This window comes from Prionailurus bengalensis, chromosome D4, assembly GCF_016509475.1.
Source record: "Prionailurus bengalensis isolate Pbe53 chromosome D4, Fcat_Pben_1.1_paternal_pri, whole genome shotgun sequence".
In the NCBI taxonomy this organism is placed as follows: domain Eukaryota; kingdom Metazoa; phylum Chordata; class Mammalia; order Carnivora; family Felidae; genus Prionailurus; species Prionailurus bengalensis.
In genome coordinates this window covers 22952006-23024094 of record NC_057359.1, presented here as the reverse complement: position 1 = coordinate 23024094, position 72089 = coordinate 22952006, and the positions used below count along the sequence as shown (strand labels likewise).

At 40.2% G+C, this 72089-nt stretch overlaps 1 long non-coding RNA gene and 1 pseudogene across 1 annotated transcript; both read right to left on the bottom strand.

Annotated features, from left to right (window-relative positions):
- Positions 1-28988: 28988 nt before the first annotated feature.
- On the bottom strand, positions 28989-30856 carry LOC122474349 (annotated as a pseudogene).
- Positions 30857-40037: 9181 nt separating this feature from the next.
- On the bottom strand, positions 40038-45466 carry LOC122474615. Its single transcript, XR_006294958.1, has 3 exons — positions 45327-45466; positions 44667-44727; positions 40038-40325 (listed from the first exon to the last, which is right to left on the bottom strand). It is a non-coding gene; the product is annotated as an uncharacterized LOC122474615 (long non-coding RNA).
- Positions 45467-72089: the final 26623 nt, after the last annotated feature.

Sequence of the window (72089 nt, the reverse complement as noted above, 5' to 3'; positions counted from 1 at the left end):
TCAGCCCAGAGCCTGACGCGGGGCTCGAACTCCCGGACCGCGAGATCGTGACCTGGCTGAAGTCGGACGCTTAATCGACTGCGCCACCCAGGCGCCCCGATTATTTGTAACTTCTAATGAACAAATGATACCCATGTTATAGAAATTACATGCAAATATTTTTAAAGGTGCAAAATGACCCAAATAATCTTATGAAATTAACATTAAAATGATACAGAATACTAATTTTAAATAATTGAAAGCACTTCAAATCATACTAAGGAAAAAAAAAACAGTCACAAAGGATCACATATTGTCTGATTCCATTTATATGAAATGTCTAGAACAGGCAAATCTACAGAGATAGATGTCAAATTAGTGGTTGCCTAGGACCAGTGGGAGGGAAGAGACACAGTGTATTGGGAGGGGGGTGATAGCTAAAGATGAGGTTTCTTTTTAGAATGAGAAAATGTACTAAAATTGATTGTGGCAAGGGATGCATAACTGTGAATATAATAAAAGCTATAGAAGGTATATTTTAAATGTAGGATATGGGATTGAATTATCTCAAAAGGCTATTAAAAATATAATATACAATATAAATAGCAATCCTACATATATGTTTATAGAATTCATTTATCAATATAGATCCTACAAAAATACTAAACAAATGTAACTGAATTATGTATGAACCATTGGCTATGACCAAGTAGGATTTATGCCAGGACTGCAAGGATGGTTTAATAATTAGGAAATAAATATATTAACATATGCCAAAATTTTTGCCAAGTTATTTAATTAAATTTCATTAGATAGCAGAATCATATTTGATCAAAATCAATAAACATACAGGTATTTTTTTAAATAAAAAAATACTGTTTTTTTAAAACAAGGCATGATGGGGAATCTTCCGGCACTGACTATTGTGGTTGACTTCCCACCACTGATTACATCTTCCTTTCTTGACTAATTTAGGTCCTGGTTAATTTAGGCCAATCTCTTCCTGCAGTCAATGATTAATTCAGAAACAGGTAAACTTAAGTTTATTAGGAAAGCAGATTTCTTACTCTTAAGAGAGTTATAAGAAATTGACTTTTCTCATTTGCTCAATGTGAATATGTACAGTTCTATTACTGGAACCCACCATCAGATTATGAGGGAAAACAATTTAACTATGGAGTGAATACTATGGATAGGAAAGCAGTGTTTTTTGTTTATGGTGACATAGTTCAGTCAGTATGTTGATATGTTACTTGTGGCCAAAATCAACTTTAAAATATACAAATATAATAAACATACATGGTTAAAATAAGTAGTAATAACAATGTCTTAAACTTAACAATAAACCTATTTACCAATGAGCACTAAAGCGTTGTCCACAAGAATTAGGAGCAAGTATACTTATCATCAAAGATCACTATATTAAATTGTTTTGGAAACTAACCTTGCAATAAGACATTAAGTAGAAATAAGAGCTGCAACTACTGAGCAAGAATATAAAATAGCATCTAATACAATATTAGGTGCCAGAATTAATTGCCTTACATACATTAACTCACTGAATCGATAAAGCAATTCCATTAGGTAGATGCCATTGTTGTCTTCAATTCACAGGTAAAGGATGGAGAATCAAAGTAACTTAAGTAGGAGCAGGAGTTGGGATTTGCTCCCAGGCACATTGGTTTCAGAGATTATAGCTTTAATATAAACATGTCTTTCGTAATTTGCACATAAAATGACTATTTACCTATAACACTCACAAACACAAAACAATAAACTCTAAAAGCCAGAATTACATGAGGTGCCTGGGTGGCTCAGTTGGTTAAGTGTCCAACTTTTGCTCAGGTCATAATCTCATGGTTGGTGGGACTGAGCCCCACACTGGGCTCTGCACTGACAGTGTGGAGCTTTCTTGGGATTCTCTCTCTCTCTCTCTCTCTCTCTCTCTCTCTCTCGCCCTCTCTCTCTGCTCCTGCCCCAATACACGGGCACTCTCTCTCTCCCAAAATAAATAAATAAGCTTAAAAAAAAGTTGAAGGATCCCTGAAACTGATGCCTTCCCTAAGTTGAGATGGCCTGCCCACACAGTCTTATCTCCCAATGTCCATGAATACATCATGCGTGAAGTAGCTGGGATACGGGAAACTGTGCCAGAAAATCATAAAACCTCTTCTATGTTGTTGTGGTGTATGCTGTTTTCTATCTTCTTTCTCTCTCATCTATCAGTATTTTTCCTAATGTTAAATTGACTTAAAGCTGCATGAAGCCCATTGTGTCTTGTGATTTCGGTTGCTGCTCCAAAACCAGACCAATGATACAGAACAGGCACTGCATGAGAAAAAATCAGTTCATTTCTTATATGCCTGAAATAACCAGTTAGAAGATATATTGCAGAATAGCATCCTTAAACAAAAACAAAAGTATACAACAATGCTAGAAAAAAAATGCACACCAAAATTTAATGATGGCCAAGGTGGAATGAGATAAGCATTTACTAACTCTCCTTTGGCAGGAATCTAAAATACTCTTTCCCAGGGAAAAAATTATATATATTAAAATAAACCTTTAATATACTTTTTTTTTTTTGAGAGAGAGAGAGAGAGAGAGTGAGTGCACGCACACACTCTCCTGTGCACATGCACATCGGTGGGGAGAGGCAGGGAGAGAGGGCACAGAGAATCCCAGCAGGCTCCGAACTGTCAGTACAGGACCTGATGCAGGCCGGAAGCCATGGACCTGGAGATCATGATCTGAGCCAAATTCAAGGCCAGGCACTTCACCAACTGAGCCACCCAGGCGGCCTTAAAATACGCCTGTCTTTTTAACCATTCAGTTCATTTCTAAGAAGATATCTTAATGAAATAATCAGGGCCTAGACAGATACACACAAACAACACTGCTCATCACAGTGTTAGAATTTTAAAAAAGATTATTACCAAGGTAAATAAATATGACTTACTTTTAGTACTCATTATAAAATAAGGTTTTTGAAGAATGTTAAATATCTTAAGGTAAGATTAAAGATAAAAGCTAAGCAGAATCCAAGACTATGCAGAGCATAATTACAACCGTGTTATACACGCACATCACTCAAGCACATATGTTGAAAATAAACTAACGTATCAACCGTTTTCTTTCAGAGACGAAGACTATGGCTAGGTTTTGTTATCTTTCTACACCACTAAAATCTAAACTTCATGAGAGCAAAAATATATCTCTATTGTTCACTGCTGTATTTTTAGAATCCCTCATATAATATTAAGTGTTAAAGGAATATATCCTAAAATAATACTTCCCTCATTTTCTTTTTTTTTTTTAATGTGTACTTAGTTTTGAGAGAGAGAGAGAGAGAGAGAGGACACAAGCAGAAGAGGGGCAGAGAGAGATGGAGACACAGAATCCGAAACAGGCCTCAGGATCTAAGCTGTCAGCACTGAGACCAACGTGGAGCTCAAAATCATCACCATGAGATCATGACCTGAGCCAAACTCGAATGCTTAACGGACTGAACCACCCAGACACCCCTTCCTCCATTTTCTAAATATTTATTACTTTTTATTAAAGCACACTCAATCATTATGTTTAAATGTGCATATGTATTTAGGATCTGTACTTGAATAAATTCTATTCACTAATTTATAAATAGGCACATTTCTGTATATGGGAATTTATGCATCACATAATTCTAATCCAAAAAATGTTGCTTCCAATCTCAAATTTGTATACCAAAACACCACACGTTTAGTTATTTCCTTTGCTCCAAAGAAAAAAATTTAGGAAGTATATTTCTAGAAACTGTTTGACTTTATATTTTCAACCTTATTCTCAATTTCTGCACCAAAAAAATAATTAAATAAATAATATAAATCAGTGGGATTTATTAATGAAATGTTTTCATAAGACTTCTTCCCTAATAAATACAAATTTAAAATATATGTGAAATGAGGTTCTGACTATCAGGGTTACACAATAAAAAAGACAGTCTTGGGGCACTTGGGTGGCTCAGTCAGTTGAGTATACGACTCTGGCTGAGATCATGATCTCGCGGTTGACAGGTTAAAGCTCTGCATCAGACTCTGTGCTGACAGCTAGAGCCTGAAGCCTGCTTCAGATTCTGTGTCTCCCTCTCTCTCTGACCCTCCCCCATTCACCCTCTGTCTCTCTTTCTCTGTCTCAAAAATAAATAGACATTAAAAAAAATTTTTTAAAAGAGAGTCTTGATCAAAATTTCATTCAGTAATACATGTGGAACTTTGGATTCTCCAGGAGAAATACTGGGTCCACGCAACAGCTATTTGACAAACTCTTTGACTGAAATACTGAAGGCCAGTTCAAACTAGTTTCAGCAAAAAGGAAATTTAATGATTTACTGAATCGGGAAATCATGCATGCATATGATGTCTGGCACATGCATGCATATGATGTCTGGAAAATCCATGGGCTCAAACAATATTATCAGGGCCATCGTTCTCGCTCAATTTCATAATTCTATTCTCTACCTATCTATATTCTGCATGCAGCTATCCTCACAAGGTAGTCCATATAGCCACCCTCAAGCCAACCATATCCTTCCAGCGTAATATCCCCAGCTTAACATTTGCAGAAATAAAATTTCACTCTCCATCTATATATCAATTCCATGGAATTCCCTACTTACCTGTACCTGAAGTTGGTCAAACTCATGGTTTAAGACAATCCTCTAGACTGCCAAATCTGCTCTAAACTTCTGACACCAACAGCAATGATCAAGCCAAAGTGCAAAATCAGAGGGAACAGTCCAAAGACTGCTTTTTAGACATCAGTCACAAGTTCAAGGATCCCAAAAGACTAGCCTCACTTCAGATCAGCTGCATACAAATTCAAGGGTTCCCATGTCCACCTTCATTTTCAATAATTCACTAGAACAACCCACAGGACTCAGGAAAATATTAGATTTATCATTATGGTTTTATTAGAGCAAAAGGATACATATTATAGCCAGCCAAAGGAAAAGATGCCTAGGGGAAAAGTCTGGAAGAGTTCATGATGCAAAGTTTTCTTCATCTTCAGGGACACATTAACTCTCCCAGCACCAAAGTATGACCAATACTGTAAGAGCACTGCCGGCTAAAGAAGCTCACCCAAGTTTCCATACTTAGAGTTTTTATTTGGGGTTTAATATATAGACATGATTGACTGAATAACTGTCTACATGGTTTCATTCAGTCTCCAGTGCACATACTTCCCAGAAGTTCATCTGACACCATGTGGTCTGAGGGGCCCACCATGAATCACTTTTTTAATAATACACTACCAAATGTGTCCAAGGGGCCCACCATGACTAACAAAGACACTCACAGCAAGAAATTGCAAGAGTTTAGAGGTTACCTCTTAAGACTGGGGGCAAAGGCCACATTTTTTCTTAAACACTCCTATTTGCCTATTCTTAGAAGAATTGTTATTAAGGGTTAGTGAATGAAATAATTGTTTAAATAAATGTTTCCGCCCACTGATTTAAGAATAGGTGCTGGAGAGAAAATCCCCATAAGGAACCATAAGAATAACACCAGGATAATACGTATATACAACAGACATAATCATTACTCCACTACAAATGGTCACAAATAGGCCGTTTCATAACCAGCCCTTTCATTTGTTATGTGCGAAGTTTGAAATAAAGCCGTCTTTGACCACCAAAAAAAAAAAAAAAAAAAAAGGGTCACAAATAATACAGTAGCCCCCCCCCCACCCTTAAGCATGATTTTACTTTAAGAGATTTTAGTTACCCAAGGTCAACTTCAGTCAGGAAGCATATTATCCTCCTTCTGACCAATCATCAAGGTCAGTAGTAGCCTAACACTACATCACAATGCCTGTATCATTCACCTCACTTCATCTCATCACGCATGCATTTTACCATCTCACATCATCCACACGTAAAAGAATGAGTACAGTACAATAAAATATCTTGAGAAAGAGACCACATTCGGGTGATTTGTATTATAGTAAATTAAAACTGTTGTATTTTATTGTTTTCTATTGTTGTTAATCTCTCAGTGTACATAATTAATGAAACTAAACTTTATCATAAGTATGAATGTAGAAGAAAACACTTTACTTCAGTAAGGTTGCAGAATACAAAACTAATGTACACAACTTTGTTGCATTTGTATACACCAATAATAAAGCAGCACAAAGAGAAATTAAGAAATCTCCATTTACAATGGCAACAAATTAGGGGTGCCTGGGTGGTTCAATCAGTTAAGCCTCCAACTCTTGATTTCAGCTCAAGTCATGATCTCACGGCTCTGAGATCAAGCCCCATGTTGGCTTGCACTGAGTATGGAGCCTGCTTAATTTTCTCTCTCCCTCTCCCCTTCCCCAATTCACATGAGTGTGCACACACTGTGTCTCTCAGAAAAAAAAAAGAAAAGAAAGAAAAACAATAAACAAAAACAAAGAAACTTTAAAAACAATTGCATCAAAAATCATAGGATACCTAGGAATAAATCTAACTAAAGAGGTGAAACAGGTATGCTCTAAAAACTGCAAAACACTGATGAAAGAAATTCAAGACCACACCAAGAAATGGAAAGACATTCCATGCTCATGGAATGGAAGAACAAATATTGTTAAAATGTCTATATTACCCAAAGCAATCTACACATTTAATGTAATCCCGGTCAAAAGACCAACAGCATTTTTCACAGATACAACAATAATCCTAAAATTTGTATGGACCACTAAAGACCCCGAATAGCCAAAGCAATCTTGACAAAGGAAAGCAAAGCTGAGCTGGAGACATCACAATTCCAGACTTCAAGTTATATTACAAAGCTGTCATAATTAAGACAGTGTGGCACTAACACAGAAACAGGTGCACAGATAAATGGAACAGAAGAGAAAACCCAGAAAGAAACCCACAATTATATGGTCAAGTAATGTTTGCCAAAGCAGGAAGGAATATCCAATGGAAAAAAGAATATCCAATGGAAAAAAAGAATATCCAATGGAAAAAAGACAGTCTCTTCCACAAATGTTGCTGGGAAAACTAGACAGCAACATGTAAAAGATTGAAACTGGACCCCTTTCTTCCACCACATACAAAAATCAATTCAAAATGAATTAAAGACCTAGATGTGAGACCTGAAACCATAAAAAAATCCCTAGAAGAGAACACAGGTAGTAACTTCTCGGACATCGGCCATAGCAACTTTTTTCTAGATAGGTCCCCTGAGGCAAGGAAAACAAAAGCAAAAATAAACTATTGGGGCCGCTTCAACATAAAAAGCTCCTGCGCAGCAAGGAAACAATCCTCAGAACTAAAAGGCAACCTAAGAAATGGGAAAAGATATTTATTAGCAAATGACATACCCAACAAAGGGTTAGTATCCAATATAGGCAAAGAACTTATAAAACTCAACACCCTAAAAACAAATAATCCAATTAAAAATGGACGGAAGGCAGGAACAATTTCCCAAAGAATGGCCGACAGACACATGAAAAGATGAAAGATGCTCATCTTCATTTATCATCAAGGAATTGCAAATCAAAACTACAATGCAGTATCACCTCACACCTGTCAGGATGGCTAGAATCAAGAACACAAGAAGTAACAGGTGTTGGTGAGGATGTGTAGAAAAAGGAACCCTCTTGCACTGTTGGTGGGAATGCAAACTGCTGCAGTCAGTACAGAAAACAGTATGGAGGTTCCTCAAAAAATTAAAGATAGAGCTACCTTATGACCCAGTAATTTCACTGCTGAGTATTTACCCAAAGACTACAAGAACACTACTTCAAAGGGATATATGCACCCCTATGTTTACAGCAGCATTATTTACGATAGCCAAGCTATGGAAGCAGCCCGGTGTCCATCAATAGATGAAGAGGAAAAGAAGATATATAATGTCATATTACTCAGCCATAAAAGGAATGAAATCTTGCCATTTGCAACGATATGCATGGAGCTAACGAGTATAATGCTAGGTGAAATAAGTCAGAGAAAGACAAATACCATATGATTCCATTCATATGTGGAATTTCAGAAACAACAAAGGGAGAAAAATAAGGGAGACAGAGAAATCAAGAAACAGACTATTAACTCTTAGAGAATAAATTGATGGTTAGCACTGAAGAGAGGTCGGTGGGGGATGGGTTAAATAGATGATGGGGATTAAAGAGTGCACTTGTCATGATGAGCACCAGGTGACGTATGGAATTGTGGAATCACTATATTGTACACTTGAAACTAATATAGCACTGCATGTTAACTAACTAGAATTAAATTAAAATAAAAACTTAAGGGGTGCCTGGGTGGCTCTGCCACTTGTTGGTCTGGCTCTTGATTTCGGTTCAAGTCATGATCCCACAATCTTGGGGATCCAGCACAGAGTCAGACTACACACTGAATGCAGAGCCTGATTATGATCCATTCTCTCTCTCTCTCTCTCTCTCTCTCTCTCTCTCTCCCAAAAATAAACATTAAGGGTTTTGGGTTTTTTGCTTAATTAAAAAACAAAATAAAACTTCACAAAAATTTAAACATTACCATAGGTATGTATGTAGAGGAAATAACATATCATACATAGGGCTCATTACTATCTGCGGTTTCAGGCATCCACTGAGGGTCTTAGATTATACCATTGTGGAGAAGGGAGGATTACCATACTTCATTATCCAAAAATTTTTCAGGCTTTAAAAACTAACATGTGTCTTAGGGGAGACAGGAAGAAATGATTCTAAAAAGAACTATCATTAGAAATTAATCATATCAAAATCTACATCAAACATTAAGCATACAATTAAGAAAGCTATTTGAAGAGTTTGGTTGCAATAAATATTTGTCTATGGTGTGAACTTTAAAATTAGGAATACATTTTTCCATTTCTTCTTTCCTTTGAACTCTACTGACAATAAATACAACTGTTGTAATTTGTGAAAGAAAAACATCATTCTGTCAAGACAACATCAGTTTTCTTATTTACAAAATTGGGTGATTACTTACCTACCATATAGGATTATTGAGAAGATTAGGCAAATGTTTGTAAAATGCCACGCACATTCTCTGGCATCCAACAGATAGTATCAAAGTGAGATCTGTGGCTGTTGCCACTTCTCTGGCTCCAAATTAAAAGCCACAGCTCCCATTTGGCCAGTAAGAGAACCAAATCACAATGATCACTACACCTAGGAAGAGCAGAACTCAGAAGAATCACTTTCCAATGCTTTCCAATGAGAAAGAAGTACATAAAGGAAAGAGATTTGAGTTGGGAAACCAAAGTCCTGATTTCGTGCTTCCTTCCCACCACTTTATGTACTCAGCAACCATGGGCAAGTCACTGTACCGGCATCAACTATTACACATGTCAAGTGCGGATACTAGTACTTACTTTCCTACCTTACCGGACTCTCCATGGGATTTGTTGAGAAGCATTGTACAAAATGAGTGGCACCAGTCGTTATGACTATTTTTTGCCTTGTGCATATAAGGAAATATTACACAATTAGGGCAAAATATGTAATTTCAATTGCTTGCACAATTACCGTGTCAAGTGAGAAAAGTTGTTCCCACTATTCCACAAACATAAAAGGAACCACACCACATTTTTAAAAGAGCATAAAATGTTAACGATATATCTAGTAGTGTATGTTCCCTCAAGGGTTATAATTTATGACTAAAAAGATAAGTTGGTGGCCATAAACATAAATTTAGCAATAATAAAAATAGCAGAACTAACCAATGGCAAACCTGTCAACTAAAATGCTGTTACACAGTATGACAGAGGATGATGAACACCATCTTCTGAATACCCAAGCTCCACGTTCCATGGGAACAATCTTCCCAGGCCACCTACGATATATTTAATGATATTACAGATCTTTGATTTAAACAATCACTTTTAGTCTGAAAGAGTTAGCAGAATTCTAAATTTTTTAAACATATTTTCTTTATTTTTGAGACAGAGAGGACAGAGCATGAGCAGGGGAGGGGCAGAGAGAGAGAGGGAGACAGAATCCGAAGCAGGCTCCAGGCTCTGAGCTGTCAGAACAGAGCCTGACGCGGGGCTCAAACTCAAGAAACGCGAGATCCTGACCTGAGCCAAAGTCGGATGCTTAAGTGACTGAGCCACCCAGGCGCCCCAAGAGTTAGCAGAATTCTAAGTTGTGACTCAAGAATAATCTAGGCCCCAGCATACGCTTTCTCATTGATAATAACCATCATCCCTTTTACATCTGAAAATGTCAAAGGGCTTTACTGACACAATTTTCCATACTGTCTGAGCATCACAATATCTCAATGAACATTGCTTCAAAGCCAGACTCCCAGCCTGGAAATCTTCAAGCCAACTTTGACCCCTCTATCCCTTCAAGCCCTCATTTTCAATCAGTTACTAAATTTCCTGGGTTTTCCCTTAAGTATGTCTCAAGTTTGTTCCCCTGTCTCCCATTTTTCCTGCCATCACTGCAGTCCACATCATCAATTTTTGCCAATACTCTAGTCTCCAGGGTTTCTTTTCTCCCTTCACTCTAGCCTTTAAAACCCTGCCCAATTATCTCCCTAACATAGTACTTACATCCTGCCACACCCTTCCCCATGAGCCTATACTCCAGTCAATTCTTTGGTCCCAGAGGAGGAGCTTTTAAAAGCATTGATGCCCAAGTTCTACCTAAAAAGGTTCTGATTTAATTCATCTCGGGCGGAACCCAGTCATTAAATTTTCTTTAAAGGTTTCTCAGGTGTTTTTAATGGACAGCCAGGTCTGGGAACCACTGTGATGAATCTCTACTGCCTATGAAGTCAAACTAGAACTCCTGTAGCAGACCTTGCAGGTAATATGCTCAGATTCTTTCCCATTCCTTTCTATGTGCCCATCCCATGCTTCAGTGTGATTTTTTTTCTTTCAGTTAATCTATTTATTTAGAGAGAGAGAAGTGCCAGAGGGGTAGAGAGAGAAGGAGAGAGAATCCCAAGCAGGCTCTGCACTGTCAGCTGAAGGAGCCAGAGGCAGGGTTCAAACTCAAGAACTGGTGATATCATGACCTGAGCCAAAATCAAGTGTTGGATGCTTCACTGCCTGAGTCACCCAGGTGCCCCAGAGTGATTTGTTTCTAATGACCATCAGCACATGCTACTCTCTGATAATGGCCCTCGTGTGACTAAAGCCTCCTTGCTCCTGCAGAGAAAACAGGGTTGGGGATTTATATCCCTTGGGGTAGCCCTTAATCAATACCTAAGTAATGTGGGAGTATAAATGTCTATGGATCTGGGCATATTCTGAGTATAATTTGCACTTTGGAACAGCCTCGCAGGACCAGACTAAGACAGGGACTTTACCTAAAAACACACATACCCTTGCTTGGCTTTTTCTCCTTCCTTTCACTCCCTTACTCATTTCATCTGGGAGGACCTTCTTAAGAAATCACTTGCACACAAAACCTCATCACAAGGTCTGCTTATGAAGAATCTAGCCTGTCTTATATCTTGGTCAAAACAGTTCAGAACTTGGTCCCACCATGTTTTCTGCAATTATCCATCATCTACCAGGGGTGCTAGTTTTCTCATCCACTGTATTTACCCACAGAACTCTTTAAGTTTCCCTGCTATTTCCCAAGTGACCTCTGTGAGTATGAAATCTTCCTACCTTTCACAAACAAACTCTAGATATCACTCCCACCCCATGCATAGCTCAAGGCCCTACCCATGGTAAGTGCTCAATAAAAATGATTTGAACTGGTGCTGTCCCCCCATGAAATTTACTTTGACAATTCTAGCACACATAACTCTAGCTGTATTCTCCAACTTCTGTATTTAATGTCATATCCTCATTCATTTGTTGACTTATTCAACAGGTATTTATGTGATTATTAGGCCCCAGGGACTGTGCTCATCATGAAGAATAAAACAATGAGTAAGGATATTATTTCTGACTCCATGGAGCTTACAGTCAAGTTAAGGATACAGATGTTCAGCAAATAATCACACAAATAAATGCTAATTTATAACCATGAACATCTAAGGTGAGATAAATGGTGCTATGAAAGAAGACGAAAGTAATAAATGTCCTTAGCTAAGATTTCTCTGAATAAATAGTGAAGAAATGATGACCTAAAATTATTGTCCTGTTCTCTATTTTAGGGGTTCTTGGTTGCACCCCCCCAAAATTGCATACAAATTTTGTGTGACCATGTATTACTCTTATAATAGATTTTTCAAGGGGTCCATAACCACAATTTTTGCATTATGCCAATCCTATATGAAACATGTGTTGTTTATTAATTGCCTCCTATGTATGTCCTGTCCGGAGGTCCCTGTTCATAGAAATGTTGACGTTTTTTTTTCTATTTGATATCATTTAGTATAATGTTACCCATATGGTCATCACTTAACAAATTATTTGTTTTCCTCCCCTGTTTTTAGCCTGAGTATTTCCACAGAACTCAGACTTTCAAAAATAAAGTCTCATTCTTTATTGAATAAAAGCCCAGTTTGAGCAGTGGTGGGTGGGATGAAAATGATTATCTTGGTTTTGTTTGGGTACCAGGAAAACAAGAGCAACAAAACAGGATTTGCATGTTAAAACCTGCTTGTGCTAGGCCAGTGCCAAACAATTGTCACTACATAGAAGCTTCAGAGTTATGCTTCTTCAGAGAATTAACACCCTCATTCTGGGAACTCTCTGCAATTGCCCCATCCCCAAACCTTAGGTATCCTAAACGTACACCTGTTACCTAAAAGGTAAAAGCAAAAAACATTCATTTCATACACAAAAAGTTGAAATTTGATTACTTAATCAGGTATCCTGATCAATTTCAAAGAAAAATAGAATAAAAAATTAAAATTTAATTTCAAATGCCACTGAAAAATATCTATGACTATATATACATTGAAAATGAATGTTATATATGTACAGACTAAAAATTAAATATGAATTTATCTATTTCAGATATTAATACTTTTAATTCATATCTTTAGTAAGGCACTTAGACATGTTACAAATAGAAAAATGTATACATAAACCACAGTTCTTAACTGACGTCAGTAAACATAGGAACATAAAATCAGGAAAGAAGATTATGCCAGAATCCAATATATCTCCAAGGTATTGCTAAAAGTGCAACAATATGAACAAGTTGTACTTGAAACCCAGGTCCAACAGACCTGAAATAATGGTGCAAAATGTGCAAAACACAAAAACCATTACCATATTCAGGAGAAAAATATTAAAGCAAGAATTAAATTGAATAATCAAAAGACAAAAAAGCATCAAGTTAATTGTACACACCCATCAAAATCTAAGAGGGAAAACCACCTGTATAATTCTACGTTCTCATTTCATGCTTTTCTTAAACTTGAAACTCAGAGTTTCAAAGATTGGTTGTTACTAGAATGTCCTGAACAGATGACACCATATCCACACATCCACATTTTAATAGACTGCCACTCTTGAATGACCCAAACCATCTGGGACCAAACACCAAATTTTAAAAATGTATTTCCTTTTCCCATTGGTTGAGAACCCTTGTACCTCTGCTCAACACTTCCATCATAGGTGTGCAATAAAGGGAGAAGACATCAGATGCAAACAATGCTGGCACTTCATAACAACTCACATACAAAGTTTGACAAAGTAGTTGAAATCCACAGTTCATTCTCAAAGCAAGATTTGATTTATGGTTTCTCACTGAAGGGTTTCCTTTCTTTTAACATATATGATTGAATGCATGCTAAGTAGCTATATATTAGAAACCAAGCCTCAAAAACTACTTTAAGAAGGAAACATCAGACACCAAATTACTTTCCACACAGGGAATGATAACAGAGTATGAAGGAGTGTAAGACTATCTAATTTTGCCATCTATCGCTTCTGTTTTATAGGGCCTTTGAGCCTTGATCTGGTTCTTAACATGTCCTCCCAGGAATGTCACGCTCCCATAGACACAGTCAGCAATTCTCCATGTTAACTCCACCCTCTCTTCCGCTGTTTCAGTGCGAGTAAAGGAAAAGTAATTTTACTATAAACAAAAGCAGCTTTGATCTAACTCTCATTTTTTAAAGTAATTTATTCTTAAACATCAGCATTTGAATTCTTAATGGAAAATTATCTGCTACACGTTTCATGAGTGATGAAGATTAACCAATATACTCATATCACAAAGTAGACGGCTGCTGGCCTCAAACAACAAACACTAACTCAAATATTCTAACCGTGAGGTATCTTGCATGATGTCACAGAACTGAAAGACTTGGTAGCCATTTAGTCCTATATTTTGCAACTCCTCTGTCTGGAACTCTCCCATACACTGAAAGACTACTATAATTTTTCTTTTCTTCCCTACTGACAGTTCTACCCAGGGTGAGGGGAATGAAGGTGATGCAACCATACTAGAAAAAGGAGATAAGTTAATGAATACGGTGGAGGAGGTTTCACATTCACATGTGTGTGTTGTATATAATGTGATCGTGGATGAGTGCCGTGGATGAAATGATGTGTTTCAGGCCAGGCAACTGGCGCTTCACTGTGCCCAAAGAAGGTTCACTGGGCTGTCCTTGACAGGAAAGATTCACTAAAATCAGTGAGATAGGCCCTAAATGTTTTTAATTCACCTCATTGTCAGCCCAAGTGCCCCATTGTTCAAATAAGATTCATAGTTGGGTTGCTTTCACTATACAAATAAAAGGACCCAAGAACTTTCCTATAACAATGGATTTTTTAAGTTGGCATATTACATCCCCCCCTCCTTCATTCCCAAGTCAAGGCACCCCTCCAATGGCTTTGATTAATCCTTTTGTAGAGTTATGAACTTGGAGAGCTTTTTAAGGAGAAAAGGATTATATGCCAGGTGGGATGTAGTCAAAGCTGTCACAGCCATGGTTGTTTCCCGTCATAATCCATCTTGCTGAATCAAAAAGCAAACTGTGAATAAACAGCTTAGGCAGTTTGTTTGAAGATACACTCCTGGGGCGCCTTGGTGGCTCAGTTGGTTGAGCATCTGCCTTTGGCTGGGTCACGTTATCATGGTTCATGGGTTTGAGCCCCCACATCGGGCTCTCTGCCGCCCCCACAGAACCAACTGCATATCCTCTGTCCCCCTCTCTCTCTGCCCCTCACTTTCTTGTGCACACTCTGTCTCTCTCTCTCTCTCTCTCTCTCTCAAAAAATAAATAAATAAATAAATAAATAAATACTTAAAAAAGATATACTCCTGTCTAGGAGGGATTAAGTCATGGCTACAGTTTGTTTGGAAAATGATTATCCATATAAAAATTATTAAATTCATGTGGCATATCATTCAGCCAAAATGTTTTATAACTTTTCATCTCTGGATCACAGTGATAGTAATGCTATAGTTTTCATACTGAAACACAGAGCTTCTTCACAGTCTTTGAAAACACTGTCAATTTTTTGCATTTGCCACAAGAATACACAAGATGTTGACTTTCATACTTTTAAGTAATGAGGATTCAGTCTCTACCTTTAAAAAGAAATCACAGCCATACCAGTTATGGAGGGAAGGGGATTATTTTAGTATTTATTCCAAACAACCATGCTCCATAGAAGTCACATTCATGTCCTGCTGCAACAGGAACACAGATTAGGTAGCTAAGAGCTTGAGCAAGAAGGAAAAGATAAAGCCACTCCTGTGATATATTTCAAAAGTAAAGTGTTTTCCCTTACAATGGGAGTTTTCATCTGGCACCTGGGTGGCTCAGGCAGTTGGGTGTCCAACTTTGGCTCAGGTCATGATCTCATGGTTTGTGGGTTCGAGCCCCATGTCGGGCTCTGTGCTGACAGTTCAGAGCCTAGAGCCTGCTTCAGATTCCCTGTCCCCTTTCTCTCTGCCCCTTCCCCATTCATGCTCTGTCTATCACTTTCTCAAAAATAAATAAACATTAAAAAAAATTTTTTTTAAAAGAATGGGAGTTTTCATCATGATAAATGGATATAAATCTTAGAATACAACATAATCTCTTTAAATATCTAAGCAGTCAGCCTCCTTTGTATCACCAGCTACTGCATATTTGATACTCAAGGTATTTTTGATATTCAAATAATCCTCAAATTCAGATGGGGGCAGGAGATTTTTCAACAATACTAAATGGTTGCTATTTATCAGACTCCATGGCAGGTCTTAGATAAACAGGATTAATAAACCCTGGCCCTCTCTTCTTGAGCTCAGAGTCTAGTAAAGGAGACAAACACGTAAACAATAGACTACTAAGCATTATGATAAAAACCACAATAGAAGGGTAACCATTGGGTTGAATAGGCAGAACTCCAGAGAATATGGGGGGGTGGGAAGAGTGACAAACAAAAAATTCATGTGTTCCCATCACAGGCCCTTTGTAACCAATCCACAGACTCATTTTTCTCTTACTCTTTGAAGGAAAAGTTGGGTGAAAAGAGATCCCATAATTTCCTTAAACATTCTACTTTAGAGTGTTTAGAGCTAGAATAATCTAGCTCCATAATTAAAATGTCCACTCTAATTTAATAATCAAAACACTAAATACACTTAAAGTGAAAAATTCCCTCTGTCAAATTGGTAGTACTTTTAGGCTGGGAGGAAAGAAAGATATTATCTTCCTTTTCTCTATTTCCCTGCCATGCCATTTTCTTACCCACCCCTTACCCAGCTCCACATACAAATTTGCCTCTGCTTTCACCAGAGATGGAGCCAGACAAAGGGAAGACAAGGAAGGATCAGGAAGTGTCTTGACTCAGCTGGTACCCTTAGAATCTGAACAAAACAGATTCTTTCTCTCATAAGGTGCTTTCATGTATTTATTCCACAAATATTAATTGAACACCAATTACATGCCAGGCACTGTTCCAAACACTGAGGACACCTAATAAAAAAAACAAAGCCTTTAAGTCTATGGACTTTATAGTCTAGTGCGGGCTATGAGAAAAAAAAATTCAATAGGAAAAAAAAAATAGGGAGCATGTAAGAGTTAAATGCTATTTTACCTAGGTCAATCAAGAAAGCTCTTTTTGGTAAGGTGATATTTGAGCAGAGATATAAAAACAAACAAACAAACTGAAGCATTTAAGCCAAACAAATGTCAGAGTAAAGAGCATTCCAACCTGAGAGAATAATAATTGCAAAGGCCCTGAGGTAGGCAAATGTTCAAAGAACAGCAAGAAGGCCAGTAGCATAGCTAGAGTAGAATAAGGGAAGGAAAGAATGTTGGAGATGAGGCCATATGGAGATCATATGGAAGGTAATGAGAGGCCACTGGGGTTATTTTCTGTTAAAAAGAGAATCTTGAAAGTTTTGAGCAGTGATGTAAAATGATACACATTTTTACACTTGATCTTAGCCAAAAGGCTGAGAAGCGATAAAATGATACACATTTTTAAAAAAATTACTCTGGCTTCAAGGTAGAAAGTAGATTATAAAGTACACAAAGAAGGAGGAAGACAATTGGGAGGCTACTTTAAGAATTCAGACCAGAGATGATGGTGGCTTGAACCAGTATGATAGAGAAAAAGGAAACAGAATTGAATAGATTCTGGATACACTATAAAAGATTTAATGATGGACAAATTACAGGACATAAAAGTGAGAAAGAAGGTTAAGTGGACTCCAAAGTTTTGACCTGAGAAACCTAAAGAAAGATACACTGAGCTAGGGAAAAATGTGAGAAGATAAGGTTGAATTAAAAAGAACAAACAAAAACAAGGTTTTTATTTTATACATGTTGATTTAAGCTTCCTATTTGACATCTAAAATAAATATAGAAATAACTTGTTCAGTAATCAAAATTGGAGTTCAGAGAAGTCCAGCCTGGTCAGCACACATCATATTCAAAGACATAAACATGGGGCGCCTGGGTGGCTCGGTTGGTTGAGTGGCCGACTTCAGCTCAGGTCATGTCTCACAGTTTGTGGGTTTGAGCCCGCATTGGGCTCTGTGCTGACAGCTTAGAGCCTGGAGCCTGGTTAAGAGTCTCTGTCTCCCTCTCTCTCTCTCTGTCCCTCCCTTGATTACGCTCTCTTTCTGTCTCAGAAAGAAATAAACATTAAAAAAAATAATAAAGACATATACATGGAAATGGATAGGTAGAAAAGTGATATCAGGCCAAATACCTGAAAAACCATAGTTGAGAGTATATTTATGGTACTCCAAATTACTAGGAGGAAATATATTATCAATAAAATATCACCTCTAAATATTCCTTCATTTTAAAACATGTAAGTGTGAAAAAGTATTCCATCTTATATCTACTTCCAAAGTTAACCATAAATCTTGGAAAGCAAAATGGTAGCTGGGAGGTCAGAAAATTCTCAAAAAGATTTTTCAAGTAATGAGAAAAAAAAATTTTAAATAAACACTTAAAATGTGAAAAAGTCTAACATTTTATATTTTATTCTAATGTTACTATAAATCTTGGAAAGTAAAAGGGTAGCTGGCAGGTTAGAAAATTATCAAAAAGATTTTCCAACTAAAGAGAAAAAATTTTAAATAAATGCTTTAAATAAATTCAAAGAGGGATACTCATAGTTGCAACGTGGAATCCGTTGTTTTAATTGCCATAAAAATATAAAGTCAGTAAGATATCAAATGATCTATAAAGACAGTTTAATATCAAATAATTCATTTCCCTCATTGGAAGTATAACTATGATTAATCTGAGACTCTGCTTCTCTAGATAGTGATAACACAGTATAAATACCTACAAATGTGAAATTAGAGATTCTACTCCATTTGACATTTTCTAAGAGGATACATGCAGATTAAACTATCGAATAAAACTCAGTCATATATGCTTTGATGTTGTAAAATTATTGCCCTACTACAACCCAAGTCAGAGAGAGGAAGGGACATCTGGGTGGCTCACAGAGAGGAAAAATTAATATTGGTCTACTAAATATCAATAGTGTTCCCTGTTTTGAGATTCATAGGAGACTTGTTAAATGTCGATTATATCGTAATTAAAAAAATAATAATAGGAGCCACTATTACAGAAGGAGATTACAGATAGGGAAACGGAAGAAGCTAAAATTAACCCTGCAGTTTAGGATGTTTGATTGTAATTGGAGGTACTAGTGAAAACTCATAGTGTAGAGTGAAAACCCATAGATGTAGAATGAATATAGATGCATATTGTGTGTGTGTGTGTGTGTGTGTGTGTGTGTATCTACTGAGAAGGAATGGGAACAACAATACTCCAGTAACAATGAACACACTTAGCAGCCTTAGCACACATATTTTGGCTTCTAGATACCATACTCCAGCTAACAGAACCAGGATATACTACAGAAATGGCTTATTCTAGGACTGCTGCAGCAAAAATACCAGATGGTCTTACACAACACACATATGGTGCTGTATAAGAAAGTAAGAAAATGTCCAAAGAATGATGGAGATATGTCAAAAGTACCCAGAAGTTAGTTTGAAGGGGCTCCCACTGTCCAAACCTGTGACAATATGGACATCAAAATAAATATTGATAGTAACAGACTATACTTACCTAAATAAAACAGAAAATCCTGAGCCCATCTGAGTAGAAAGGAATAAATGAATGGAGAAAGACAAGTTTGATGAATAAAAAGATATATACATAGTCTTAAAGTACCTCCTGACAAAAGTCATTACAAAGAAGAAAAGTGTAAAAGTCTGGCACACAACAACTTAATCAAGTGATTAAACTGAACATCATCAGTAATAGGATTAATAAACATCAAGCATGACTTGATAGGATGAAAGAAGAAATCAGCCTCACTTGTGTGCTATTCTTACCAAAGACATATAACCTACAACTAAATATGAGGGAACATCAGACAAACCCAAATGGAGAGACATATTATAAAATTAATGGCTTGTAATATTTAACATTTATGACCATCAAGCATCACTGAGGAACCATTCCAGACTAAAAGAGACTACTCATTACAAAACTTTTCAATTTTTTTACCATGTGCATTTACTTCCTGCTCAAAGTTTATTCATTAAAAAATTTAAGCAAACACAATTTTAAAACCATGAAGAGTTTGACCCAGAAATTCCAACTCCAGATGTATACTTTAGAGAACCACTTAAAAATACGCACAATGAGGCACATACAAAGTTGTTCACAGCAGCACTGTTTATAATAATGAAAAACAGGAAACAAATGAGCAGCAATCTAAAACAAAAAAACTTCTGAATATCCATTTAAAAAAACACTATGCAGCAGTTAAAAGGAATGAGGTACATCTACATGCAGTATTATGGGTAGATTGACAAGATATCTGTTGAATTAAAAAAAAATACATGCTGCAGACCAATATGCACAATTAGATACCTTTTTATGTGAAATAAATAAACTATACATATTCTAGGTCAATGAATAGCACAGAATGTATACCACACCCATGACAGTGGTAGAGGGTTTACATCCTTGGAAGGGGTGACCAGTGGGGGTCTTTAAACTTATGGAGGCTGCTTTAATTTTTAATATAACTTAATCATATATTGCTTACATTTTAAAAAGTAATTTAAAGCAAAAACAACAACAGCAAAACCTGACCTACAGGAGCTGGCAGTCTATCTTCGAAATGTAGTGGAAAATGAGAACTCTAGTGTTTCTCTTCTGTCAAGCATAGTTTTCCATCCAATCACCTGATCTTTCAGGAACTTTACCCACTTCGTGTTATCCAGGAGGCAATCAACCCAGTGCCATTCTGATCATAAAGGTGGGTCCATAACCTAGTCTGGCTCATCAACACCTCTGTCCCTATGACAACATTTTTTGTTCAGGAATTAACAAATATTCCATACGAGACCAATCAGAGCATTTTTTTTTTATCAAGCTACTTTGGATTCAATTTCTATCCACTTGTATCCAAAATAGTCCTGACAAATATAGGGAGACACATTTAAACAGATATTTTCAATAGGATAAGACAAGTAAAAGAGAAACACTATATGAAGTAGCATATTACTTAAGATAGGCTGTTATATATTAAATATGTGTATGATAAACCATAAAGTAACCACTAAAAAAACACAGAGCTAATAAGTCCCAAAATAGAGGGAAAGTGATATAAAAATTACTCAATCCAAATGAGGTGTGAAAAGTGTGAAAGAAGTACAAATAACACAAGGGACAAACAGCAAATGAATAGCAAGAAAGTAGAATTAAACCCAAGTAAATCAATAATCACATTAAATGTAAACAGTTTATATTAGTTTTCCATTGCTAACACAACAAATTACCACAAACTTAGTGTCTTGAAACAATACAAAGTAATTATCTTATAGTTCTGAACAAGAAAACTCTGGTACAGACCTTACCAGGCTAAAACCAAGATGCCTACATGGTTTATTCCTCCTGGAGACTCTGTATTTGTTTCTTTGATCATTCAAGTTGTTGGCATAATTAAGACCCTTCCAACTGTATAAATGAAATCTATTTACACTCTGTCTATCAGCTGAGGGCTATTATAACTCCTAGTAACTGTCTGAGCTCATGGTTGCCTTCCCCCATCTTCAAAACTAGCAACAGAAGATCAAAGACTCTCTTACATTTTGAATTTCTCCCGCCTCTCCTTCTGTCTTCAAATCTCTCTGATTTCTGCTGGGAAAAGTTCTCAGATACTAAGGGCTCATGTGATTCTACTGGGCCCATAGGGTATTTCAGGATCTTCTCATTTTAAGGACAGCTGATAAACAACTTAAATTCCATCTGAAAACCTAATTATTTTACACCGTGTAAAGTAACATATTCACAGGGGGACATGAACATCTCCTAGGGGCCATTATTCCACTTACCACATGGTCTAAATATTCATTAAAAGACAGAAACTGTCAAACTGGATTAAAAAGCAAGACCCAACTACACACTACCTATAAGAAACCCACTTTACATATAAAGAAACCAACTGTCTAAATTAAAAAAAAAAAAAGAAAGAAAGAAAGAAAAAGATAAACCATCCTAATAAAAAAAAAGCTGGATAAAGTAACGTGATGGAAAATAGTAGAAGAGGGAACTCCAGGAAGCTTTAAAAAGCTCTCCCATATACCAGAGAATCTAGAAATCCAGACACATGTACACAGCAGGACATATGTACTAAAAGACCTCAGAAAACAATAAGCTTTTACCTGTAGTTAATCTTTAGGTTCAATGAAAACAAGAAGTAAGTGCTCCAGCACAGAGCCAATTTGCAAAGACCTGGAGTCTATTCTTTCCTTTCCCTTTTTTTTCTTTTCTCCATTCATTTAAGAAAATTTCCAACAACTCACTAAGAACTAAATACACAGGCTTCAAAGACAACACATAACAAAGAATAGTCTTTACGAAAATGGTATAGACCAAAATAGAAGGGTTGAATCATTATATTGAACACCTGAAACTAATATCACACTGTATGTTAACTAACTGGAATTTAATTAAAATTTTTTTGAAAAATGAAAAAAGGGGTGTTGACTAACTTGATTGTGAAATGATTGCACCTATCTGAAAATCTATTAAAAAAACACTGAATTATAAACTTTATATGGGTGCACTCTGTGGTATGTGAATTATATCTAAATAAAATTCTTTTTAAAATAGTTTCAAAAGTCACTAAACAAACTACAACCTACAGCCAGCAACACCTAATCCTGGGCATGGGTAGGAATCTGATTTCCAGAGTAAAAACTCAAAATGCCCAGTTTTCAACAATAAACTATGAGGAATGCAGAGAAATAAAAAAGTATGTTCCATTCACAAGAGAAAAACAGAAATTAACAAAAACTATTAAGAAAAGTACAGACATTAGACTTACTAGACAAAAACTGTCTTAAATATACTCAAAGAGCTAAAGGAAGCCATGGAAAAAGAACTAAAAGAAATCAGGAAATTGACACCTCAACCAATAGAGAATATCAAAAAAACAGATAGAACTTATAAAAAGGAACCAAATAGAAAACTTGAAGCTGGAGGGGGACCTGGATGGCTCAGTTGGTTAAGAGTCTGACTTCGGCTCAGGTCATGATCTCATGCTTCATAAGTTTGAACTCCATGTCAAGCTCTGTGCTGACAGCTCAGAGCACGGAGCCTGCTTTGGATTTTGTGTCTCCCTCTCTCTCTCTGTCCCTCCCTCACTTCCACTCTGTCTCTCTGTCTGTCTCAAAAATAAACATAAAAATAAAAGAGATTTACCAAGATAAAACACATTCTGTATTGAAACATAAACATAAATCTCACACACACACACCACCACCACCACCACCAAACAAATTTAACTATTCAAATTGGACAAAGTATGTACTCCTACCACAGGGAATTTTTTAAATCAATATCAGAAAAATCTGGGGGCACCTGATTAGCTCAGTCAGTTGAGCATCCAACTCCTGATTTCAGCTCACGTCATGATATCACAGTCATGGGACTGAGACCCACATGGGGCTCCACAGTGAGTGTCGAACCTGCTTTGGATTCTCTCTCTCCCCCTCTCTCTCTGCCCCTCCCCAGCTTGTGCACGTGTGCTCTCTCAAAACAAACAGACTTTAAAATAAAAGAAAACTCTTTCAAAATCCTCCAAATACAGTACAACCTTGGATTACAAGGAACTTGTTCTGCAAGTGTTCCACAAGAAGAGGGAACATTTCTAGTAAATTTTAACTTGATAAATGAGCAATCTCTTGCAATACAAGTAGTACGTGATGCCAAACACCACATAATCACAACTGAGCCGATGGTTCTTCTCTCTCTCTCTCTCTCTCTCTCTCTTGCTGCGGGATTATGGGAGATCGTCTCCCATGCTCAGATGCTCGGTCTCACGCCATGGTGTTTGGGAGAAATCAGTGATTTTTCAGAACATTGGAAGGTGCCCACAACTGCCACTAGTGTAAATTTTTGTCACTTCAAAGCACCTATGGATAGTCCTTTGCTTTTCCGTACAAGAGTAAGGTTAGGAATGCTTTGCTTCATTCTAGGTCAAGCTGCCTGCAGGTATAGACCTTTCCTCTGCTGCCTTATTGCCAGTTACATAAAACAGTATATGACAAGAGTTTACTAGTACTGTAGTGTAGTCAAATTCCATTAGTGACAGTGAAAGTCATCCTACACAATAACCCGCCTCTGTCATCTCCCTCACCCCAGCCACGAAGGTTTTCAAAGGTTAGTGCAGGTTAATTCTTTATTTTTCTTTATATTTTGTATTTCTTTATTATTTTGTATTGTATTACATTATTGTAATCATTTTTATATGAATATTTTGGGGTTGTGGAATGAATCACCTGAGTTTCCATTATTTCTTATGGGGAAATTCCCTTTGATATACAAGTGCTTTGGATTACAGGCATTTTTTCAGAACGATTATGCTTGCAAACCAAGGTTTTACTGTATATGGAAATTAAATAAAAGTTCTAAATAACCCATGAATTGGATCAAAGAAGAAACCAAAAGGGAAATTAAAAGTATTTTGAACAGAATGAAAACAGAACACAACATACTGAAATTGTTGAGATGCAGTTAAAGCAGTGTTCAGAGAAAAATTTATAGCACTGGATACCTATATTAAAAAAGTCTCAGGGCGCCTGGGTGGTGCAGTCGGTTAAGCGTCCGACTTCAGCCAGGTCACGATCTCGCGGCCCGTGAGTTCGAGCCCCGCGTCAGGCTCTGGGCTGATGGCTCACAGCCTGGAGCCTGTTTCCGATTCTGTGTCTCCCTCTCTCTCTGCCCCTCCCCCGTTCATGCTCTGTCTCTCTCTGTCCCAAAAATAAATAAACGTTGAAAAAAAAAATTTTTTTTTAAAAAAAGTCTCAAATCAGTGACTTTACTTCTACCTTAAGCAACTAAAAAAAGAAGGGCAAATTAAATCCAAACCTGAGAAGAAATCATTGAAATAGAAAACACATACCAAAAAAAGTAGAAAAAAAATCATTTAAACCAAAAACTAGTTCTCTGAAAAGATATAATAATAATAATAATAATAATAATAATAATAATAATAATCAACCTCTAACCAAACTTACCAGGTAAAAACTAAGGAAGTCACAAATTACCAATATCAGGAATGAGAAGGGGAACATCACTGCAAGATCCTAAACACATTTGAATGATAATAAGGGAATATTCTCAACAAATTTTTACTAATAAGTCTGGAAACTTAGATAAAACAGGTAAATTTCTTAAGAAACACAAACTATCACAACTCACTAATATGAAACAGATAATTTGAATAGCTCTGTAACTATAAAGGAAATAAATTTTTAACTTAAAAACTCCCAAAAAAGAAAATCTCCAGCGTCCTATGGTCGCACTGGAGAAGGGTTAGAAGGATTTGGAGAATTCAACCAAGTGTTTAAAGAAGAATTACCACCTTTTCTACAAAATGTCTTCCACAAAATCTCTTCCAGAAAATAGAGGAGGAGGGAACACTTTCCAATTCATTTTACAAAGTATGACCCCAGTACAGAAATGAGGAAAAATCAAGGGGTGCCTGAGTGGCTCGGTTGGTTAAGCATCCTACTTCGGCTCAGGTCATGATCTCACAGGTCATGAGTTTGAGCTCTGCATCAGGCTCTGTGCTGACAGCTCAAAGCCTTGAGCCTGCTTTGGATTCTGTGTCTCCCTCTCTCTGCCTCTCTCCCCCTTGCACTTTCTCTCTCTCTCTCTCAAAAATAAACATTAAATTTATTTTAATATTTTAAAAAAAGAAAAAAACAGTACAAAAATAAGGAAACTACAGATCAATCATTCATGAATATACATGTAAATATCCTTCACAAAATTTTAGCAAACAATATATAAAGGGAATTATATACATAACTAAGTAGCATTTATTCCAGGGATTCAAGGCTGGTTCAATATTAGAAAATCAATCAGTATAATCCACCTTATTTAACAGACTAAAGAAGCCTAATCACAGGATCATATCTATTAATACAGAAAAACACTTGATGAAATTCAACACCTATTCATGATTAAAAACTCTCAGAAAAATAACAAAAGAGGGATGTTCTTCAAATTGACAAAGAGCAACTATAAAAAACCCACAGCTAACATGATGTTTATGGTGAAAGACTGAATGCTTCCACACTAAGATATGGAACAAGGCAAGTCTGTCTGCTCTCACCATTCATATTAATAAACACATATTAATAAACAAAGTTCTGGCCAGTGTAATAAAGTATAGAGATCATAAAGGAGTAAGTAAAACTTCCCTTATTTGTAGACGATATGATTATCTACAAGAAAATCTGAAGGAATCTACAAAAACATCTCTGAGAATTTGTATGTGAGGTCAGCAAGGTCAAAGAATATAAAATAAACGTACAAAATCTATTCTTTTTCTATATATTATCAATGAGAACACAGAAAAGTTTAAAATGCACTATCATTTATAATCACTGAAAAATAAAATATGTGTACAAAACATGTTCAAAACTTAGATCCTGAGAGCTATACAATATTTATGAAAGAAATTCAAGAAGACATAAATGGATAGCTATGTTCATAGGTTGGAAGACTCAATATATTAAAGATGTCCAATTCTCCCTCGATTGACATACACATTTAACACAGTTGCTATCAAAATCCCAGCAGATTTTTCTATAGACACAATTTTCTACAATTTATGTGGAAAGGCAAAGGAACTGGAATAACTAACACAATTTTGAGAAAGATGAATAAAGCAGAAAGAATCAGTCTTTCAATTTTAAAACTTAATTTATTACAGCTACAATAATCAAGACTATGTGCATAATTAACACAGATAGATACATACATCAATGAAACTGAATAGAGAACCAATAAACAGAACCACACAAATATATTCAATGAACTTTAGACAAAGTACAAAAGAAATTCAATGGAATAAAGCTAGCTTTTCAATAAATAATGCTGGAGTAAGTGGACATCCATATGCCAAGAAAATGAACTTCAGCCTAAGTCTCATACATTAATATAAAAACTAATTCCAGGTGCCTGGGTGGCTCAGTCAGTTAAGGGTCCAACCCTTGATTTCTGCTCAGGTCATAATCTCACCACTCCTAAGATTGAGCTAGGCCTTCAGCTCTGGGCTGACAGCACAGAGCCTGCTTGGGATTCTCTCTCTCTCTCTCTCTCTCTCTCTCTCTCTCTCTCTCTCTCCCTGCCCCTCCCCTGCTCATGCACTTACACTCTCTCAAAATAAATAAACCTTTTAAAAAATTAACTCAAATGGATCACAGATTTGAATATAAAACTTTCAACAAAACTAGGAGAAACTCTTCAAGATCTAAAGCTAGGCACAGAGTTCTTAGATGTGACCCCCAAAAAATGGCCCATAATAGGAAAGGTTTACCAATTGATCTTCATCAAACTTTAAAACAATTGCTCTGCAAAAGACTGTTAAGAAGATGAAAAAGACAAGCTATAGACTGGGAGGAAATACTACTTGCAAACCACATATCCACCATAAGGTTAGTATCAACAAAATATAAATAACTTTGGCATCTCACTGGTAAAAAAAACAAACAAACAAAAAGAAGCAAATAATCCAACTAGAACGTGGACAAAGACATGAAGAGGTATTTTTTCACCAAAAGACAGATGGCAAAGAGGCCAAAGAAAAGTGTTTAATATCATTCGTCATTCAGGAAGTACAAGTTAAAACCACAATGATATATCATTATACACTTATTACAATGGCTAAAGAATTTTAAAAAATTTTAATGTTTATTTAGTTTTGAGAGAAAGAGAGAGACAGAGTATGAGCAGGGGAGGGGCAGAGAAAGAGGGGGACACAGAATCTGAAGCAGACTCCAGACTGTCAGCACAGAGCACATGGAACTCAAACTCATAAACCACGAAGTCATGACCTGAGCTGAAGTCAGATGCTTAACCAACTGAGCCACCCAGGGGCCTCAAGTTTTTGTTTTTTTTTTTAAATAGTGACAACACCAAATGTTGGCAAGGATGAAGAGAATCTACTGGATCGTTCATATTGTTAATGAAAATATAAAACAGAACAGCCACAGTTTCTGTATCTTAAAAAACTAAACATGCAACTTGGTGATCATCCTATGGGGCATTTATCACAGAAAAATGAAGACTTGTGTTCACACAAAAACCTGTACACAAATGTTCACAATATTCCTATTCAAAACTGGAAAACCCCAGCTGTTGTTCAACCAATGGTTAAAAAAAACTGTAGAACATCCATGCTATGGAATACTACTCAGCAATAAAAAAAAAAAAAAAAGTGAACTGATACACAAAACAGCCTAGGTGAATCTCCAGAGAACTAAGCTGAGTAAAAAAAGGCAAATTCCAGCACATTACATAGCTTATGACTCCATTCATATAAAATACTACTGAAATGGCAAAATTATCAAAATGGAAAAACAGATGCAGGAGGGTAGGGGCAGGAGGTAAGTGTGTCTATATAAAATGGCAATAGGATGAAAAGCTGTAGTGATAGAAGTATTCTATACCTTGACTGTATCAACATCAATCTTGGTTGTCACATTATAGCATACTTTTGTAAGACATTATGATTGGAGGAAGCTGGATAAAGTATACATGAGCTCTACTTTTTTTTAAATTTTTGTTAATGTTTATTTTTGAGAGAGAGAGAGAAAGAGCATGAGCGGGGAAGGGGCAAAGAGAGAGGGAGACACAGAATCTGAGGTGAGTTCTATTTCTTACAACTGCATGTGAATCTGCTTTCGTCTCAAAATAAAAACTTTCATTTTATTTATTGCTTTTGTGTGCACCCATTTAGTTTTATTGTAACAAAGCAACTTGTACACTTTTAATGTTTAAAACTGAGCATCATTTTTCCTTTCCAGTGAAACAAAAAAAATATAAAAATAAACAGAAACAAAATTACAAGAGAATGTCAATGCAAATAAGATCCTATAGGTTCTGCTGATTGTCCCATCGAGTGGCAGGGCTCAAATCATCTTTAGGAGAGAATTTTATTTTAAAAGTATCATCTTCAACTCCAAGGATGTCTGTTAAACATAGCAATTCAACATTCCAAAGGAGAAGCCATGTTGTCAAAAGGCCCACTTAACCCGCCCAAACCTCTCACGCCCACCCTTTGATGACCTTCTATAGCCCCATTTTTTAAAGTTTTTTTTCTTTTTTTAAACATGAGAAAGTAGACAGATATGTGTTGGTAAATGCTAACTGTTCACATTCACATAGAGGCACAGTATAATCTCTGAGCCAAATAGAGAAAGGAGGAAAAAAGCCAGAATTCTACGCACTACTACACGGGGGCCTAGGACCTTCCAGCTTCCAGCAGAGCTAAGGGAGCAGAAGGTTTTTCTTTTTTCCCCACAGAGCACAGTGGTGCTGATTCCATAAAGTTTTTGTTGAGACAGGAAGGGATAAAAATGAATTTGGAACAGAAGGGGGTAGAGAATCTTTTCCCACTATATTCTGCTCAAGTCATTTCCCCCCCAAAATAAGTTGAGAACCGTGGTATAAAGGGAGAGAAAAGAGACTTCAAATTAGTCACCTTCTCCTTCATCCTCCCCTCATCATCATCTTCATCTACTTCACCTTCATCCTCATCTCTGTCTCCATCAGTATCTTCCAATCCCCCCCCTCCTCCTCCTCCTCTTTCTTCTCCTCCTCCTCCTCCTCCCCTCCCCCTCCTCCTCCTCCTTCCCCTTCTTTATCATCCATATCAAGAATCAAGCAGTAGTGTAATGGATCTGGCCAAATATCATCTTTGATGACCTCTCCTAACTCACCTGCACCTGATCAGTAAACCAGGTAAAAAAGCTCTCTGGTTCCTCATGCTGTCTCTTCCTGCTGGCTTTATTCTGCATTTGACTTGAATGTTTCATCAAATCCTTTCCAGAATTCCATTTGATTTCAGTGGACTTTGAAGATGGATCACCACTCTCATTCAGATGAAATTCTTTGGAGAGAACTTTATTTTCAAAGTAAGGGTTTTCATCAAAATAAAATCTATGCTGTAACCTGATTTAATATATTCAAATTCTGTCACTTCAACTCTTGTCAAATAATGCAGTGCCTCTTCATCCTCCTCCCCAAGCAGACACTGTGGATGGCTGACACATGTTGTTACCAAAATATTTGGGATTTTGGAAATAAATTCCTACCTCTTCTGAAAAAATGGTTGGTGGAGTTTGTTATATTTTCTGTTCTACTTTCAAAAGCTCCTCACTGGCTTGTTCATTAAGTCTATCTATTTCATTTTGTATTTCACCAATATGTTCAATTGCTTCTTGTTCTTCTTTTTCTCCCTTTGGCAAGTGCTGAGAGGTCTCACATCTCATCTGGCTTGAGGACAGCAGGTCGTCTCGGTTTCTTTGTTTGAGGCAGGAGTGAAGACTGGCATTAGGGGGCCAGGTTGTGAGGAAAGTCCATGAAACAAGGGCAAATGCAGTTCTGGAAGAAGCTCCAATTACTCAAAAACTTTCATTTTAAAAAACTCAAATGAATGGGAAGATATGGATGTTTGTTATCTTGATTATGATTTCATTATCAAAACTCATCAAGTTGTACACTTTCAAATACATGAGTTTTTTGCATATCAAATATGTCTCAAGAAAGCGGGGGTGGGGTGGGGCTATACAGTATTTTCTTCCTTTTCCCTTTCTAAGTAATTCAGTCTTAGAGCCAACAGGTGAACCAAGCAAAATGGGTATCCACACCAAAAGGGGATAGAGGAGGGCAGTAGAGAGGCGTCAGCAGTGTCCCAGAGCTGGGAGTCACAGCCCAAGCAATACGAAGAGGGGCTTGGCATAGAAGCATTGCCTGGTGCAGTATGGGTGTCTACATAACACAGCTGCCACACACGTTGATATCTAAGTGGTAGAAAAAGATATCCATACATGGATGAGACAGTGGAGATGAAAACTGCATCCATACAGTTGGAATGATTGAACAAGTACATACATATTAAAAAAAATAAGGGAACCAGGTTCCTCACTGTTGAAGAAAGAAGTTAAAAACATGGATAGGTAGGGGCACCTGGGTGGCTCAGCCAGTTAACATCCAACTTCTGTTCAGATCATGATCTTGCCTTCTGTGGGTTTGAGCCCCATGTCGGACTCTGTGCGTACAGCTCAGAGCCTGGAACCTGCTTCAGATTCTGTGTCTCCCACTCTCTCTGTCCTTTTCACATGCTCTGAATCTCTCTCTCTCTCTTTCAAAAAAGAAACATTAAAAATTAATTAATTAATTAAAACATGGAGAGGTAGAAAACTACAATGAACCCAGTGGTGTTAGATAGTAACTGGAAGTATTGGTGTGAACTCATGACTCTCAACATATATAGATGTAGACAGAAATAAACTAATATTTAAATCCGATAATTTGTGTCACTGTGCATGCTTATATGTATTCCCTTTGTTTATTGAAAGGACCTATAAGCTACAACATCTTAATAATGAATGTATCTAGCACACTGGTCTTGGCTTCTCAACACCATTCTCCATTAAAGAAAGCAGGACTACCTGGAAACATGGCTGAACCCAGGATTTGCAGGGGAAAGTATACAATGAGACTAAAACATTTTTGGGTCAGAAAGTAGAAAGTGATGAGACAAATCAAAAGAACACAAAAGTCAGACTGCAGTAATGAGCTAACTGTGACAATTTGGACACCAAAATAAATATTGATAGTAGCAGGGGCACCTTGATGTCGGTTAAGTGGCCAACTTTGGCTCAGGTCATGACCTCATGGTTTGTGAGTTTGAGCCCCATGTCGGGCTCTGTGCAGACAGCTCAGAGACTTGAACCCGCTTGAAATTCTGTATCTCCCTCTCTCTCTGTCCCTCCCCCACTTGTACTCCCTTTCTCTTTCTCAAAAATAAAACATTAAGAAATTAAAAAAAAATATTGGTAGTAGCAGACTTAATTAAATCAAGTAGAAAACCAATCGTCTATATTGATATAAGTAGCAAGGAAATTAATTAATTAATGTGGAATGAGACACTTGTTTTTGTTTTGCAATGGGGTATTTAATAAGAATGTTTTAATTTTGACTCAGGAGAATGTGAACATATATTACTAATATAATTAAAAATTTAATCACAAAAATATAGCTTATGACCTGAAGACTCTTACCTTCTATTTGGGGGGAATGTAGTATATTGTGAGAGCTCTAAGATTTGTCTGCACAGCATATTTTTCCACTTCCTCCATGTAGTAGCTGACTAGCTACAGGAAAAATAAAGAGGGAGGAATGTAAAATGGCTCTTGTGTTTCTTGCTTGGACAGTCAGATGCTACTGATACTGAGACTGTCTGCGGAAGGGATTGTCGGAGATAAAGGAAGAAAACAGATTAAGTTTGGAAGATCTCACACTAAGGGTGTTTTACCAAGCAGGTGGTTTTGTTGCTTTGAAACTCTGAGGAGAATCCAGTGCTGAAACACCTAGCCACAGGAATGGATAACTCATCTAGGAAGCTGGAAAAAGAGAAAAAATCTGGCCCAGGGCAGCAGATTCCTGGTTACTCAGAAATTTAGGAAAAGCTTTGTGCTGTTTGGAACAAGATGGCTTATGAGCAAGTACGATTATTACCAAATATGGTTAAGCAAAATATTAAACCTGCAAAAAGTTAGAAACTACACAAATGTCAACAGAAAGTGGAATTAAATACTCTACCACTTAAGAGAATATTCTCATAAAAATGTTATGAAAGTTTACAATAACATAAAAATGTTTATGATAGTGTTTTTCATTTCAGGCGCATAAGATTTAAGCAATGTTAAAAGTAGGCACAGCAAAATCTCTAAAAGATGCATCAAAAAGTTAATGGTAATTGTTTTGAAGCTGGGAATCTATGAGGTTTCTCCTCTACTTTTCCATATCTTCTAAATACACTAAAAGTGCACTTTCTAGTAGGGGAAATAGTCACAAATACGATTCTCTTCCACCTCCTACTACGATAAACATGGTGACGCTTCCCAACACGGAACCAGGACACACAGAGGCATCAATACATCAATACCTGCAATTTAGGGCCATTACCTGAGAGTTTCTGCCTAATAAAAAACATGATATCCGCTTCATGGAGACACTCACGTCCTGCTATCCCTGATCTTGCAAGGCCAAAAGAAGGTTCTGCCTCTTCCTCTCCATGCAGAACGCCTCCATTGGCTTATACCTGGGGTTCGCCCAAACCATTCCATTAGACTCACCGCTAGGTCCAAGCAGCAATTAAAGCTCTTGTGGCTCCTTTGAAAACAACTAGCAGACTGTGAGCATCCTACCAGTTACCGGTTTCGCAGGGAATCAGAAATGAGGATTCCTAATTTAGTGTACGAACTTGCATCTTGAAGCCTCACTCTCCTGACTGGTGCAGGCATTTCCAAGGCACTGGCGTCTAGGGGCTGCAAGGCCCACGTGGTCACCATCTGCACCCCCAACCCGTGCAGTAACATCGGCCCCTAACACTACTCAAAACTTCATTTGATCATTCCAGGCCTCAGGACCACCCCTATGAGATATTTTATCTCTGCACCTAGAGATGACGTCTGAGAAAGGCTTCTTGGGCAAGACCAGGCAGCTGGTGTAAAGTGACGTCTTAACATCAGCCAACATCGCCGCTATATTCCACACTAGGTTCGCCCGCGCAAGCGCCCTCCAGTGACCTCGGCAACAGGGGCCCCGCGGCCCAGGCGCAGCCCCACCCCCGGGCGTCAGCACGTTTTCCCAGGCAGCAGCCTCCTGTGGGAGGGAGTCAGGGGTTGCGCGGCCTGAAGGAGAGACCGCAGGGATGGAAATGGCAGACTTTGGGAAGGATCCCTCTGTCAGCGCAGGAGACAAGGTCATTCCAGCATCCAGAAACCTTCGTCAAAATCTATCTTTGAGGCAAATAAAACTCTCGTCTTCCAGAAGTGATGGACACAGATTCCAGAAGTCTGAGGTGAGAGGGCTAACCGTTAGACTGCCCAACATGGCCGCCATCGCCAGGGCAAACACCACAACCTCTGGGGGCCGCCCCTGGGGTGGCTCCCGGGACCGTTCGCCCCTGATATGGCTAGCCCTGAACGTCGCCACGCCTCTGTGCGTGTCCCCAACAGGACGTGGCCCCGCCCTTGGTGCGGCTCCCTTTGGGCGCGGAGCCGCCCCTGCGTGTGACTCCCTGGGCCCTACTCGCCCGCTGCGTGGCTCCCCTGGACGTCGCCACGCCGCTGGGCGTGTCCTTAACAGGACGTGGCCCCGCTCTGGGTGCAGCTCGCTTTGGGGGCGGAGCCGCCCCGGGGTGTGACTGGCCTCTGCACGTGGCCCGAGGCCAGACCGACCTCCCCTGGGAAAAGCCTCCCTTTGCTCCTACTTCCCGCCAGAGGTTTTCGAGCTCCGTTGCGTCTGCCAGCCAGACTGTGGTGAGGTACGCATGGTTCGGTCCTCTGGAAAAGCAGATGACTAAGCCAAATATTCCAGCACAGTGGGAAAAGTGTTGTAAATTGGGAAGCGGGGACAGATCCCCGGGGAACCCTTCACAGTATAATAGGAAGGAAAGAGGAAAGAAGGGATGGGGATTCACGTTTTGGTTTCCTTACTCTTTGGTATCTGCTAGCGATGAAAAGATCCGGTGACTTCTCATTTCCCTGTGGTGACCCAGCACACATGCTGGACGAGTGGGGATTGTGGAGAAATTGTAGGCGAGTGAAACCGTTTTTATTTATTTCTGGGACAGAGAGAGACAGAGCATGAACGGGGGAGGGGCAGAGAGAGAGGGAGACACAGAATCGGAAACAGGCTCCAGGCTCCGAGCCGTCAGCCCAGAGCCTGATGCGGGGCTCGAACTCCCAGACCGCGAGATCGTGACCTGGCTGAAGTCGGACGCTTAACCGACCGCGCCACCCAGGCGCCCCGAGTGAAACCGTTTTGAAGCGCTTAGGCAAGAGAATTGACTAAGGAACCGTCCTAGAAGCTCCCCGAAGACAGGGAGCTTTGTTTCCTTCCCCGTGTGCCCCCAATGCTTAGAAGGAAGCCCAGTACACAGTAAACACCGAGGGAATGAATGGTCTTCAGGCAGTGTTGGCGCTGCCCATTGGTATGGAACATTTATGGTGGCATCAGTTACTTTCTTTGCGATTTTATCCAAGAGGGTCAGCCCCTTATCGGAAGACGGTCTAAAAAGGACAGAACCGACTTTGGCAAGGGTGACAGATGAAAGGCAAGTGGGGAAGGTTGTTGAGAGTGGAGCTCTTTAGGTTTGGGATTAAGTGGTGGACCACGAAGTTTTCCTTGGAGAGGGAAGAAATGAAGAAAAACGCTGTCAGATGCCCAGGGAGACGTATAAAGTGGCTTGTAGTTCCTGCTGAATAGGTTGAAGAATTGGCATTCTGAGGGCATAAACTGAAAGACTAAAACCGGGTGGAATGTCAGACTGCTTTTTCAGGTGGCAGAAGTGTTCCCGGTGATAAGTTCTGGGCTTCGGCCACAACTAGACTGGAATGCAGGTAAAGGGCTCTAGGATGAGAAGGGGTAGACAGTGAGAGGACAGATTATGGGATGGTCTGTCCACATGGATGTTGGGGCCTCTGACTGATTGCTGCCACCTCAAGTTCCTGTCCTGGGCCCCATCCCCCTTCTGGCCTGTCCCAGGGTCTGTGCAGAATCAGCGTTTCCTGCAACTCCCAAGCATTAGTCAGTGGCATAACTCTGGACAAGAAGGCAGAACTGGGGCAGTGAGAGAGAGGGAGGTAGCCGATCTGGTTTTGTTTTGGCACCCGGCATTCACTCACCTTCTGGAAATAGTCCCTCTGTTGACCCCCAGGGAATTAACCCCATTCTCAGTCTCAGTCCATGTAAAGATGGAGTTGTCTTTCCCAGACAGTCTTATTTTAAGATGGGTGTCTAACTCAAGGCTTGGCCAAAAGATGGTTTTATGCTTTTTGGCAGCAGTGACTGGTCGGGGACGGCATGTGACCCAGCTGGAGACAGTAAGGCGCAATGGGATTTTGCAGGGACTATGAGAGAGACAACCCATTTTCAGCTCTACTTAGTGCTTGAAAAGTACACGTAAAGGTACAAAATGACAGAAAGTCAGTCCAGAATCTAGTGCCAAGAAACGGATACAAACTGAACCTTGATGGCATCAACTGAGCCCCAACTTGAACCCTCCTGCCTGACGCCAGCCTTACTGCTAGATTTTCTCAGGTACCCGAGTCAACAGATTCTCTTTCTTAAGTCAGTCCCATTGTTTTTGCTGTCATTGACAGCCAAATAATTCCTCACAGTGCAAGGGCACTCTCCATCCTAGCTCCCTCTTCCCATGCTAGCACACTAAGTGTATATTACCTTCTCTGTCCTCCAGATTGCCCTTCTACAAGAGGGGATTAAGAAACCCACTTTGAAGGATCGTAAATATTAAATGGGAAGCTACACATAAAAGCATTTTGTACACAGGTGCCTAGGTGGCTCAGTTGATTAAGCATCCGACTTCATCTTGGCTCATGATCTCACGGCTGGTGGGTTCGCGCCCCACGTGGGGCTCTGTGTTGACAGCTCAAAGCCTGTAGCCTGCTTCAGATTCTGTGTCTCCTCTCTTTCTGCCCCCCCCCTCCCCCCGGCTCACTCTCTCTCTCTCTCTCTCTCTCTCTCTCTCTCAAAAATAATAAACATTAAAAAAAGTTTTTAAAAAAGCATGTTTAACAAAATTGAAGTGCAACAGGCAGTGCCTAATTTTTCTAAGTTAAATTAAATCTTATCAAAGCTCCCACGTTAAAGGAAGGTATCCTATATTAGTCATGACTGCCAGTGGGGTTAGTGGGGGAGGATTTTGTTACCAGGCAAATATAGATGAAGGAACCTCTGCTCTTAAGTCCATCATGGTTGCCACTGGGACGTTTATTGTCCAAGCTCATTTGGCAGATTAAAAAGCTAATGGGTGGGTAGCCTCTGTGCCAAGTTGGGCAATGCAATGTGTTGTTGCACCTCCCAAGATAATGAGGCTTGATGATTCATCATCTCAGCAAACATCATTTCATCCCTTAAAAAAATCATTCTGCTCCTAGGGGACTTAAACACAGAACCCATCCACTTAAGGAATACATCTTTACATCATTATTATCAAGTCCCTGGATCACTGGTACCTTTAAGTACCTCTCCTTTCACCCCAGAACCTCTGTCATCCCGTCTCTCCTCTCTCCTGAGAACACCTGGATTATTTCTCTTCTCTTTTAGAAGAGTCTGGACAGGACTGTGCAACAGGTTTCAGGTGCCCAAAACTTCGCTTTGGGGTCAGGAAACCTGAAGGTCATTAATGAGCCCTGAGACCAGAAGCACAGAACTCCCAGTTAGACAAAGGAAGTACACTTTTTATTCCTTCTGGGGTCCCTTCTGTCAGGGAACAGAAGCAGCAATCAATAGCTTGGTAAATTATCCTGCTTAAATGAAGCTTGCCTAAAGCTGGGAAAGTATCCCAACAGGAAAATGACCCACTCTTCTCATTGCCAGCCCAACCTCCTCTCTGCAGGGAAGCACTGCTACACTTATATAATAATCAGTTCTTTACCTGCTCCCCATCCCCACCAATGAAGGAAGGAATAGACCTTGAATCTCCTGGGAGAGATAAGGAAGCAGCCTCCAGAAGTCTCTGAACCTGCCACTTCGCCTGCCTAATGAAGACCATATGTCCCCTTGTGACCCAGGAAAATAGCCTGATTTAGTCTCTGATCCAGGGCCAATGGAAGTTCTAGGGGAAAAGCCTCAAGAGAAGAGGCCCTTTTCGAGTCCTGGGCTCCTTCACTGTGACTGCTGATTGGGACACAGTTCTCAGTGTTAATCCCTCTGAAGGCTGCCTCAAGGAACCTGATTGTCTTAGGCAACACCTGACATCAGATAAATTCACAGTTTCACAGCCTGAAGCTGGGATCTGGGGTCCCCATGCCCAGTCCATATCAAAGTACCAATAAATTAATGCATTTTGTCATACTTGACATTAGATTTGGAGTTTGAGCTTAAGGTTGTAAAAATTCTGGTAGGCCATTCCCATTGCATTATATGTCAGTGACAGTTCTTCAGGCACCACACTGTATCATGTAAATTATACTCCCCTGAAATTTCAAAATACTGGGATCCCTGAGTATGGTTACAAAGCACATCTTTTTCTAGAAAAAATTGAACCTCATCTCTCCAGTATTTTTTCAGCTGATACACTTTCTTGCTTTTTATGACAGTGCTGCTCTCCTATAGAAATAGGAATCTGGAAGAAAGGAAAACAATCCTAGAAACAAAACAAAAGTATGAGATCACTCATGGATGGTGGTACCTTATCATTTGGACAGATCACTTGCTGGATGGTCTGAGTATGCAAATTCTGTCTAATTGTCTTATCCAGTGTTTCTCTGAATGGAAGCAGTGGCCATTAGGTATGAATTGATTTGTGACCCGAGACCATTAACTTAAAACTTTAAGCCACCACATCTCCCTTGGTTAGAAGTCCTCAAGCCATAGGGACATGGAAAATATCGAAGATGGAAGTTATATGTATTAAGATCCATAGTACTAGCTTTTTCATCAGTTGGGTGACCCATTCACTCTAATGGTCAAGGTAGGAGAATCAGATTTGAAATGATAAATGTGCTATACTAAATATATTAATAAGAACAGGAATTAAATCTTGCTATCTGTAGGGTTTGCTTCCTCTCTCAGTTTGTCTATGTCTACAGAAGCTGAAGGTTATTTGTTTAGCCTCAAGGTCTGGGAGCTAGGGCAATGTGGAGAGACTGTGGTAGAGCCCGGATAAACCATATTGCACCTAAGTTTTCCTCCCCTCTAAGTGTGAATCAGTATTCAGGTGTGTCAAGTGAGTCAGGTGGCTCTAAGGATTCATTTTACTTTACCATTCAAGATGACCCCACATCACGTTTGCTGCTATAACACCTCTTCTTCCTTCTTTGGATGCTCCAATCTCTTGGATGTTTTCTTACTAGCCGCCACTCCACATAGCCATTAAACAGCTTTGACCTTGAGGACATGGATATAGATGAGGAGAAGCATCCACTTGGCACCTTTGGCCACTTTTGCTTCAGTGAACTGAGTAGGGTGTCCAAGAAGAAACCCTTGCCTTAGGAAGACTTCTAAGATTCCAGTGACCTCTACCTCCTGAAGTTTACACCTTCGTGTAATCACCCCTCTCCTTGAGCATTGGTTGACCATAGTGATTTGCCTCTAATAGAATAAAGGAAAGGTAATGGGACGTCATTTTCATTATTAGTTTATAAAAGATTATAACTTCTGTCTTGTTTACACTTTCCCAACTTTCATAAAGTAAGTTGCCATGTTGGAAAAGCCTACATGACAAGGAACTAGCCAACTCCCACCAAGGGCCAACAACGTATTGAGGATCTCAGTCCAACAGGCTTTGAGGCATGCATCCTGCCAACAACTGTAAGTGAATACAGAAGTGGGTTCTTCCCCAGTCACGCCTTCACATGAGAACCTAGCCTCAGCTGACATGTTAATTACAGCCTTCTGAGACCCTGAAGCAGAAAATCCAGATAGGCCTAGCCTGAGATTCTGACCCACAAAAATTGTCAGATGATAAATATGTATTTTTAAGCCACTAAATTTTGGGATATCCATTACACAGCAATTCATAACTAATGCACCTCTAAATTACTGTCACTTTGGTGTAAAATGTAGCATGTCTGGGAAAGCAGGCACCATATAGGAGCACAGCTTCCCTGACAACATCCTGGAGGTGCTGTCTTCACGCTCAAAGACGATCTTGTGTTCTCTCAGGCCAAAATGGTATCCCTGTGCTCTCATAAGCCCTGAGTAGTCTCCGGGAGGTGACGCCTACATGCCATAGTACCTCATCGCACCCTACAGCTATATATATGTCAGGATACTTTGGGAGCAGATGAACAAACAGGTGGAGCCAAGGTGTAGACTTTAAGGGGTTTTCTCACTTGGTGAAGGCCTGAACATTTTCAGAGTAAGCCTTTTGTACTTTTTATGAAAAAAAAATTCAGGACACCTGAGCAGGGTCAAATAAAGGGCCCCAGGATAAAACTGAGAAGGCCACTGTCAGGCTTCTTTCTTTGGATTGAGAAACCCAAAGAGGAAATCAGTAAGAGCAGAACTCTCTCCTTCCTTTTCCAAAGCAAGAGTCCCCACTCCCATGCCCAGCACCACCTCACAGTCCCAGTGCAATACACAGAGAACCGCACTCTCTTGTTAGAACAAAAATGTATTGAGGAGGATTAATATTCTTGGTTGTATTGAAGAAAGGTAGTTTTCATAGGAGGATAAGTTATCGTGAAAATTATAAGGCTTTCTCAGCAAGTACAAAACAATTTCTTTAGGGAAATTTCTGCTCCCTGGAAGTGATGGAGAAGCGTTTTCTGCTCGAATAGAAGAGTCAGCTCTGAACATAGTACTTTCATCAGCGGTCAGGGTGGCTGGAAGGACTTCGCGTAATTGATGCACACAGGTAGGGCTTGGATGACACACAGGCTTCCTGGAAGGCAGAGGAGAAGGGGGTTGACTGGCTTAATAGCTGCTCCTTAAAAGTGCCAAGTATCTGGGAGTGTCTGATCCTTTCTCTGTTCTGCCTGACACTTGTAAGACAGTTCTGTTCAACAGAGATAGCTTCTTGGCTATATAACAATACTTGCCTGTTTATCGTGTTGTGGGTCAGAGAAAGCCCAATATTGGAGGGATATGTCCTGTTAGACTCTACCTGGGCCTACAGTTCTTCCTTCTGCGGGCTTAACTCTGAGGCCTCAGATTCATACCTACATGCCACCTTCTCTTCTAGGTTTTTCTCAATAGTAATCATGAGCTCATGAGCCCAGCACTCACAAGAGCAGTCACACTTTCAACTGGGTCTTGGTTCTGGAAATTTCCTGCTTTGTGATTTTCTGCTTGGACTTGATCCACTTAATAAATTCCCTCATCTTTTTTCTGAAGTAACTCTTGGGAGGAAACTGTTCACTCTGTGACACAGGTGAGGAAGCACTCTCTAATCTTCTGTCCTCAACACGGTGGCTCTTCTTTCTGGCTACAGATGTTCCTATCCCTGAATCCTCCCTTCTACATTTTCCTGCTTTGGAACCCTGAGGTCTCACTTTCTCTGCACTTTTTCTTTGTGGAAAATTCTTAGGCTGGCACTTACCTAAGACCAGCTTAGAGTGCCAGGACTCCTGCTGCTGCTCCGTACTGTATTGTCCTCCAAGTGGACATGCAGCACCTGGGATGCTCCCATATCCCCACTACAGTCACTGTGGAACTGAGTCAGTGGGGCCTTGTACATCAAGCTATCTGAATTAAGGGGCATGTCAGTAGGAAACTCTTGAGCCTGACTGTGCTCTACCCTCTCGAAATTCAACTTTAACTCACTAAAGAGATGTCTTTCAAAGTCTGATAGTTTAGAATCTTGGGGAGCCAGTGTTTTTGGTGAAGAATGTTCAGTGATTGGCACAGCTTCTACCTCACTCAAATTGACATTTGTCATTTTGGAGCTTTCCAACTCACTGGTTGTCAAGACTTCACAAGATTGGGATTGAAGAGTACATAGCCCTCGGTGTTGAATACGCCCCTGGACAAGTTGTGCTTTGCAAAATGGCCTAAATTCTTCTGCACCATCACTCTGCCCTGAGCCATTTCAGTTCTATCGCTAGGACTGACATTCTCATCCTTTGGCTCATGTCCAGCTTCAGCTTGCTTTGGGGGCACCTCTGGGCGACATCTGCTGTCTAGTCAGCCGCCCTCTGTCTCACTTGAGCTATGATGCTGTACATAAGGGGCTGAAAAGTCTGACTTCCATACGCAGCTGTCTGGATACCCTCTGCAAGCTCATGGTTGGTGTCAGAGAGTGATGCTTTCAGGGCCCTCTGTCCTTCATTGCCCATAGGTGACATGGCAGGGAGAGAATGATCCAGGATGGGGACTGAATTTGTTGTTCTCATCCTGTTGCCATGAAAAGTTTTAGAGCTTCTCTCACGGGGGTTCGAAAACTCAGCTTTGGAATCCACTAGAGAAATATGCATGGCTGAGGAGGGAATGTCTAATTGGGGAAGAGGCCATGTTGTGGCTTCTCTCGACATATAGAATTTTATGGATTCAAGAGCCCTGAGTGGTAGACCCCACCTCTGACTCATCTGAAATCTTACAATATGGGCCTCTAGCAGCCGTCGGGTATTGGGATCGAGAAAGGAAGGCTCCAGAATGGTAATCTGGCAGCAAACCCTACCCACCATTGTCTTTTTTGATTTGTGTTTTCCATTTTAGTCTGGGAATTCCCACACAAAGGCAGTGCATTGTCATCAGCCAGCCATGAACAACACACACCTGTAGGAATCCTACACACCTGTAGGAATCCTACCCGCAGTAATCTACCAAAATTTCTTGTTCAAATGTAATCTAAGGTCAGATTTCATTTGATTCTGGTCTGTGTCCTTCCTTGAGTCATTTGGTAATTCATTCCATGAGTGATCCTTGAATGACACACACAGTTACTTTTTGTCTCTGAGGCAGCCCTAAGACCCTTCGCTAGGTAGCATTCTGAGACCCTTTGAGGGCTGACTTCTGGGCTCTTCTCTAGGATATACCCAAGATTCCTCATCATACTCATCCATAGCTAGAACTCTGTTGGGACCCTTTCATGGAAACTTCCTAGGAAACTCAATTCAGTCTTTGCTAAATCCTTGCTACTATGGTCCTGAAGCTCAGAGAATTTTGAGCAAACATGTCTGCCTTTTTGCTCAAACATGTCTGCCTTTTTGCTCATACACTGAAGCTCTATCAATACTAGAGACTCTAGATTTCTACAGGCATGGAGGTACCAGTATGGGATTACCTTCCTTGGACCGTGAAACTCCAGTTTCTCCTGGGTTTCATAGGTAATATGAAAATGGCCAGGAAGGACGGAGACCTTTGGCATGGGATGACCAGCTAAACAATGCAAAGTTGGGAACTTGAGGACAAATGGCTTCATGAGAGTTTTGGAACCAGGCACTAAACCCCACAAACTTTCCTGGTGCTTCTTCAACATGTGCCACTCCGGGTGTTGATTTTCAGTCAAGATAGGAGAGTCTGACTCATTCTTCGATCTATGGAGAAAGACACTCCACAGTCCCTATTCTGGGATGAAGAAGAAGATGGTATGATTGGTATGCAGGGTTGAAGGTGGGCTTCAGGGTTCACTGGAGTGAAAGGTAGGGGCTGGGATTGGGACAGGGTTTGAGGCAAGGGTTGGGGATATACACTAGGGAGAGGTAGGTGATGGGAATGAGGAAGTGGTAGAGATTCTTGATCCTGCATTTTGACTGTGGAAGCATTATAGAGCCCATTGAATAAGACAAAGTGAGACTCTTATGGGGAATTACTACTAGAAACCCAAGAGTGTGGCTGCTAAGGACTCATTATGCAAAAAGGGAAGACCCCAGAAGAGCTGGCCATGTTTCTGATTCAAGTTTTCCCCCAAACACTTGATACAGAGGAGCTGCTGACAAATGTGCAGGTGCTCCAGTTTGCCTACAACATTCTAGCTGTTTTGGGGGCTGTGGTGACCTGTACATCGAATGGCTGCAGTAAATTCACTGAAGATGTCCATTGGTATTGTGACCACATTGTTTTGAAAATGGTCCCTCTTCTTTTCTTTCCTCTCTAAAATCTGGAAAGGCATTCTTTTTTTCATTTGTCTCTCTAAGACTGCCTAGATGTTAAGGCCAAAGAAGGAAACTCCACTGGCCTCCTTGTGCTTGTTAACAGAGTCTCTCCAGAGATGGGTTTCTGGTAGATGGAAGTAAAGTTGCCTTTGCTGAAAATCAGAGTGTGATAATGTGGGGAGGAACATGTTCTTGGCTTGAGCCTTCCAACAGGAGAATTCTGAAATTGACGGTCTTGAATGGCCACTACCTCTGATTGTTGGGATACAGGCAGACCACCCACCAGGGTGGTCTGTCTGGAGATGAGTCTTCTGGAACAGGCTTCAAGGAGATGGAAATCGATTTAGATTGAGGTACAGTTAAAGTGCATTCTAGCGGTGGTGAAACAGACAGGGTCAGTGTTGCATGGTGCCAAAGAAATGAATCACTGGGATCTTTGTCTGGGACAGACGTGGTAAGAGGTTGACATCTTGGAAAATGGTGGGGTCAAGAGAGAAGATGATATTCAGAGGTAAAGTGAACTCTGCTTGGGCAATAGGATCCCCTTTCTGAACGTCATGTAGTAGGAGGGGGGAAAGGCAAGGGGTTGGGGTGTGGAATGGCCCATTGGGAATTTGGAATTCAAAGGAGGAAAAGACTCTGGTGTCTGAGGGTGACCTGGTAGTGAGGGTAAGAAAAAGTTAGGTGAGAAAGAGGAGTGGGGGTGGCGAAGGCTCAGGCAAAGGGGCTGGTTTTAGGTGTCCTGGAGGGACTGCTATGAAGGCAGGGGATGGACTGAATGATGAGTCAGTCACAGGAGCTGTGGCAGCCAAGGGGATCACAGAGGGAGTAGCGTCTTCCAGGACCTCCAGGAACAGCAGCCGATTGACCTCAGCAGTTGTACTATTACACACCTCACAGAAGGGGTCTGGACATCACAGTTGACGAAAGTGCATGGTATCATGATGCCGGCACAGGGGGCTGCAGGAGACAGGAGGTACAAAGCTGCAGCCATGGCCAAAACAAACATATATGGCTCTGGCAATTCTGGCAAAAGTAGTGCCACCCCCCATCCCAAAGGCTTTCACATTCTGACTCTGAGGATTTTCTATCCCTTGTCAATCCCAGGCTTCCCTGAAGCCCTAGAAATTCATAGACTCTGCTAAAAAAGGGGGGCGGGGGTGTCAGGAAAGAAGGTAATATTTAGTCACCTTTGCAGAAGAGAAATCACCTTTCTTGCTTCCTCAGCTTCACTCTGGCAAGTTTTCCAGCCTGGAAAATGAGGAGATTGATGAAAGTAGAAGCAAGAGATATTATGAGAGGCTGAGTATGGTTTCCTTTAAGTGATACCCTTGGTAGATTGGACTTGGAGAGCCCTAAGAATGAGGATATAAATCACATAGTCAATGATAATAATAATAACAAGACTCATATAGGTATGTTTTTTTTTTTTATCATTCACAATGGACTTTCATATGTATTATCCCATGTGATGTTGAAAAAAACCCTATGAGGAACATAGGTCAATGATTACTTCAAAGAGGAATCTGAATATCCATGATGTCACAGGCCTTTCAGAAAATCAGGGGACAGAAGTTCAGACTCTTGACAGTCATATGGCCACCTATTGGGCAACACCCATTGACCAGGTCCATCACTGTTTTGTGCTCAGGGATGGGCAGAGCAAGGAAACTGAGAAGGGTCTTGGGCACTGAATGAATGCCTTTCCATGAGCCTCTTCTGTGAGGCCTATTTTTCTGGTAGGGACTGTCTAGCAACTGACATCCTCAGAGATCATGGACCTGGGACCTCATGGAAAGGACAGGAAGGATCACTCTTGGAGAGCTCAGGTGGAATAGGCAGAACCTTACCTTTCAGTGTCCAACTTTTCCGCCTCTCTTGGCACTGGCCTGATACCAGAATAAAAGTAAAAGAATGAGGAGCTAGGACTCATTTCTCTGTCTCTCTTCTCTCTAGGAAAAAGGGACATTTATCATCCATAAATATTATGACTCTATTTTAAGTAATATAATTTTGTGTCCTTGCTTTATCAATTTTTAAAGATAATAAAATGTTTTCCATATTTACTACTTGGAAAAACTGAAGGAAGTGTTTTGTCTGTGGGGCCCACACTTAATATTGTCAACCATAAGTTCATTGAGGAAATAGAAACTGAGGCCAACAGTCACATCTGTGCTCCTTCAGGTAGGATCCTGTATCCTGGGACACAATTCAGACCCCAGTCTTTGTTCAGAGGCTCTTAGAGGCTCAGCACTGTTCTCCTGATCAGTGAAGGAAGGCTTGGTCAAGTGATGCCAAACATGGGAATGTGACTCTTGATCAAGTGCTGTGGAGCTTTGTTCTCTTACACAGATCCCGTACTCTCTAAATAACCTGATCTAGGACTATGGAATCACTATGTCTGGGAATTTACATGAGACCCGCCACCCCATCCAGATAGTCTGTGAGCTTCAGTTGGAAACCTTAGTCGTTCCTTAACCTGTAGCCCTGCCAAATCTCTTTTCCTGGAGGAGTGAATGTCTAGTTTCTTAAACTTCCCATTTTAGGTGTCTCTGTGACCCAACCAAACTCATTTAGAAATGTGGGATGAAGAACAGGAATATAAAGAGTCATTCTCTGAAGGGCAACTTCTGGTTCCAGTTCTCACATTGTAAAAGCCTGGAAATCATCACTTTAGTCTTTGAAAGAAGCAAAAAGCTGAACAAACTGAAAATCAATGACTTTTCTTGGAGCCATAGTGGCAAAGCTATTACCCTAAATCTTCACAGAGTGTGAATACACCGAATCACAGTTAAGATCAGCTTACCTGGAACAGAAACCACTGGAGATTTGGGATTGCTCTCCTTGTGGGAACACTTGAATAGACACTTGGACAAATTGCTGGAGGATGCATGTGGGCTAGCATGAGATTGAGAAACTCCTGGTGTCACGATATAATGGAGTTCCCCTGCTTATTCATGAGTTTTATTACCAGGAACCCCACCTGGTTCTCACAGTAAGGAGCTAGGAAAAAATGCTCCTGTTTCTGGCAAGGGAGTGTAGGGTTGGAGATAAATGTAACCATTTTGAAAACATTGTGAAATATTCCGAGTTCTTCATAACAGAAGTCTACTCAGCAGGGGAATAGACTATCAGAGCCTTACGTCACATGAGAGAAAGTAGATTACTCAACTACAGCAGCACCTTCTAGACTTGACTCAAAACAAACAAAAAAATTTCAATACACTTGTGAACATCACAACCCAGGGACACAGACCCATTAAAAGACTGACATTTAGGGGCGCCTGGGTGGCGCAGTCGGTTAAGCGGCCGACTTCAGCCAGGTCACGATCTCCCGGTCCATGAGTTCGAGCCCCGCGTCGGGCTCTGGGCTGATGGCTCAGAGCCTGGAGCCTGTTTCCGATTCTGTGTCTCCCTCTCTCTCTGCCCCTCCCCCATTCATGCTCTGTCTCTCTCTGTCCCAAAAATAAATAAACGTTGAAAAAAAAATTAAAAAAAAAAAGACTGACATTTAATTATATCCCCTCCCCAAAATCTTATCACCATATCAACAGGATCATAGCTGAAAAGAGCTGCAAGGTATAGGCGCTACGTAGGGACATTTAGTGAAACCTACCGACACTAGGGGAGACAAAAAATAACGACACTAGAGGAAATTAAAGACTCTGACATGTATAGTACAGTAAATATTAAACACAGCTCAACACCTAGCCAGGTTAACATAAGCCTTCACACTATTTCAGTTCCTATTATAATACTCTTATTATAATACTTATAATACTCCTATTATTTGGCTTTCAAAGAAAAAATGCAAGGCATGCTAAAAGGCAAGAAAATCTGAATAGACAAACCAAGCATCAGGTGCACATTCAGATATGACACAGGTTTCAGAATTATTGTACAGAGTCTAAAGTAACTGATTATTATATTAGTGGAAAAAGTAGACAACACACAAGAAAAGATGAGGAATATAAGCAGAAAAAGGGGAAACTCTAAGAATCAAAAGGAAATGTTAGAAACCCAAAACACTATGACAAATGAAGAATGCCTTTGATTGACTCATCTGTAGGTTGCATATGGTCAAGGAAAGAACAAGTGAATTTGAAGACATAGCAGTAGAAATGTTCCAAGCTAAAACTCAAAGAGAAAAATAATTTTTTTAATGCTAAAACATAGAATACCCAAGAATTGTGTTTCAAAATGTGTAACATATGTGTCATTGGAATACTAGAAGAACAATAGAGCAGAAGAGAGATTTGAAGTAAGAATGGCCAAGAGTTTCGTGAAATTAATGGCAGATTAACTATACATTGTAGAAGCTCAGAGAACACCAAGCAGAAAAATACTAAAAAAGCTTATACCTGGACATATCATTTTCCAAATGTAGGAAACAAAAAGATAAAATCTTTAAAGAATCCAGACAAAAATTAAAACCCACCTCTAGAGGAAAAAAAGATAAGAATTATGACCTATTATCATAAACCATGCAAGTATGAGACTGGAGTGAAATATTTGGTGTTGAAAGAAAAAACCACAAATCAAGAAATTTATATCTAGTGATATTATCCTTCAAAACTGAAAGAGAAATCAAAACTCAGGCAAATAAAAACTGAGAATACAGCAGCAGCAGACCTGCCCTGCAATAATGTTAAAATAACTTCCTCAGGGAGAAGGAAAATACTCAGATGAAAAGGAAGAGAAGGAATGAAGGAAGAAAAAATAAAACCTTTATTCATCTTACTCTCAATTGGCCCAATAATAATGATGATAATGTGCTGGATCATTACATTATATGGATAAGTGAAATGAATGACATCAGTGTTACAGGGGACAGGAGGAATTAGAAACTCCTGCACTACCTATTAAGTGGTATAGTGTTATGTAACAGTTGTAAATGTATACTACAAAATCTAGGGCAACCACGAAAATATTTTTTTTTTAATTTTTTTTTCAACGTTTTTTTTTATTTATTGGGACAGAGGGAGACAGAGCATGAACGGGGGAGGGGCAGAGAGAGAGGGAGACACAGAATCGGAAACAGGCTCCAGGCTCCGAGCCATCCGCCCAGAGCCTGACGCGGGGCTCGAACTCACGGACCGCGAGATCGTGACCTGGCTGAAGTCGGACGCTTAACCTACTGCGCCACCCAGGCGCCCCCACGAAAATATTTTTTAACAGGAGCGCCTGGGTGACTAGTCAGTAAAGCATCACACCATTGATTTTGTCTCAGGTCATAATCTCAGGGTTGTGAGATGAATCTCTGCATCAAGCTCTGCATTGGGTGTGGAGTCTGCTTGGAATTCTCTCTCTCTTTCTCTCTCTCCCCCACCCCGCCCCCTCTACTGCCTGTGCTCTCTCCCTCTTAAAAAAAAAAAAAACACAAAACGTTTTTTAACAAAGAATAACTGATGTATTAACAAAAGTGAGAAAATAGAATCACATATAATGTTTGCTTAAAATCAGATAAAAACTGGGGTGCCTGGGTGGCTCAGTTAAGTGTCCGACTTCAACTCAGGTCATGATCTCCTGGTTTGTGAGTTTGAGCCCTGCATCAGTTTGAGCCTGCTTCGGATTTTGTGTCTTTTCCTCTCTCTGCCCCTCCCCTGCTCATACTCTTGTTTCTCAATAATAAAGAAACATTAAAAAAGATTTTAAAAAACATAAAAACTGAAAAATAGGGGAAGAAAAAATGAATCGGTACAATGAATACTAAACAGTTACAAAGTAGATATTAATCCAACTATATTTAAAAGACCACTAAATGGAAGTGGTCTAAATTCACCAATTAAAAGACAGAGAAAACTGTCAGAGTGGGTAAAAAGACGAGACCTAATTATATGTTGTTTATAAAACACCCACTTTAAATATAAAGGTATAGATAGATTAAAAGCAAAAGGACAGAAAAAAATGTACCTGCTAACACTAACCAAAAATACATGCATACATACATACATACATACATACATACATAAAAATAAAAATCAAGAGTAATTATATTAATTTCAGATAAAGCAGACTTCACAAGAATGAAAATTATCAAGGATAAAGAGGAGCATTACATAACAGTAAAGAGGTCAATTCTCCAAGAAGACATAACACTCCTTACCATGTACACATGTAACACATAGCATCAAAATATGTGAGCAAAAACTGGTAGAACTTGTAAGAAAAAATGGATTAATCATTGTTATGGTTGGAGATTTCAATAGCCCTCCATCAGAAATGTCTAGATTCAGCAGGCAGAAAATCAGTAAAGATAGTTGACGTGAACAACACCATCAATCAACTTGATCTGACATTTATAGAATACTTCATTCAACAGCAGAATACACATTTTTCTCACACTCACATGGAACATTCACAAGATGGACCACATTCTGGGCCACAAAACACACCTTAACAAATGTAAAGTAGAAATCACACAAAGTATGTTTTCAGACCAGAATAGAATTAAACTAGAAATCAATTACAGAAAGATAGCTGGAAATTCCAAAATGTTTGGAAATTAAATAACACACTACTAATACATGGGTCAAGGAAGAAATCTCAAGAGAAAAAACTATTTTAAACTAAATGAAAATTAAAATACAACTTAATCAAAATTTGCAAGATTCAGCAAAAGCAATAGTTGGAACTTGATAACTTTAAATGCAACTATTTGAAAAGATTTAATATCTCTGAGGGACTCTACTTACCTGATTGATGTCTCTGTGTTTCCAAAATATTGGCAAACACGGATTCTTCTTTATGTAGCACAGCACCAGAAGAAGGACCCCCACCCCACACAGGAAGGCAGGAATGGAAATACCTAACAAGTTGAATTGGATTTCAGCCATAGTGCACTAAGGTGTCTTAGACGAAGATGGTTCATATCATTGGAAATGTATTGCTGCCTCAGGCAGCTGGGCATTGAGAGTACATGTTCTAGACTAGAGTTCCAAGCCAACGTTACAGAGCTTTAGCTTAGATACCAAAGGTTCTTGAGGGTGGGGGAGGGGACAACGTAAGAGAGAAACTCACATGCAACCCTTCACCCACCATCCAACCCAGCAGATCTGTCCATCCTTCCATGGCCCTTCAGATGCCTCCAACCTACCTTCTAACTCCACCTATTCACCACATATATTTACCTTAGTGAAATCTTCATATTCCACCTGTTTCCCTGATATTACCTGAGACCCCTTTTACTGGTTTGGTGATCTCCCTTTGGACCCCACATCATCCCCAGAGATCTACATCCCCAAGATCTACTCTGCCTTCAGCTGCTGTTTTCCCCAGTAGTGCATTTTTACCTTTATGAAATGAGAAACATACTCAGAAGCAGACCTACCCCTCATATTTCCTCAAAAGAATCCATGTTTATTTATTTTGAGAGAGAGTTGAGCAGGCGAGGGCAGAGACAGAGAGGGAGAAGGAGAGAGAATCTCAAACAGGCTCTCTGCAGAGCCAATGTGGGGCTCAAACTCATGAACCGTGAGATCATGACCTGAGCCTAAACCTAGAATTGGATATGTAACCGGCTGAGCTACCCAGGAGCCCTAGATGGTAAGGTGTTTAAGTGGGCTTTTGCACTTTAATCATAATCACACCTGCCAAATGACAATAGTGCAACTTGGGTGAGGGGTGTGTGGGAAGTTATATTGTTCTAGCTGCTTTTGTGCATGTTAAACATTTCTGTAGTAAAAGTCTTAAAAAAAAATAAAAGAGGTTGGGTGCCTCATAAGGACAGGGAGGGGGGCAGAAGGAGACCTGTCAAGGGAAGATCAGTCCATCAAGACTATAATTTAGCTATTTCTCAATAAAGAGTAATTCCTTTTGCACTGGGAAGGAGAGAGGAATAGGGAAATATTTTTGGAAGATTTTGTTTTGTTGTGTTTGTTGTGTTCTGACGAAAAGCTCCCATCTCACAGATTTCTAGTTCCTCTGTAAACTGTGGTCCAGCACATCTGCTGGGCCAAGTAAAGGTGGCCTAAGTTGAGAAAAGTGAGGAAATTTAAAATACATTTGAGTAGAATTGGGAAGAGAACAGACTAAGGAAATAGTGACCTAACTCCATTTGTTTTGTTTGCATGTAAACCTGGGATAAGTATTTGTGGGGTGGATCAATGATTTCCAGATACTGCTGGGGCTGAATTTCTTGTGGCATCAGTAGACTCAATTGTGAGATTTCCAGTAGTAGTCAGTAACTTAGAAAAAGACATTTCTGGAAAAAGCAGAGAGATGACATTTTGCCAGACAAGAAGGGTTGAAGGGGATTGGATGGGGCCCATTTGTACTAGAGCCTTTTTCTTTTTTAATTGAAGAATAGTCGACACACAATGCCACATTTGTTTCAGGTGTAAAACTCTATGCTGTGCTCACCACAACTGCAGCTACAACTATCACAATTCCATTTTGACTATATTCCCCATGCTGTACTGGGGCTTTTTTTTTTTGTATGTATGTTTGTTTATTTTGAGAGAGCTAGAAAGTGAGCACAAGTGGGGGAGAGGCAGAGAGGAGAGACAGAATCCCAAGGGATCCCTGATGCGGGGCTCAAACTCATGAACCACAAGATCATGACCTGAGCCGAGATCAAGAGTCTGCTGCTTAACTGACTGAGCCACCCAGGCACCCCTCTACTAGAGCTTTATAATGTTGATTACCTCATAGATGATCAGGAAGACAAGACCTTGGTAGATAGACAAGAAGTTGGAAAATGAATCATGTGGAGTTGATAACAGGGGACATATAAGCTGGAAGGATAGGAGGAGGAGGTAAAAGGACACAATATCAGACTGTAGTATTCCTGATGGCAGAAGTATTCCCAGTACTAAGTTCTGCAGGGTGGCAGTAACTGCACTGGATGGGAAGTAAAGGATGCTAAATTGAGATTATGTAGGAACTGGAAGGCTGCGTTATTGGTATATCTACATAGATGTTAGAGCCTCCAGTACCTTCTCACTTCTTCATGTTCCCTGCTCTGGACCATATTCCATCTATTGTCACTCTCAGGCTCCCCACAGACGCTGAATTCTTTCTGTGACCTTAATGTTCAGATGCTGCAGGGTCAATGGCATAACCTTGGACAAAAGGATACCACACTTGTATCGTCTTTAAAGAGGGCTTTAGCAGTGTTTTTCTTTTAACACTGAACAGCCCAACCACTCCCATTCAGAGTTCACCCCCCCCCCCCCCCGTGGGATCCTCTGGTTACAGATTTCCAAATAATGATTAAGCCACTGTAACACTAACTGTGAATAAAAAAAAAAACAAACAAAAAAAAACAAACAAAAAAAAAACAGTGGCTTAATCATTATTATCTGAAATCTATACCTGTCTTTTATCCTGCTCAGATACACAAGACTTGCTCTGAAGGTTATAAAACAGTTGATGACAGTTAAGGTGAGGACTACTATACGTTTTCACTAAGGCTAACCTATAGGAGACAGAGCCTATCTCCTAAAACTGCATCAAATGGGCTTTAGGAGCACATGATCTCTATTTCTCAAGAGATTCAGGGTATTAGTCCCTTGAAGCAATCAGCAATAGCTGAACTAACACAAGCCCTGAATTACCCAAAACCTATGCCCCCAACACAGTACACAGAACAGACGTCAGTATTAGAGAAATATTTATTGGGAAGAATCAATATTCTTTACAAGGTATTTGGGGGGAGAAATTCCACGCCCCCCCCCCCCCGGAAATTCTGGAGAAGGGTTTTCTGTCTAAATAATAGACACAGATCTCTGAATACCGTGCCTTTAGCAGTGGTGAGAGTGGCTGGAGGCCCCTGGCCAGCTTGATGCCTGCAGGTGCAGTGTGGGTGGGGCACAGGCTCCCTGTGGGGCACAGACAGGCGATGGTTCTGACACAACAGCTGGCCCTTAAGGGCCACAGCTTCCTGGGGGTGTCTGCCCTTGTCCCTGATCTGTCTAATACTTGGAGAATGGCTGTGGCCCACAAAGACAGCTTCTTGGTGACAGGACTTGGTATTTCTCTCTTTACAGGAGGGAGCCCTGTAGCTGAGAGGAGGCCCCTGGGCAGGCTGTGCCTGGGCCTGCACTTGTGCTTCCTTCCGAGGTTTCCCAAACTTGGCTGAGGACAGAAGGGGCTGTTGAGGACAGGCGCTATCTGTAGCATGCCGGTGCCCCATCTTCTCTTCTAAGAACTTCCCAACATCTTTCCTGAGTTTCTGAGCTTCGGTCCTCCCAGTAAAGGCAGGTCTACCTTGAACCATGCCTCTGCTTTGCACACATGGCAGGATGCCCTTTTCCTGGGAGTTTTCTTGTCTTTTGCACTTTCTGCCAGGATTCAGCCATTGTAAAATAGCCTTCACTTTTTTTCTAAAAAGGCTTTCAGGGGGAGGCTGACCCTTCTGTGATAGGGTGCGGGAGGATTGGCTCCCAGGCTTCTCCGCCAGTGCCACGTCCCGAGGAGGGCAACTCTTCCTTATAGGCTGGGATGTCCCCAACCCTGCATCCCCTCCACCAAACTCTTGTGCTTTGGAACACGGAGGGCTCACTGTCTGTAGTTGGTGGGAGATTCTTGTGCTGGTGCTTCCTTAAGACATGCTTAGGGACCCAAGTATCCTGCTGCTGTTCCGTACTAATTCCTGTGTCCTGCACACGGACGTGAAGCACCTGGGAAGCTCCCATGTCCCCACTGGAGTCCTCCTGGTCATGAGTCAGGGAGGCCTTGGAAGTCGAGGGGGGCAGGTCGTTGTCTTTGCTCTGGGCCCAGCTCTGCTGTCTTTGCTCCAACTTAAGCTTTAATTCCTTATACAGCCGTTCTGTTAAATTAGGATCTTGGGGAATTGATGTGTTTGGTGGGTGGCTTTTAATGATCACAGTACGTTTGTCCTTACTTGCATTCACATTTATCATTTGGGGGCTTCCTGGCTGGCTGGTTGTCAAGCTATCTCTAGGTTTTGATTGACGCCCATCTAGCTCCTCAGCCCTGAATAACTCCCTGGACACTTTGGGCACAGAAACAGGTTCTGGATTCACCACCATTTTGCCCTGTTGCATCTTGACTCTATCGCTGGGATTTATGGTCTTATCCTTTGGCTCACGCCTGGTGCCAGCTTGCCTTGCGGGCTGCTTTGAGGGCCATCTGTTGGCTGGCACAGTCTGTGTCTCGCTTGCTTTGCCTATGCTGCTATGTCTGATAGGTTGAAGAGTCTGTCTACCATCCTTCATTTTCTGAACTTCCTCTGCAAGCCCATGGTTGATAGGATGCGGTGATTTTGCTGGGATTCCCTGTTCTTCCTTGCCCACAGTTGAGGTGGCAGGGAGCGAATGATCCAGGATGGGGGCTGAATTTTCCATTTTGTCTCCATAGAGACTTAGAGCTTCCTCTAAGGGATTTGAAAGCCCCAGATTTAGATTTGGGGTCCCAAGATGGCATCCACCCAGGAAAAACAGAGAATTGTTGTCCCAGTGTTCTCAATTAAGTCCCAAAATTCAGGTGAATGGGACTAGCTCGGGTCATAAGAACACCGTTGAAATAATTACTGGGAACCAGAAAATACTGTTGCCCTGATCTTAGCCAGTGCTACTCAAAGTGTGGTCCATGGGCCAGTACTTGTTCCCACATTTTTGTCAGCATCTGCACCAAGTATAGAAATTGAGGATGGTTAGAACCTTCTATTGCAATTTTACAGAGTAATAAAATCCAACGTTTGTATTTTGTTTGTCTTTGTTTTGTGTGTCATTGTTTTCGTGATTCATTTGCATTGTATCTTAGGCAAGTATCAGCCCAGAGTACATGGGGAGCAGGGGGAGGAAGCAAACTGGTCCTCCACCACAGAAAGTTTGAGAAACTGTGGTCTAATTTGCATGCTCCACCTTGAAGTCTGGGAGTGAGTCAGCATTCTGGAAGCACACAGGGAGACTTGGGGAGATCTTTCCCTCATGCCATGACAGGGGGCAAAAAAAAAATGTCCATTCTAATTGTGGGACCTAATTTGGAGAGGGAAAGATACTCCCAGACTTCCCTCAGCTCTGTCATTTTCTCATGCCTTCTTTCATGTTGACCTGTCCTATTCAGAGTCTCTGGTAAGAATTTACCCTGTGTAAGCTCTGGATATGGCCATTTTAATAGGCTAAACATTACATGCACCTTCAGCTTTCCTGCCCGTCAGAAAATTTTTTTTGTTTATTTTTGAGAGGGAATGAGAGAGAGAGAGAATGCAAGCGGAGAGGGGCAGCAGGCAGAGAGAGGGAGACGCAGAATGCCAAGCAGGGTCCAGGCTCTGAGCTGTCAGCAAAGAGCCCAACGTGGGGTTTGAACTCTCATGAGGTGTTGAGATCAAGACCTGAGCTGAAGTCAGACACTTGACTGAGCCATACAGGTGCCCCTCCCATTGCAACTTTAATTACTAGAATCAAAGCCTCTGAATGGCTCTCCTAACCCATTAAGAGAAAAAGAACTTTGAGTGAGACTAACACAAGGTAATTACTAAACTAAGCCGAAATCCTTTGCCATGCTCTTGGCAATGAATTATGGAAACTCCAGAGCCCCATAAGAGGTCTAAAGGGGCAAAAAATGTTCACAACAAATTTCAGGGACCTTGGTTTCTCATTAAAAATACATTTTAGAAACCGTTTTAGGTTAACTTGCTAGGGCAGTTGTATGGCAGGGGAACGGGGGCAGCACTTCAGCAAACTGCAGCTTTCATTTCTCTCTTAAAATGGAAACAATAAAAACACAATTAAAAATAAAATTAAGAAAACATAATCCGAAAGAGTATTTTGATTCTTTTTCTAATTAAAGCTCTGCAATTAAAGTTTTGCAGGAGAGCCACCTGTGTTTTTAATCTCCCTGTCCACAAAGGGCTAATACAGGCACAGGATTTGAGATTGTCTCCTACACTCAGAGCTGGAAAGGACCTTGGAGAACCTTCTATCTCATTTTACAAATTGGAAACTGAGGCCAAGCAGGGTGACTTGTCTCCTTAGTCCTCCCTTTCATGTATGTGTGTGCATGTGTGTGTGCATGTGCGTGTGCGTGTGTGTGTGTGTGTGTGTTCTCTCAGAAGGCTTGGAAACTTGGAGCCTGCACAGTTTTAACATAATTCACACATTCAATATGGGCCTTTCTTTCCAGGGCCCTAACTCATCTTCTAGTATGAAGGCAGTGCTGCAATAAGCACCAAATTTTACCCAGTACTGCCTCAAAATGTGTGATTTTGGGGGTGCCTGTGTGGCTCTCTCAATTAAGTATCTGACTCTTGTTTTCAGCTAAGGTCATGATCTCACCATTCTTGGGATCAAGCTCCACATTGGGTTTCATGCTGATAGCGTGGAGCCTGCTTGGGCTTCTATCTCTCTCCCTCTCTCTCTCTCTGTCCCTCCCCCATCTTGCATGCATTCTCTCTCTCTCTCTCTGTCTCTCTCAAAATAACTAAACTTTTAAAAAATGTGCTTTTCTTTTTTGCCTAAGTGAACTTACAAACAATTGAGATAGTAATGATTTTTTGTGAAAATCTAATGGAAATACAGTGTGTGCCTTCACCCCTCCTGCATTAAAATAAACTGAATGTAACGTTCCTTCACGACCCAAGCTTAATCTAATAAAGTGCTGTGGTACTCCAGAGGAGCCAGTGCAGAAGTTTTGGCATGTAGACACAAATGCACATTGGCCCCAAAACCTACCATCATAAAAAAAATCCACCACTTAGAATTTAGTGGATTACTTCTTTTTCATATAAATGCAGTGATTGATTATAAAATACACAGTTCAAAATTGACCCAAGAAAGAACAGGCTTTCGTAGGTCACAAGACCACCCTTGAGAGTTAATGTAGATTAGGTCAACCCTTGCGGGGATTAGGGAGAGAATCACAAGGAGGAAGTGGAACAGAACTCATGTTGGTCAGTACTTATCATGTGCCCCAAACTTTCACTCATTCCCTTTAACTATAATGTGAGGGAAGAAATATTTTTCTCATTTTACAGATAACAAAACTGAGGCCCCGAAAGATTAAATAACTTGCCCCAGGCCACAGAGCATAAAGCAAAAAAAGCAAGGTTATGACCAGAGCTTCCTATAGTCCCGGGCCTACACCTTCACTCTGCAGGATAGTGTTTATCATTCTTTCTTTTATTCTGCTCCCTGAGGCCAGTCATTGGATCCTTGATTGTTGGGTTACATCTACACCAGATATTTAGGGGCAAAAAGAAGGGAATTCAATTCGATTTGGCTATTTATACATTTAAATTTCTCAAGTGAAGGAGGCACCTGAATAAAATATCTTCATTATTATTTTAGATTAATTCATTGACTCTAATCTTATCTGTGCTCTATAGTCACAAACATCAAAAGTTGATTGAAAATGTGCATAAATTCATACATAAATGAATTATACATGAATTCATTATAACCCTCATAATGATTTACACAAAATCCAATTAACATTCTATGAAACTTCGGGAGAATGTGACGAAATTCTGATGTTCACAGGAAGAAAAATAGATAAGATGATCACAGAAAATTTTGAAGGAGAATAAGAGATGGAACTAGCCACGCTAGATATTTAAATATAAGACTATATAATTAAAATAATCTACTGAAAGAAGAAAAAAATATACAGTTACAGAACACAGACTAGCTAGTCCAGAAATTGATTTTGTTCCATATAAGAATTTCCTAGAAAGTAAAAATGACACCACCAGAAAGGAAGAGCTATTTCATGAACTTGTAAAGGAATAACTCAGTAGGAATTTAAGTAAAATAAAATTAGTTTAGATGCATTCCTAATAATGCATAGCAAAATAAATCCCAGATACATGAAAAAATTAAATATTTTAAAAATAGCCTTTTCCACAAAAATAATATAAAAACAGGGTGGGAGACAAAACAGAAGAGACTCACAAATATGAAGAACAAACAGGGTTACTGGAGGGATTGTAGGAGAGGGGATGGGCTAAATGGGGAAGGGGCACTAAGGAATCTACTCCTGACATCATTGTTGCAATATATGCTAACTAATTTGGATGTGAATTTCAAAAAAATAAAAAATAAAACAAGTTAAAAAAAATAGCCTTATCCAACGGCCCACTCAAACAAGGTGTTAGTTACCCCTGGAAACTGAAAACCCAGGATGACTTCCTAAGCTTCAAATCCTTTTAAAAAATCATAAAGCAAAAGACCCAGCTGTTCAGATTACATAAAATGGAAAACTATTTGTTAGAGGGGGAAAAAAAGCATAAACAACTCAAAAAGCAGATTTGGAAAATTATATTCAGGAAATTTGGGAAAAAGCATCTTTAGAAAAGGCATTATTTTATAGCTATTACAAGAAAGAACATTTTCATATTTAAAATTTGTTGATGCATATTTTCTGCCCATAGCCTTTGTTCAGGGCAGCAGAATTAATCTCCTTAAACCCCATTTTCTTATGACGTTTCCTTGTTACAAGAGTTTAGGGATTCTGTCACTTACCATTCTCTGATCTCAGCCATTTTAGAAGATATATACTCGACATATCCCTATACCAGCTGCATCTGATATTTATTTAATAATTTTCTTTAAATCAACTCTGTTTCACTTAAATAAACTAACTTTGTTCTAACCAATAATTTCTGTGAAATTGCTGTTTGATGTGATTAAGATTTAAATCAGTAAACTCTGGGCAAAGCAGATGACCCTCCAAAACGTGGGTGAGCCTCATCCAATCAGGTGAAGGACTTAAAAGGAAAAACTGAAGTCCTCTGAAGAAGGAATTCTGCCTCCAGACTGCCTTAAGATTCAAGACTGCAACATCAACTGCTGCTGGAATTTCCAGCCTGCTGGCCTGCACTGCAGATTTTAAACTTGCCAACTACCACACTCAAAAGAGCCAACTCCTTAAAACAAATCCCCACTCTTACGCCTCTGTCTCTCTGCCTCTCTGTTTCTTTCTGTTCTCTATTGCTCTGTATGTGGGTGTGTATATATACACATCCCATCCTATTGGCTCTGTTTCTCTGGAGAACCCTGAGTAATAATACCCTGACCAGCCTTCAGGAACACTGACTTTCCAAATCACATTCAAATGTCTTGGCCTGGATGCCAATGCTTACCTTAACCTAGCTCCTCCTTCCTAGTCCACATTCACTTCGTGTGACTTTCCACTGCACACTGCTTTACTCTAGCTGGTCACCTCACATCTTTGAGCTCAGCATTCTGCTGAGGATACCTTGATTTGCCAGGCCTCCCCTTCCTGCCTTCAAGGCCTGGATCAGTTTCCACATGAGGAGCTAAGGAAGAAATAAAGACTGGAATAATATTCTCACACCTGGAAATATGTAAAACCAGCTTTGTCAGGTAAGATTTCATCTCATGTGCCAGGTCGGACTAATTGGTGGAAGTTACCTGATTTTAAGAAGGATTCGGGGGCTCTCTCTTTCTGAAAGAATGCAGGCATCTATTAGTGATGTGTGACAGTGGAAGGGTGAGAAGCAGTGGAAGGGTGAGAGTGGTAATGAACTTGGTACATAACTGCCATCTCTGGCTTACTTCTTAAGGAAACTGGCAAGACTATTTTCCTGGGCCCTTTCCAATGCCTTTTCAAACAAGGCATTAGATGTATAAATTTCTTACAAAAACTAACATACATTCTAGTCATTTCCCGTATTTACATATGTAGGGAAAGTCAACAAGAGCATTGAAACAAAGGAAGGAGTACAGAGAACAGGCTACAGTTGCCTCCCAACCATCTCCTTTGTCACACGGTACCAAATGTTGAGAGAATTTGCCCGCCGAGATGAGTGAGTTTGGGAATACAAACAACCCAAGATGCCAGTGCAGCTATTCGTTGACCACTGCTGCCCAGCACCCAAACACTGGGACATCCTCATAAAATACCTTCGGGAGATCCTTAGGTATGAAAATTCTCTTGGGGCAGCAAAAGTTGCACTGGTCGCTCCCCCCACATCCCTGTCTTCCCATCCCTGAACTGCTGAAACGAGAACAGAAGCAACCCTTTGCAGCACAAGATCAGAGTAATTGGTATAGATCTTCCTGAAAATCAACCCCACCTGTCCTAGTAGAAAGCCACCATATGTCTGGTTTTCAATGGTTCCTTCCCACAGTCTTTAAGGTTGGGGTCAGGAAGCATGATTTTTCATACAGGTGGGTTAGATTACTTCCATTCATTCTGGACTTGAACGCTGAAGATACAGAGAGAAACTATATTAGGCCTCTGCTTTCAAGGAGCTCCTGGCTTAATTGATAGTCAAAGAATATACAGAAACCTATCTTAGACCAAGGTCAGCAAACTTTTTCTGTAATATAGTAAATGTTTTCAGCATTGCAGGCCATGTATTCTCTGTCGCAACTGCTCAACTACTATGGCTGTCAAAACAGCCATAGACAGTACTTAAATAGATCGGCATGGCTACATTCTAATAAAAATTTGTCTACAGAGAAAGGCTGCTGGCCAGAATTGGCCTGTCATTTGCTAATCCCTGCCTTAGATTTATTAGACAAATTAGGACCCAAGAAGAGCATCTCTCGGAGGAAAAGTTTAAAAAAAAAAAAAAAAAGGTGGATCCATCTTTGGTCAGAATGGTTGCTTTAGTAATCAGAACCTCATTCCTTGGTGGTGATTTTTTTTTCATTTTTTAAAAATTTTATTTGTTTTTGAGAGAGACAGAGTGCGAGCTGGGGAGGAGGAGAGAGAGAGAGAGGGAGACCCAGAATACAAAGCAGGCTCCAGACTCTGAGCTGTCAGCACAGAATCCGATGCGGGGCTCGAACCCACGAACTGTGAGATCATGACCTGAGTCAAAGTCGAATGCTTAACCCATTGAGCCACCCAGGTGCCCCCCTTGGTGGCAATTTTTAAAAAATTTATTAAAACTCCAAATATGACCTATAGCATCTCTTGAGACTATGTGAGGAAATAAAGTTGTTACATTTAATGATAGAATGGCTTTATTCATTTAAAAATATCTTTAATTCAAGATTTGCCATAGTCATAATGTATTTAATGAGGAACAATTGCCAAGTATGAAAGTAAGGTTGTAGAAATCCACAGGGCAGAGTGGAGAAAGCCTGGAGGGAAATAAGAAAAGTCTTGCTGAACATGTGTAATGTAAATGTGCCACTGTCGTAGACAGAGTTCTTAATTTTTCAAATCATCATGGAATATTGTAGAAAAACCATCATTGCCCCAAAGCCTCAACAAAGGTTCCCTTTCTCATTCGTGTGCCCTCCAGCAACTAGAAAAGTCATTGAGCAGTGGGGCAAATAAAGAAGTCTGGAAAAAATTGATGGAAGATGAGAAAGCGCACCTAAGATTAGGTGCACTGATGTTCTGACAAAATCCTGGCCTTACCAAAAGAACTTGTTCCTGAGAAGCTCATGTGAGAACTCCACTGAATCACGAAGGCTTTGGGTAGATGGTGCCACCAGTTCAGCTTGTATGACAGAGCAACTTATCTGCCAAAGTCCATTGCACTTTTCCTCACTGAAATAAACTTCGCCGTGTCCTGGAGATGAGGAAGAAAAGTACTCTTTGTTTTACTGTGAAACCAACATCCAAAGAGATTCAGCTTTGGTTAGTAGCACAATCACCGCCATCATTCACAAAATGACTTTCATTTCTAGATGTGACAAGACAAGCAAAACTGAGGAAGTGGCCTCCTGGCCAACCTCACTTCCATGTCACTGATGCTCCTGCTCTGTCCTTAATACAAAATCTCCTTTATATTTAAATCCTATCAAAATATCCCAAAGAGGTCAGTTGATAAACATTAATATGTCTTTGACTCCCAATTAGGTATTTATCTACATTTTTGGTTTTTTAATTTTTTTGAATTTTATTTATTTAGAGAGAGAAAGATAGCGAGAGAGAGAGTGGGGGAGGGACAGAGAGATTGGGAGAGAGTCCCAAGCAGGGTCCACACTGTCACCACTCAGCCTGATGCTGGGCTCGAATTCATGAACCATGAGATTATGACCTGAGCTGAAATCAAGAGTCAAACACTTAACTGACTGACCCTTTATCTGCATTTTCAAAAAGGACTCTTAAAGCCCAAAGCATCACTACAGCTCTAGTATTGATTATTAATGGCAAAACTTCAAGCATCATGAGTGATAAAATGACTTTATTGGGCAAGGGAAATAGGTTCTTCTCAAACTAATGCTGACTAGTTTCCCAAACACTTAAGAAACAGTCTTTGTGGATTAAGACTCTAGTGGGTAACCAGCTGTCCATTCACCATATCAAATATGTTTCTCACAATTTTCACACAAATTGTTATGTCGTCATAAGCTATCCAGTGTGTTTGTTTAATTAAGTTTCTTTCTAAGCGTGTTTACAAAAAGCCTCACTCTCAAGAATCTGAAACAAAACAAGAACACACATCTTTTGGTTGCTCGTTCTATTTATTGTGTAATGCTAGATGCTGGGAACACTAAGAAATATAAGACATGGTTCCTGTGCTGAAGTAGTTTGCATGGTCAAAACAAACATAGTGCTACAAATCATTATTTGATCAGTATAAAATCCCCCCCAAAATGCAATAACATACTTACCAAATTACTCAGTTTTTTGTTTTGTTTTGTTTTGTTTTCTGGTTTCCCACTGCATTTAGAATAAACACACAACATCTTAACAGAGCCTATGAAAACTCTTATCCTCTAGGTGACAGCCCTTTTCTCTGGCCATAAGTCCACTTGCTCTCTCTGTTTCCAGACCTACTATCCATCTTTCAATGCCTTCTTCTTACCACACTCCCTCCTACCCCAGGGCATTTGAACAGGATTTTCCAAGCATGGAAGGTTCTTCACTCCACTGCCCCCACTAGATAATCCCTTTTTGTTATCAGCACTCACATTCCCACTCTGAATAATATGCTTTCATTGCCCCATATGCCTATCCTTGGTATTTTTCACTATAGCAAATCTTCTTTTCATTTCATAATTATTCTATTAATATATTCTCTTACCTCAAAGCTCCATGAAGGCAAGAATGATGTGTATTTTTAGTTTATCACTGAATCACTTATGCTTAGTATATAATAGGGGTCCCCTAGATATGTGTCTGAATAAATGGTGAATGAATAAATGACTATCTGGACTTACAGAAACAAACTAATTCACGTATTTTTTAATAATAATCATTTAATATATAGTTATTAAAAGTTGAAAGTTCACTCAGCTAATATTCATAAAATCCCTACTATGTACCTGGCACTCTGTTAGACACTGTAATATAAATACGAAGTCACTATCCGTCTCCAAGTTGCCTACTGAGAGAGACAGACAAGTAAACAGGTCATTACATTACCATATGTTATGGGTGAGAGAAATCCAAAGTACTATGAGAACACAGAGGCAAGAATTAACTCTGCCTGGGCATGCTGAGTAAGACTTCTAAAGAAGTGACATTTGAGCTCTTAAAGAAGAAATAGAAATGCAATGGGTAAACTAGTGAGAGAAGGCATTCCGTGCAGAAGATGTAATGCAAAAAAAGTCAAAAGATTTGAAGAGGTTGGGATAGGCATGGAAAGTAAATCATTTGGTACTGCTGTAACTGAGATGTGTGGGATAGGAATGCCTTAAAATGGGGTAGGGACTGTACACTCAGGTACAGTGATGAGGACACGAGAATCTGAGGTAAGAACAACCCGCCCTTGTGGGACTGAATGGTAGTTGGTGGGAGGTACTGAAAAGAGGCTGGAAAACGACTAAGAAAGAGAAAAATACCTCCATGGGAATGATGGAGGACGTTTGGGAATCAGGGAGCACCCTGACTCTAATCATATTTTCTTTTTCAACGTTTTTTTTTTTTTTTTTTTTTTTTTTTTTATTTTTGGGACAGAGAGAGACAGAGCATGAACGGGGGAGGGGCAGAGAGAGAGGGAGACACAGAATCGGAAACAGGCTCCAGGCTCTGAGCCATCAGCCCAGAGCCCGACGCGGGGCTCGAACTCACAGACCGCGAGATCGTGGCCTGGCTGAAGTCGGACGCTTAACCGACTGCGCCACCCAGGCGCCCCTCTAATCACATTTTCAAAGTCCTACTTCCTAGGGCAGTGTTTCCCACATGACCCAAATGATAACAATCATATGGCTATAAAAATATGCATTCTGGGGACGTATTCCAACCCCTCTGATTCAGCATCCCCAAACGAAAAGACTGGAAATCTGAATATTGTGTCAACACCTCAGGTAAATCTTAACAAATATTTTCAAAGGGAACTTCTATTCCACCTTCAAGTAAGGCTCACCATTCTTCCTCAGCACTGTCCCTTGGCCTGTCAGGCATGTGGCTGTCCAAGAAATATGAACTTCAATTAACAACATAATGATCCATATTTCCAATTTAACAATAAAATGTAACGAGTACAGGGAAAATACAAGTATAAACACATCATTGGGAGAATTACAGAGGCTACTGGAGAAAATTTTCAGCTAATTATGTATAAAAGAGATACTAGACTCTGTGCAGAAGGAAGAAAGCCCATGAACATCTTCCATTAGTGCAGTGTCTGTGGGTGATTTCTTGGGTCTCCAAATACATTTGCTTCTCCCCAAGTGACTATCAATTAAACCACCAGTTCAGGCCCCAAGAACGGTGTGACCAAGTGCACAACAACTTTTGTGCTTTCAACACTCAGTTGTTGGGTTTTTCACTGGCAGAGAATGGAGACAGAATACTTAACTACATGATGCAGCCTAGTCTGAGTGGATCACACCCCTATGCTGGGGGAGAAAACAAACAGCTTTCTGTGTTATTGAGGTATCAGTGTTGAGAACCTGAAGTGGCCATACACTGTAAGTGTCTGCATGGAAACCCTTCCTTTAGTCCACACATTTCCTGTGGCCAGCCGGGTCACTGCTTGACTATCCATGACTGCAGATGTAAATGGAAACTTGAACCATGTCTAATGGAAAGCTTTTGCCCTTCTTGGGAATCCAGCTGGCTAACTGCCTCCCACCCCAGAACTCATTGAGCAAGACAAGGCAGTCGAACCTCTGGTGTGTATACAATTTCCTTCATGGTTTTAGTTAAATAATCTCACATCACTATGCCCCATGTTCCCCACCCACAATTCATTGCAATGCTTTTTAACCTGTATCATATAATACTATAAAAATAAAAGATGTTGTTAAGAGTTTGCTTGACAGTATATCAAACTCATTTGTTGACATCAAGCCATATTTTTAAACAATATTTCATTTTTAAGTAATCTCTACTCCCAACATGGGGCTCGAAGTCACAACCCCGACATCAAGAGTCACATGCTCCACTGACTGAGCTAGCCAGGCACCCTGGTATCAAACCATATTTAAATGATAGCCTTTTGTTCCAGTGGGAAAATATGTACAATCTGTTGTTTTTTTTTTTTTTTTCATTTTTAAGCTGGATTCAGTGAAGCTGAATTTATAATAGGCACGCCATTTGAGACAACAGCAAATTGCAGGGAGGGGAAAGTTTGTTCAAAAGCAGACCTGAGAGGTAAATACTGCCAAGTCTGTATTTCATCTTTCTTCCCTAATCATACCTGAGGTAAGACAGGATGCTCTTCATAAAAGGTGACTCACTTTCTAAAATGTACTGCTGACCTGGTAAAAGAGGTTTTGGATAAGGAAGCAATGACAGCTGGGAGGGGAACAGAGTAATTCCTGGGTGTCACTGAGCTGCAGACCAATTTCTACAAATACCAGAACCTGTACTCTGTAGGCCAAACAGTGTATTTAAATGAAGATGCCAAGGAGAGCTGGGTATTCCTTTGTCAACGGCCATCTCTAAATTTTACAGATATAATGTCCAGTCACAAAATGACCCATGGAGTTTCCCGAGATTTCTTGCCCTTTAGGCCACAGTGGAATTTTTCAAAGTATGTTTGCAATAGACAATGATAAGAATTATATTGAAATGATAAAATAGGAGGGTCATGTTTGGAACCCATGTATAGATGACACTTGTTTCATGACAAAAATGAAACTACAGGAAGTGGGGAAAGAATGGTTCACCATAATAAATGGAGCTGGAACACCTGGGCATCCACAGGGGGAAAGTGATATTGCATCAGTGACATCAGATAAAAAAATAAATTACACTGTATATTTGACATCTTTCCATGTGTGATCTACGGACCACTTGCATTCAAGTCATTTGGGTGATTAAATATACAGATTCCCTAGACTACCTTAGACCAGCTGATTCTCTAGGCATGAGACCTAAGAATCTGCATTTTTTTTTAAATCAAACTCCTCTAGATGATTTTAGCACACAAAAGCCTGAGATTCAGCAGCAGAGTGTTTGGCAGTTAGGCAAACAACCATCTGAATCCAGGGCAAATGAATTAATCTGTCTAAAAGCACTTTTCTTATCAGTAAAGTGGTGATAACACCAACCTCACAGGTAGGTTGTGATGATTACATGAGATGCTGTATACACAGCGCTTAGCACAGTCTTAGTTCACAGGGAACACTCAGTAAATGTTTAAAATTACTCCCCACATCCAGTAAACCTACAAGAAGTGAAGTGTTTTCAGTCACTAACAAAAACTTTCAATTATAAAATTATAGTTTAGTACTGGTAATATGTACATAAAGGAGATTTATCAAGTGTATTAACAGGTAAGTAGTGAGTATTTGCTCTTGAGAACTTATTTGGAGGAAGTGCTTAGAAAACATAGCTATATATTCATATCCCCCCAGCTAAGCAGCCCATGCTCCCTGTAAATGCTCTAGGGAAGAATCTGTTGTGTGCCTCTCTCCTAGCTTCTGGGGGCACCTGGCAATACTTGGCGTTCCTTGATTGTAGCTACATCACTCACGCTAGCCTCTGACTCCATTATCACGTAGCCTTCTTCCCTCTGTGTCACCTCTTCCCATAAGAACACCAGTCCTTGCATTAAGGGCTCACCCGAATCCAGGATGTTCCTCTAATTAATTACATCTCCCAAGACCCTATTTCTCAATACTCACACTCTGAAGTGGATATGAATCTGGGGGAGGCACTATTCAACCCCAGCCTCATCTCAGTAGAGTATAGCTTTAGGAGGAGAAGGTGATAAGGCAGGGGACGAGAGCAAAGACAGAAATGGCTGCACACTTATCATCCAATAACACTCAAGTGCTCAGTGTTGCCTTCCCACATTTCTACCTCCACCAACAGGACCCACGTATCCACAAGTACAGGAGGCACAGGCCCAAGGTACTTTTAGGAGCCCAAGAAAAATGTTTCAATCTCTTAAAATCTAAAAAAAAAAAATACATATAATCCAACCTGGATTACATGTATATTTATATTGACACAGTCATAAAATATTTTTTTAATATTTTAATTCTTAACATTTTGGGCAAAAATGCCTAGGGCATGCAAAAATCACAATGCAGCCCTGTTCACTGATGTCCATGCTCACACCCGCCACCTGAAATTTCCCTCCTCTTTACCAGGAAGAGGACTCACCTTACCCTTCAGGACTCCATTGATGAGTCAGTGCCTCAGGGAACATTCCTTGACAACCACCCCATCTCCCCTCCACTCCATCCCCTCCACAGCCCTCCCCACCCCTGTCCCCGGTAGCCACACCTACCTTGGTCACGTGCTCCTCACATGCATAGCTCTATCATTCCACATCCACACTGCACAATTACCTGTTCTGTGGAGTTGCTCAGAGACTAAATATCACCTGTCACTGTGTGGCAGATGCTACTGCTCCTCCACGCACATCCCCTTTGTCATCGCAGTGCCCTCATCCCCCAGATGGCATGGGTACTGGCTACTAAGGCTCAACCTCAAGTCTCCCACAGGAAATGTCCTCGCCTCACAGAAGCGTCTGGAGGCGCTTGGGAGTCTACACCAGCCTCTGCTCCCACTCACCCCCAGGGTGGTCCATAGCCAATCGGGTGTAACAGCCCTGCTCCTTTCCACCCCCCACCTTTCCAGCATTCCCTCAGTTTACCGCTTGCAGAAGACTTCCCACCTCAATCTCTGCTTCTAGGGAACACGACCTAAGACACTTTGTATCTCCCCGACAGGCATTAATATCTGGCAAAAATTCTCTAATAAACACATTGAACAAATGACGAATGAACAAATGAAGTAGTAAATGCTAGAAAGACAATGGAAGAAAGCATCAAAGACTTACCCAGGCCTCCAGGAGGGCTGAACTGATCATGAAAGAACTGCAGTCCTCGATAAACTAAAAACTTGAGCACAGGAAGACAAGATAGGGTGTAGCTTCCAGAATGGCAGCACAAGAAGGTTCCGTACAAAAACTGGAGAAGGCTCTAACAATTAGACCTGAAGAATAGTGCCTACTCTGTGCCAGCAAATCACTCACACACACTAACAGACTGAGATGATACTAAGCCATCAAAACTGGCACAGGTTTCCTGAAATTCTCTCAGACTTGATTGGCCCCAGAGTTGAGAATGAGATGACTTTGCAAACATGGACTCTGAGGCTGGTTCAGATGAATTTTTGTGAACAATGAGCTGTTGGTAAACAGGTTGCCTTTGAAGACCTGATACCTCATGATAGTGCCCTGGCGACCCTAAAAGTGTGATCTTCTGGAGCCAGCGTTCAACAAGCTGGAAAGATGAGAGAGAGTCTCATGGCATGGAATTTCCATCACAGATGAGGTTCTTTGTAATTTAAGTGGCTCCTCTCTACCTTTACAGCAGTTTGGGAGCTGAGCAGATGGCAGGGGAGGGCTTGACTAAGTGGTGAAGTTTCAGCTGCAAAAGGCAATTCCTAGAATGACAATTCAGAAACTCATTTCCCCTAACACTTATCATATTGGCAGAGGGTTCGTGAATCTTTTTAGGAAAATGAGAAGGAAGCGGTGCATCAGAATAAGGCATCCCCTGTTTGGTCAGGTTATGTGGAAGCAAACACTACCGAATCTGATTCTTCTCTTGTGTTTGCTATTCCCAAGGAAGGGGACCAGACTTGTTTGTAAATTAAATAATACCGAAAAGGCTAAAGCTCAGGGTCTGCAATGTAACAAACCTCCAGCACACGGAGCAACTGCTGAATGCATTCTGAAGCCCAGTGTATGATAGTTTCAGCTGAGCTGTTCTAACCCTAGCTGGCATTACAGATTCCTGTAGCTTCTAGTTGTATCTTATAAAGAAACAGGGAGGTTGTAGAAAGAGCCTAATCTGGACTCAAATCCTGCCTCTGATACTAAATAACTATATGATCTTGAACAAATTACTTTTCCTTGCTGAGCCTGTCTCACAAATGTAAACCTGGGGTGGAGGTTGGGGAGGGGATAATAGCAATCTCAAAGGATTGTTGTAAGAATTCCATGTGATGATGTGTATGAAAGTCACTGGCAGATAGTAGACCTTAGAGTGGTAGCAGTTGTTGTTTTTGTTTTATTTCTATCTTGCCTAGCTCGTCAGAAGTTTATGTCAAAATCACTGTCATGCTTTCAAAGTATTTCTGTTCTGGCTCACCTATAACTTTTCCTTTATTTTCAAGCAACTCTAATATTAAAATATTTAAGGGGTGCCTGGGAGGCTCAATCCATTAAGCGTCTGACCTCAGCTCAGGTCATGATCTCGTAGTTTGTGAGTTTGAGCCCCACATCGGGCTTTGTGCTGACAGTTTGGGCCTGGAGCCTTCTTCCGATTCTGTGTCACCCTCTCTCTCTGCCCCTCCCCTGCTTGTGCTCTGTGTCTGTCTCTCTCTCTTTAAAAAATAAATATTTAAAAAATTAAAATATTTAAGAAAAAATATTTCTTTTCCTTTAAATTCCATAGCTCTTCTTCTGTGTGCATGAGGCAGTAAGGTTCAGTTTTGGGGGTTTTAGTTTTGGGTGTTTACAATGTATACATAACAAATCATCAATGTATTGGATATTCAGAAGCTATACATGCATTGTCTTCTAATGAGGACTGTTTTAATTCAGTTTAAATTACTCAAATGTAACAAAAGTGTTATCAGTGGAGATTATTCCTATGACAAATCAAATAAAAGCTATTTAACTGGTTTTAAAAATTAACACAATTTACTGGCTCCCTATAACCGGATGGTCTACAGGACTTTTCATGGCTTGGTCCAGGCACGGTTTGGTCCAGGCTCTGGCTCAGTTTTTCTGCAGTTTTTTTCAGTTCTGTCTGCCTTCAAAAGTTAGCTTTGTTCTTGGGTGGGCCTTATAAAATGGCTGCCAGCAACATTGAAGGAGATTCTGTATTCATATCCAAGGACAGAGCAAAGGCCAAGGTCAGTTTTTATGACCATCATACAAAAGTTGCAAGATTTGCTCTGAGTGAACTACCCTGACACACTCTCTGTGCTAGGGAAATACTATGCTCCAATTGGCTTAAACTCCTATCCATCACTATGACAAGGAAATGGGATTATTCTCATGGCTTAGACCAAGCAGGACCCTCCTGTGGATCTGAAGATAAGATTCATCTCTACTAAACATCATGGTTGTCACTCAAGGAAAATGAAATAGATATTAGAGGAACAAAATCAGTTATTGCTACAATTAAAAAAATAATTTTTTGAAGTTTATTTATTCATTTTGAGAGAGACAGAGACAGAGACAGCACAAGTCAGGGAGGGGCAGAGAGAGAGGGAGAGAGAGAATCCCAAGCAGGCTCCAGGCTCTGAGCTGTCAGCACAGAGCCAGAGAGAGGGCTGGAACCCACAAAGCTGCCAGATCATGACCTAAGCCAAAACCAAAAGTCAGATGCTTAACCAACTGAGCCACCCAGGCACCCCCTAAAAAAATAATATTTTAGCAGCTTAGTACAGTGTTCCTAAATTCCTATTTTTTTTTAAGTTATGACTAATTTAACTACACTGAACTCCTTCCAAATAAAATCTCATACTTAGGGGCACCTGGGTGGCTCAGTCAATTAAGTGTCTGGCTCTTGCAGATCGTGAGTTTGAGCCCCACATGGGCTCTGTGCTGCATGCTGCTGGTGCAGAACCTGCTTGGGATTCTCTCTCTCTGCCCCTCCCCAGCTGGTGCACACACTCTACCTCTCTCTCTCTCTCTCTCTCTCTCTCTCTCTCTCATATATATATATATATATATACTTCTCTCATATATATATATATATATATACTTCAGCATCCAAGGCAATGGTAGAGTCTAGTAATACAAGGCAAGTGATTAGCAAGAATTTCAGGACATCTAGATTAGGGGTCTTATTTTTTGGGTTTTTTTTTCTCTCCCTCTATTTTCTCACTAAGTTTTTCTTTTTCTCACTTTCTTCCTTCCATCTGTATTCCTCTTTTTCTTAATATGCCTTTTAATATATGTAAACATAACAAGATATGAGACTGGACATCTCACAAAGGTAAATCCCTCAAAGGTAAATTTATATGCAGAGATGAGAGGGATGTTCTCACCCACTTGGAGCCACTGGAAGGCTTTTCAAGTGAACCATTGATAAGACCAGCACCTGCCAGAAAGGAGATTTGTATCTTACTCCCAAGTTGGATGTTTACAAAATTCCACAGTTTGGAGTGTGAGGGGACAGGGAAAAAAGGAATGAGTGGAAAAGGAGATATTGTCCACCTTTGTCACTGCCGAACCCCAAGTTTCCAGTCAGAATTGAGCTGAGGAGAGGGTAAAGAGCTTGAGGGAAGTTTTAAAATTGCATGCAGTACGGAAGTCTGAGTTTTTGTCTGTTTGTTTTAGGTCGAACTAGATT